At 34.4% G+C, this 62,356-nt stretch overlaps 11 protein-coding genes and 1 pseudogene across 14 annotated transcripts; 5 read left to right on the top strand and 7 right to left on the bottom strand.

Moving 5' to 3' along the window:
• The first annotated feature begins 5,539 nt into the window (after window positions 1-5,539).
• Window positions 5,540-6,196, top strand: LOC123215025. Its single transcript, XM_044635061.1, has 2 exons — window positions 5,540-5,720; window positions 5,799-6,196. Exons 1-2 carry the CDS (start codon window positions 5,606-5,608, stop codon window positions 6,107-6,109), a joined length of 426 nt encoding a protein of 141 aa, XP_044490996.1. The 5' UTR covers window positions 5,540-5,605; the 3' UTR covers window positions 6,110-6,196.
• A 2,758-nt stretch (window positions 6,197-8,954) lies between these two features.
• Window positions 8,955-9,470, bottom strand: LOC123213618. The gene has a single exon (XM_044633093.1). The coding sequence runs from the start codon at window positions 9,468-9,470 to the stop codon at window positions 8,955-8,957; it is 516 nt and encodes a 171-aa protein (XP_044489028.1).
• Window positions 9,471-12,757: 3,287 nt separating this feature from the next.
• On the bottom strand, window positions 12,758-15,479 carry LOC123213617 (GDSL esterase/lipase 6). Its single transcript, XM_044633092.1, is given in 6 exon segments — window positions 12,758-12,946; window positions 12,948-13,064; window positions 13,153-13,617; window positions 14,808-14,897; window positions 14,899-14,954; window positions 15,241-15,479. Coding segments are annotated over 6 exon segments (1,149 nt in total). The 5' UTR covers window positions 15,473-15,479.
• A 258-nt stretch (window positions 15,480-15,737) lies between these two features.
• LOC123213616 lies at window positions 15,738-17,311 on the bottom strand (annotated as a pseudogene).
• Window positions 17,312-17,586: 275 nt separating this feature from the next.
• LOC123213348 (tetratricopeptide repeat protein 5-like) lies at window positions 17,587-24,204 on the top strand. 2 transcript variants are annotated; one of them, XM_044632767.1, is made up of 14 exons: window positions 17,587-17,904; window positions 18,806-18,915; window positions 19,007-19,117; window positions 19,220-19,277; window positions 19,899-19,988; window positions 20,614-20,708; window positions 20,889-20,942; window positions 21,193-21,330; window positions 21,564-21,621; window positions 21,755-21,866; window positions 22,147-22,216; window positions 22,792-22,863; window positions 23,045-23,173; window positions 23,871-24,204. In XM_044632767.1, exons 1-13 carry the CDS (start codon window positions 17,727-17,729, stop codon window positions 23,159-23,161), a joined length of 1,263 nt encoding a protein of 420 aa, XP_044488702.1. In that variant the 5' UTR covers window positions 17,587-17,726; the 3' UTR covers window positions 23,162-23,173; window positions 23,871-24,204. The 2 variants fall into 2 exon arrangements, with proteins under 2 accessions (XP_044488702.1, XP_044488701.1); XM_044632766.1 differs by lacking the exon at window positions 23,871-24,204 and having other exon boundaries at window positions 23,045-23,378.
• Window positions 24,205-24,249: 45 nt separating this feature from the next.
• LOC123213347 (vacuolar-sorting protein BRO1) lies at window positions 24,250-30,980 on the bottom strand. Its single transcript, XM_044632765.1, has 8 exons — window positions 30,134-30,980; window positions 27,727-28,677; window positions 27,288-27,377; window positions 26,967-27,035; window positions 26,270-26,410; window positions 25,813-25,861; window positions 25,189-25,292; window positions 24,250-24,968 (listed from the first exon to the last, which is right to left on the bottom strand). Exons 1-8 carry the CDS (start codon window positions 30,830-30,832, stop codon window positions 24,417-24,419), a joined length of 2,655 nt encoding a protein of 884 aa, XP_044488700.1. The 5' UTR covers window positions 30,833-30,980; the 3' UTR covers window positions 24,250-24,416.
• Window positions 30,981-32,439: 1,459 nt separating this feature from the next.
• Window positions 32,440-35,272, top strand: LOC123213775 (sarcoplasmic reticulum histidine-rich calcium-binding protein). Of its 2 annotated transcripts, none has more exons than XM_044633314.1 (3): window positions 32,440-32,567; window positions 33,372-33,458; window positions 34,218-35,272. In XM_044633314.1, the coding sequence occupies exon 3, from the start codon at window positions 34,243-34,245 to the stop codon at window positions 35,107-35,109; it is 867 nt and encodes a 288-aa protein (XP_044489249.1). In that variant the 5' UTR covers window positions 32,440-32,567; window positions 33,372-33,458; window positions 34,218-34,242; the 3' UTR covers window positions 35,110-35,272. The 2 variants fall into 2 exon arrangements, with proteins under 2 accessions (XP_044489249.1, XP_044489248.1); XM_044633313.1 differs by having other exon boundaries at window positions 34,184-35,272.
• Window positions 35,273-35,772: 500 nt separating this feature from the next.
• Window positions 35,773-38,551, bottom strand: LOC123213774 (fruit protein pKIWI502). Its single transcript, XM_044633312.1, has 5 exons — window positions 37,906-38,551; window positions 37,132-37,231; window positions 36,927-37,022; window positions 36,760-36,840; window positions 35,773-35,957 (listed from the first exon to the last, which is right to left on the bottom strand). The coding sequence occupies exons 1-5, from the start codon at window positions 38,466-38,468 to the stop codon at window positions 35,895-35,897; spliced, it is 903 nt and encodes a 300-aa protein (XP_044489247.1). The 5' UTR covers window positions 38,469-38,551; the 3' UTR covers window positions 35,773-35,894.
• A 1,440-nt stretch (window positions 38,552-39,991) lies between these two features.
• On the bottom strand, window positions 39,992-43,508 carry LOC123214477 (ATP synthase subunit beta, mitochondrial-like). The gene is made up of 9 exons (XM_044634259.1): window positions 42,949-43,508; window positions 42,400-42,475; window positions 42,212-42,300; window positions 41,934-42,051; window positions 41,734-41,837; window positions 41,468-41,626; window positions 41,160-41,384; window positions 40,767-41,078; window positions 39,992-40,439 (listed from the first exon to the last, which is right to left on the bottom strand). Exons 1-9 carry the CDS (start codon window positions 43,429-43,431, stop codon window positions 40,326-40,328), a joined length of 1,680 nt encoding a protein of 559 aa, XP_044490194.1. The 5' UTR covers window positions 43,432-43,508; the 3' UTR covers window positions 39,992-40,325.
• Window positions 43,509-46,789: 3,281 nt separating this feature from the next.
• Window positions 46,790-49,424, top strand: LOC123213761 (histone chaperone ASF1B-like). The gene is made up of 3 exons (XM_044633295.1): window positions 46,790-47,151; window positions 48,529-48,644; window positions 48,737-49,424. Exons 1-3 carry the CDS (start codon window positions 47,043-47,045, stop codon window positions 49,124-49,126), a joined length of 615 nt encoding a protein of 204 aa, XP_044489230.1. The 5' UTR covers window positions 46,790-47,042; the 3' UTR covers window positions 49,127-49,424.
• On the bottom strand, window positions 49,239-53,059 carry LOC123213760 (protein DETOXIFICATION 16-like). Of its 2 annotated transcripts, none has more exons than XM_044633293.1 (8): window positions 52,674-53,059; window positions 51,288-51,832; window positions 51,124-51,210; window positions 50,996-51,052; window positions 50,674-50,912; window positions 50,463-50,597; window positions 50,092-50,178; window positions 49,239-49,580 (listed from the first exon to the last, which is right to left on the bottom strand). In XM_044633293.1, exons 1-7 carry the CDS (start codon window positions 52,968-52,970, stop codon window positions 50,105-50,107), a joined length of 1,434 nt encoding a protein of 477 aa, XP_044489228.1. In that variant the 5' UTR covers window positions 52,971-53,059; the 3' UTR covers window positions 49,239-49,580; window positions 50,092-50,104. The 2 variants fall into 2 exon arrangements, with proteins under 2 accessions (XP_044489228.1, XP_044489227.1); XM_044633292.1 differs by having other exon boundaries at window positions 50,463-50,581; window positions 52,674-53,052.
• Window positions 53,060-55,688: 2,629 nt separating this feature from the next.
• LOC123213759 (protein DETOXIFICATION 12-like) lies at window positions 55,689-60,820 on the top strand. Its single transcript, XM_044633291.1, has 7 exons — window positions 55,689-56,093; window positions 57,440-57,984; window positions 58,235-58,321; window positions 58,538-58,594; window positions 59,035-59,273; window positions 60,098-60,303; window positions 60,543-60,820. The coding sequence occupies exons 1-7, from the start codon at window positions 55,803-55,805 to the stop codon at window positions 60,609-60,611; spliced, it is 1,494 nt and encodes a 497-aa protein (XP_044489226.1). The 5' UTR covers window positions 55,689-55,802; the 3' UTR covers window positions 60,612-60,820.
• The last annotated feature ends 1,536 nt before the right edge of the window (window positions 60,821-62,356 follow it).

The raw sequence follows: 62,356 nt of genomic DNA, 5'->3' as shown, positions 1-62,356 counted from the left end.
TCAATGTTTCGAATTTAAATCAAACTTTAATTAACTGTTATTTGAGACTAATGTGACCCAAATTTACCTCTGTTTGGGAATAAGCTTTAATTGAACACAGTTTCAAAGACATTTTAAACGTTGTATATTTTCAGAGACAATAAATTGCATTATCAAATTAAAATGTGTTTGGTTCTTCACTCAATGGAAGCACCATCAAGGGGTTGTTAGGTAAAAGAACTTGAAAATATTTTGGTGTTTTATTTATTATTATTTTTTACTTTAAAAAAAGTGGTAGTGCTGACGTGGACATAGCCAGATGAAGTTGGACACTTGGCCAACACCCACAAGAGTTTGCAACACGTGTCAAACATCCACAAGGAATATATATATTTATATTAAAGATAGAGCAGACTGTATTTTTCCATAGATTGCAGACCAAATTAGTTTTTAAATACTTTTGAATCTTGCAGGATTTTATTTATTTATTTATTTAATAGATCTTTTTTCACTAGACACTTCCCATGTTTTCATGACCTCTCTCAAATTTACCGAACGAATCATAAACATGACTTAGAGTTAGGGGTTGATATGATCAGAGTCTTGCCCGAACAAGGTTTGTGTTTGATTCGAATATAAAATAATTTAACTTAAGTTTGATTTGAGTTTATTAAATCAAAATTAAGAATATATCGAATCCAGTTTAAATAAAAAATAGTTTAACTTGATTAAGTTCAAGTTTAACTCAAATTTATAATTTAAATTGATAAATAAAATTTGTAATTTAGATTTATAATTTGAGTTTATCTCTCATTAACAAAAATAACATCTTTTATCCAAATAATGGACAAAACGATCTTATTTTGTAAATGTGTTGTTAATTTAAATCTCGAATTCAAACTATTAATTTAAAGTATAAATTCAAATTGAATTTAAGCTACGAATCCAAATTTTAGATTTGATTATAAATTTAAGTTAAATTTGATATGAACCAAGTCAAACTTCACCTAACTCGAGTTTGACTCAGTTTAAAAAATAGTTAAATCTTCCAACTTAAATTCAACATGAATTCAAACTAAATAATTTGAGCTAAGTCGAATCAAGCAAAGTTAATTTTCGAGATTAAACCAACTTGATTTGGATCTAATCTTAGGGTTTCATAGTATATTATACTAATATTTATGAGTGAATTAGATATGCATTGCTAGGATTCATCTCAGAATTCAGATATGAATTGCTAGAATAATTTAAATAAGTCAAACTTAATTTTAAATTGATAATTTTGGATTCGAATCTCTGTTCATATTCAACTTAATTCGAATCCATTCTTAATAATATTACAAATCAATGCATGCACATAACATTGGACATTATCCATTAACATTATAATTAGGAAGATTGTGAACCCTAATCCTTCAAGCGCAAACCACAATATTGGCGTAATTTAAAAGTATATTATTATTATTAAATAAATAATTTGAAGATACAAATGATGGATTTGGTTTAGGGTTTATTCTTATCAATAATATAGACTATTTTGCTAAAAAAATTTAAATGATAAAAAAAAATATAAGTTTACCTAAGATTTATAAAAGATATTAGTACCTTTTGACAAATTTAAATTGAGCCATCAATCATGCATTAAATCATATCCATCTCTTTTGTTGCTAAACCAAACAATTTCTGTCACAAAAGGCAACTTGAATGACAAAATATGAGACTTTATGCGTAAGAGGACATAGATTTATGCTTTTTTTTATAATATATTAAGATCAAACTCTTAATTTATCTAGTCAGTAGTTATAGATCTAATTACTAACTTTGGGTTTGACCTACTCAATGTGATTGATTTTACTTTTTCAGAGCGGTCCAATACTAGTGGGGTTTCTTGTTACAAAAAGAAAAAAATCACTAAGTCAATAAACTTGAAGAGACTAACCCAACAACTTACCATGAAAGCCTTTACTTTGATATGGGTATATCAAAACTCATTAGTGTATACACTCGAATTTATCTACGAGAATCTGGGGTCGAACTTGGATTTTTTTATTCCACACTTAAAATTTCAAACCTTAACTATATGTTCTTCCCATTGTAGGTTAATTATTATTATTCAAAGTAGATAATAGAAAACTTTTTGTTTTGTTTGTTTTTTTCTTGAGTAGGACATGTTCAATTCATAAACTCGAATTGAAGTTTTAGCTTAATAGTTTAATTTGAGTTTGAGGGTTCGTTAATAATTTTTCACTATTAGAACTCTTCTTCTTTGCCAACATTTTTTTCTTTTGGTAATAAAGAACCCTACCTAAGTCAGACTTTTATTTTTTTAACAAGAAACCTTTTCTAAGTCAAACTGTCTCTTCAGGGCAGAACCATCAAGTTGAAGTTTCAGCTTAGTGGTTTGAGGGTTCGTCAATGATTCTTCACTATTAGAGCTCTTCTTCTTTGCCAACATTTTTTCTTTTGGTAATGAAGTTTCCCACCTAAGTTAGACTTTTGTTTTTTTAACGAGGAATCTCATCCAAACCAATTATACCGAGCAAGTTAAACCCCGAGTTTAATAATTGATCCCAAAACTATTAAATCAAGTAAGTTAAAACTTTGATCTTGAAATATAGTCATAAGAGAATTAAATCCGTATCCTCATATATATAAACTCTCTTCTTTTATTACTTAAACTACTTTTGTAGGCTAATTCTTTTTCAACTTCTTCTCTAATAGTTTATCATTTTTTTCTTTAATGATTTACTGCTTTCTCCAACATTATTATTTTCCCTTCAAACTAGTTCAAACTCAAACTCGTAATTCTAAATTCAGTCAAAGTCTTTGACTACACCCATGAACTCCCAAGCTACGTAGAACTAATTTAATTAAGTTACGATTGAAACATTATACATAATTTATTATTAAACTATAAGTTTCGGAATCATAAAGTTTGTGGTAAGTGAGAAAATCGATGAGAAGGACACTTAAAATGAGTCCATTAGCTTACCCTAACTACGTGCCTAAATACATGCATGCTTGGTTCATTCTCAATTAGACATTATTTGTCACTTAAAAAACTTAAATATTAAGATTAATAATGCTCATATTACCCACCACAAATACAATAGAATACTTAAAATCATTATATATCGTAATTTTATGAACATAATATATATTATATGATATAATATGATACGATATAATATAAATGAAAAATGATACATTTAAATTATTATATATTTTGAAAAAATGATGATATGAAAAAAAAGTATATAAAAATTTTCAAGATGATGACGTGATAATTAAGATATGTTTAGCTTAAATAATCTTTTATTTAAAAAATAAAAAATTACCACAAAAATAAATTATTTGAAAAAAATTTTGTGTATAAATAATTATTGTGTATGATTAATAGTATTAAAAGAATTTTTAAAATAATAAAACAGTGCATACACATTGTACATATAATATTATTCTTTTTCAAATATTCTTTGTGTTAATAATATATTATGATTTTTAATTTTATCAAATTATAAAATTAATTAATAAAACTATGTTTAAATGTTATTTTATTTTCAAAATATTTCATATTTTACTTGTTATTTTAATTGAAAAATAGGTATTTAATTTTATTTTTAATAAATTAATAAATAATGATAGGATTGTAATAAAATTAAGATAACGTTAATAATCTTTTAACATTTACAGCGAATGTGATATATTACTTTCTTTATTACTTATGATATCATCCTGTTATTACAAGATTACTAAAATTTTTTAAACTCAATAAATCAAACAACATAATCTGAGTAATATAATACAGATTGTTAGGATAATAAAATATTACTCAAATCAGATGTCCACTTATATGCAATATCCTACATGTCTACGAGTTAAGTCATAATGAGATACGAAATATACTATTAAGTGGAAGTTAAAGCGAGCTAAGTTAAGTTAGATTGTTGAAGATAAGAAAATGAAAGAGCACGTTGCTACAAATATGAGAATTTTCTGCATATAATATAACAGTATAAAATAGACTCCTTTAACTTAAAATTCTGCTTTATTTGCTAAATATTCTCCCAATTCCTTTCTCAATTTTCATTTCAAAGTCTATATATCTCCGGCCCATCAAGTGGCTCAGCCCATATCACATAAATTTTAGGCCAAACGACTATTTCCCACCCAAGGTATGCTGCAATCTCAAGTTTCCATCTTTTAACTATAGAAATACCAAATACCCACCCATAGCCGGTTAAATTTAACGAAACCCTAACCCCTGAAAATTTAATCTCATTTCCTCCCCTAAAAGTTTAAAAACTAATATTTTTTCCCTAAGCTAAGTTTGAAAAGATCGCATTCCTCCCCTAGGTTTAGTTTCCAAACCCTTTTATTTTCTCCAACGCCATCGCCGGCCGTCTCCCTCTCCTGACGGTTTCTCTTCCACTGACGACCCCCCTCAACTCTACCCCAACCCATTCGGTGCAGAGAGACGTCATTTGGAAAGAGAAATCATCTTCTCAGACGAAGACGACTCGTCTTCCCAGAGGACGACGACGACTGAGAACGGCTTCTTCGACACCGTTCCGACGTCCAAATGGGAGAAAAGAGATCATCGAAAGGAGAAGATGCTTCGGGAGGGAGAGACAATCGACAATGGAGCCGGAGATGTCGCCGAAGATTTCAAAATGAAACCCTAGGGTGAAACTGTTATTTTTTAAAACTTAAGCTTGGGGGAAATTTTAGTTTTTAAAATTTAGAGGGAAAAAGTATATTCTATTTTAGTTTATTTTTAATATTATAAAGAAAATGACGATTTTACCCTTATCACCGTTAATTTTAATTACTCATAGGTAAGTGTTTGATATTTTCATAGTTAAAAGATAGAAACTTGAGATTGCAGCATATTTTAGGTGAGAAATAGCCGTTTGGCCTAAATTTTAACTCAAGTTAAACACAAGCACATATGGGAGCAAAACAATAATCTGTGTGGGTACATGTTCAATTGGAGAACGACAACTAGTGATGTCTAATGTCGGCCTTTTTTTTCCCTTTGGCTGGATAAATGTAAAAGCTTGTATTTCTTTTCCATTTATATGGACTTTTGTCTGCATGTGTCTATGCTTAAACGGGAACCCAATAAAAACAGATTAGTTTGTCCATGTAATATTACCTTTTTGAGTAAGACAAAATTATTGTTTGGAAAACCACATGATCACATGATAGTAATACATTATTATTATTAGTGCCTATTGTTAATAAGTTAGGATTTGATCCGAGTTAAGTAAAACCTAAAGTCGATTAGAGCTTGAATTGAAGCTATAATATTTAGCTCAAATTCGTTTGAGTTAGTGTACAATCATTAAGTTAACGTTGTCGTAAGCAGTATTGTCATCAAAAGATGAACAAACAAATTAAGATCGATTCAAACAATTAAGTTGAAGTTTTGACTTGAAATCATCTTATCTTATTTGAACTGAATTATAGATTTAATCTGAAATAGGTCGGATGTATCCCTAAATGTTATAGCATATAATTTTATTGATAGAATAAATAATACATAATTAGGGTTGATACTCTCTGATTCTGTCTATAAAAACCAAGAGTTACAAGCTAAATTTATCAACTCTCTTCTTTCCATATGGCTTCCTCCCTTCCAACTATTTCTTGTAGTTTGAATACAAGTACACATAAACACAGGGCCTCACTCAAGCTCAAGCAACCCCAGGTGAGATGTCAAAGCTTCAAAGACGAAGGTACACAAATAAATACAGAAATACATATTTACATGTCTTTTTTGGTTTCTCATTCAGAGTTGATGATTCCTTTGACAGGGAAGTCTGAGGATATGGTGGAGGCGAATTTAAGTGTGTTGAGACGGAGAATAGAAGAAGTAAAGAAGAAGAAGGAGAGTTCAAGCAGCAGCTTGAACGAGCAATGCTGTTCCTGTAGACATAAAAATGGATGGAATTATCAACGAGTTTATTACGATCATCATCACCGTCATAAACATAAAAAAATTACTGATAGAATCATTTCTGAGTCGATCCAGATTCTGGGTTCTGTTAGTGGTGCAGTTGGGTTTGTTTTTCTCACTGGTTCTCTCTTCATCTTCCTCTTCTCCTTTCTTGTTCATAGTTTTTGAGTCGGGAAAATTTATGCAGAACCCTAGATTTAGTAGTTACTTTATGTACGATTTAAGTTTAATAAATAATCCATAAATTTTTCATCACCATCTTTTATAAATCCAAGTTAAAATATGTAACCCTTGTCACACCCCTTAGTATTACAAATACTAATAGCTTCGAATTGAGGCTAGTCAAATTAAAACAAGAATCAGTTTAAATTTGATTTGAATATAAAACATTAAACTTTAGTTTAAGTTCAAATCGACTCAAATATCGTCAAGAAAAAGAAATAGAGTTGACAAGAAGAAAGGGAAATAATCGTTGAAAAAGAAAAAGATTCGTAAAAATAGAAGAAACTCTGGTAGGACGATGCTAACAAACCCTCGAGCTTAACTCTAATTTAAAATAGTGCGTTTAAGTTCAAATCGGCTCAAATGATTAATAATAACAAAAAAAAAAAAATGATGAATCGTCAAAGAAAAAGAAATATTACTCAAGAAGAAGGGGGATTGTCGGAAAATAATAGTTTCAATGAAAACTTTGCATTGATATGAAGGCAAAGCAAACCATGTACCTAAGAATAAAACTATATTTACAGACAAATTATATAACTTATTTGTATAAACTGAGGTAACAAATTATAACTAGATAATCTTGTTATTTATTTTTTCTTTCATTTTAAAATTATTCATTTAGATATTATCATCTTTGTTAATTTAGATAATTTTATTTAATTTATTTATACATATAATATAACTTTATACCTAATTTTTCCGATAAACTCCAAAAGATAAAATTTACTTGTATGAAGCAAGCAAGCTGAAATATTTGAATGCTATCTTCAATTCTTAGAAATTAGCTAGGGTTTTGAAAATCAAAGAAGTGCTGTCAGAGTGTTGCCACGTGTCAAGAGTTGAGTTTTCCATAGCCATCAGAGCTGACAAACTTGGAAGAAATGTTGGGAAAATCTCAGAAGGGATAGATAAATATTCACCATCTCATGAAAGCCACTTTTACCCTTGAATTTCATAAAAAAATTACCTTCAATTCAATGGTGAGCAGGTGGCATCAATCTACCTGGTTTTTCGGTGCATCAATTTCAATGCACCAGCTCCTGCTTCCATAGGATATGAATTCTGTATTTTATGTGGTATTTATATTTTAAAAAATATATTTATTAAAACGAAGACTTCACGATTGGATTCAAAATTCAAATTAAGTTATTTACGAGGATAAATTTGATTCAAATCAATTTAAATAAGAGTTAGTTTGACATCGGTTAACAATTGATGAGTTAAAACTTGTGTCCGATTCGAAAATAATTTAATTTTGAATTTAATCTAATTCAACTTTAATTCTAATATTTGAATCAATTTGAACTTAATTCATTTTACGAAAATGAGTTGACTCCTTAACTTGAATTCAACTAATTTGATTCAATCTTAAGTAGTTTACATCAAATCCAACTCTAGATGTTTATTTTAATTTTGTAGTTACATCTCTCAACAGTGAATGATAATTAATTAGTAATTGATATTAAAAGAGTATTACCGAAGGGTGAATTCGATTCGTTTTGTGTCTAAATTGGTTTGAACTCGGATCAAAGTAAAAATATTTAGTTCGAGTTTGAGATCATTTGAATTAGGATACAATTTCATAGAAAAGATGTTGATAGGGTGAACAATATTATTTTTAACTCGAAATTGACTTATTCGAAGAGTATCGTGGATTCAACCCTACTGGATCCAACCCTATGTCATTACTCAGGAGCAAAATCAATAGTAGGTGTAATAACTCCGCGTTAGGTGCATAATTGGTAGAATGAACATTTGAAACTTTAAGCGAGGTATCAAAGTGAGAAAGCAATTAAATAAAATCAAAGTGTGAGTGTGTTGTCGTTTAATTAATAAGAAGTGACCGACATTGCGGCTTTGGTAACACAGTAGAACCGGATCTCAAAGGCCCAAAATCAATGGACTAGAATACGTGGAGCCCATATGAAAAATGGCCCAAAAGTCCAGTTCAAATATCCACCAATCACAACATAAATAAGGGAAATACTTCGGTTTGTATGAGCTACTTATGCTCAGATCGAATAAGTCAAGTTTGAATTAAGAATTCGGTTTGTTTTTCATAAAATGATCTGAAATTTTGAGTTTGAGTCAATTTTAATCAAATGTAAAGTATAATTATTTTCGAGCAACTTAGATTAGATCTAAACTTTTGTAATACACAGAAGAATAATGTCGGAATAAGAACTAACTTGATTCTGGGTAGGGATTGATCCTAATAAAACTGATTTCGATTCCTATTTCTAGTAATCAATTGGTTTCAATTCCTTGTTTCTCTACAAAATATTTGAATTTGCTCACCCGCATTAGGGTTAGATTCGAATTAAAAAACAAATTCAATTCAAATAAATTTAAAACAAATTCGATTTAAATGAATTTAAATATGAAAGTTATATATATTTTTAACTTAAATTTTAGAGATATTGAATTTACCAAACTTATAAATATGAAAAGTAATAATTTTTTTTTTTTCTTGGACTTACATATCGAGGGGAAATATTAGTCCCCTACCATGCATGATATTGGATTTGACGCTGTCACCTTAATTCATATGACGGTAGGGATAAATTGTTGTTTCATATGTTTTAGAGGAGAAATTGGTATTCTAGAATTCAATTACACATAATTAATTTCTAAACCTGACTAATCATTTTTATAATCAAATTAGTCAACATTACACACACAACTAATTTCTAAACCTTCCCAGCATTTGCTGTATAAATTTTCCCAAGAAACAAACAAAATGTGTATATATATATATATATATATTCTTGATTAATATATTCATCTCTCACCTTGAACAGATCGGCTCTTCCTTTATAGTCTCCAACAATGGCTTCCTCGACCTACACACAACTAACCTGTACTGAAACTCCGAAAACCCTTCTTCAACGCCCTCCAAACTCACCCTTGGAGACGATGAAGACGGCGTCTCCTTTTCGGATTCCGGCGAAACTCTAACATTATTACCTCCACCGGATATCCTCTTCGCAGCCGAGTTCGCCGCCATGAAAAGAACCGCCATATCGGCTGCAGAAATCACAGAGTTGACTCGTTTCATCGGAAACATAATGTAAACGTTTCCAAACTCGAGCTCTTCATCAGCACCCAACGCAGAAAATCTCCTCCCAATGTGAAGAGACTTTGAATTCACCAGGAAAAAATTCGGACACTCCAACATTAACTCGGCAGCTTTTGTTTCTTCCCGGAACTGCCTCACTTCTCCGCCAGGAAGCACCACTCTCGCTGCCTTTTTGCTCTTCATCAACGGGCTTGAGCCTAACGCGCAAGAAACATAGTTACCCATGTCGAGAATTCAATAATGGTGATGAATTTTCTGGGTTTGTTTTTTCGTTTTAAGAGAATGTGAAGGCTTTGAAGGTTTTTATATTTATATGTGTGTGTGTGTGTGTGAATACGCGTAAGGATTTTTACAGAGAAAAGATTGGGAAGGTGGGTATTTAAGCATATTTGATGAGGACAAAGTTTGCTGTAAATGCGTGTGGGACAGGAGAAAAAGAGATGAAGAAGATGGCTAGCTGGTTTGAATTTTCATGAATATTTTCTAATTCTTGGGATGTGACTTACTTGGCTGGCTGGCAGGCAGTATCGGTGAAGCCAGTTTGCTCGTATCGCTTCATCTTGTCCACACAATTAATTGCATAAATAATATATATTTAATTATATATTTAAAAAAATCTGTATATGTTATTTAATTTTTCATTTTTTAAAATTGTGTTTGCATATTGAGTGATATTATTTATATAATTTTTATGTATTATATGATTAAATAATTAAAAATTAAAAATAAAATAATCTTCAGTCACGTAATTTTATTATTATGTATTTGTTTATTTATATTGTGATACTTGCGTTTGATATGGGCTTAACAACACACATACTATGTAATCGAATATTTTTAAATTAAAGATAAAATAACATATAATCATTAATACTTATATTTTATCTTAAAAGAAAATTATGATAATTGAATCGATACTTTAATGGATGGTTTAGAAGTTCTCTTTGAGCTAATTTTATATATAATAAACTCGAATTGAATTATTTTTTATTCAAATTAGATTTGAGTTAAAAGATATTTACGTTTAATTTGATTTGTACCTATCTTTATTAGAATAAATTATATATATATATTTTATTATATGATTATTTGTTTTATTGATTTTATACACCTTTCGAATCATTCGTAAATGCGATATATTTATATAAGATAGAAATCCCATATGATTTTCTTCGTAGTGGTATAAATAATCAAAGTTTAGAGTGAAAAAAAGTCACAAAGGGGGTAAGTTTAGGTTACTACAAAGGACCATAGATTGCGTGTGAAAGAAAGGTTGAAAATTCTAACAAACATTTAAAAAAAAAATAAATAAATAAAACGTCACACTTGTAATATTAAACAATTAAAATATTGTACAAAAGAATCGATTAGCGAGGTCCTAACCAAGGGCCTTATTAGGAAGACCTTTAATTTTGGTGGCTGTGGAAAAGTATTAAAAGTTTGGTGGGCATGGAAAATTTAAAGGGCACATTAAGCTAGTCCCACCACCAAAATTAAAGCCACAATCATGGGAGGGGTCCTCTTTAAAGCTGATAATTTGTGACCTGATAATTCGAATCGATATTTAAAAAAAATTAAGTTGAAAACCATTTATATAAATAGGAAATAGGTCATGTTCGAGTAATTTTATTTGTGAAATAGGAGATATTAAGATTGACTCTTTATAACTTGAGTACGATTCATATATAAGTGTTATGTCGTGTTTGGATCATATTGTCTTATGTCAAAACAATATGATCCAAACACAACATAACACTTATATATGAATTGTGTTCAAGTTGTGAAATGAGGGCACTTAGATCAATTTTTTATAACTTGAACACGATTCATATATAAATGTTATGTCGTATTTGGATTATGTTGTTTTACCTCAAAACAAATCAGATTGAATCAATTCAGATCACGTACAAATGAAAAATATATAAAATGTATTGTTTTATGACAAAATATGTCAAATGAATTGAGTCATGATACAACACAATCTAACACTATAAATAGGTTTTGTTATATCAACCTATTTGTAAAATGGGTTGTGTTCACATTAAATGTCATAATTGAGTTGGATATCTTTTTACTCGTAATACGAAAAGATACGATACGATACGAAAGTGATCATTAACACAAATTGTCAGACTCTAATCCTCTTTATCTTTGAATAGATAAAATGCCATTTATCAAAACTAATGAAAATTAAACCCCACCAAATTGTCACAATTAGAGATAATTAAGCAAAGTTAATTGATTGAGAAAAGCCTTTTCAATACCAAATTGATTGATTGATCCATTAATCACTACATGAATTTGCTTAATTAATGAAGCAAACAAGAAGGCACCTAATAGCTTATAATGTTTGTTTTATTTGATATAAACTATAAAGCATCGTGGCCATGCTTTGGTAGGCATGATTGATCAATCCTAATAATGACTTAGATTGAGTTTCTATCATAATCTATCAATCGATCAAAAAATTAGATTGATAATATCAATATGATATAATTAAAATTTCGAAACAAATTTCAACTATATGATGTTTATACGACACTTGAATTGGTCTCATTCCATAGTTGAATTACGGTTCTACACTCTTAACCCAATTCAACATTCTCAATATGTTCCAATAGCTAAATCATATTTTAGCCATGGTCAAAATTGGATTTCAAGCCTACATGTCTGCCCTCGATGATTTCTTATTCAAGGGCCTAGTTACGACCTATATTATTTAATTTTTATTATTCGTTAATCTCAGAGATTAATAAAACTAGTAAAACATTATAAATTTCAAGAAAAAAATCCAATTACTTTGTCCCCCCCCCCCCCCCCCCCCCCCCCCCCCCCAACCAATTTGGGTAGGTTCCCCGATTACCAAAAAAAAAGAACCACATTCTTGGTTTGGGTTAAAAACAGTAGATAAAATTATTAGATTGAAATCATGGATAAATCAAGATTTCTTAGGACTATATGTATAATTAACAAACTTAGACTTACAATGGACAACTTTGTTAGGCGAAAATTGACCAGCCAATTAATCAGTCTAACAATATTCAAATTAGGAGCATAACTATGAATTTAATAACCCATTGTTTTTATCTTTCCTGTCAATTTAAAATTAAATTTGACTTGAAAAATAAGAAATATTTATCATTAAAATATCCCTTAGTTTGAATTTAACATAGGAGATTTAGTTTGACTCTCAAACCAATGTTGCAAGCTGAAGCCTCAATTCGAATAAAATATTAGTAAACTTTTAAATTCGAACACAAGTTAATTCTTATTGTTTCGAGCTTAAGTTTGCTTTTGGTTGGTTTAGTGAGTTTGCGAACTCTCGGTTTGATTCAAATAAAATATCAATAAACCCTTAAATATTTTAAATCTTTCACTGACATCCCTAAATTTTTTTCTTTGATTTTGAATATGGGGTAATTGATAATATATTAGTTACAAAGTTAAAATTCGTTTATTGAAAGTTATCGGGTTTAAATACACTTTTCGAACTGAGTTCTAATAGATCATTTTTATCTCAAACTTGGGCCGAGGGCTTTGTAACTTGGTGGGTTCGCTATAGTGGTGCATTGTACCTTCGAATGAACATTAATGTTGGCAATGGCAAGAGTCTTCAAGTTGAGTGGCCTGATACTTGAATTTTTTCCTGCCCACAAGGCCTTGGAAATAATTTTGTAAGAGTGTTCTGTTGGGTGAAAAAAAATCCCAGAACAAGAAGGTTTCAGGATTTTTACAAATCTTGTAGCCTTTCTTCCCACATTGTACCAATCCTCCAAGCGGCCCATCCCCACAACAAGCACTAGATACATCCGAAAAACCTGTAGAAAATGAATAAATAAATCAAATCAGCGAACGCATAAATGATTTAAAGCTGATTTGGCTTGATTCGAATTCGTTTAATTTTATCATAGTGAGAAGGAATGGCTCTAAATCGCTGAACAATGTTGTAAACATCTCCATAAACAGCAACTGCACCAGGGTATTTTCTGGCTACCTGATTCACAATGCTCTCCAATCCCTTATTGTAACTCTCAGCCATCACATTCATCTTTCCATAGCAACTTTCAACAGGTGCGTCAGGCAAGAGCACCCTGCCGGGGATGCGGCCAATGGGACGAAGTGAAAACACCGCAATGCGGCGAGCACCGAGGGTGTAAATCTCCTCAATCAGCCTGGATACTTGTGTTAACATGGCTCGAACGTAAGCATCTGGGCTTGGAGTTTGGGGATCGAAAGATGTGAAGTAGCTGAAGATGTCATTGGAGCCAGACTCCAAGAGAAAAAGAGAGCTTTGAACTAGGGCTGTGTCAAGCTTGTTTTGATTCACCAGGGCCTTGAATTGCTTTAATTGATCCTGGATTGAGGTAACTCCCTGTGATGACATCAAAATGAAAGCCAAAGTAAGGAACTTTATTGTTCAGATATGTACATGCTGCAGTTATGATTCATGGGGATTTGTGGCCTTACCCTTGTGTTACACATGATCTCAATTGTTAATTTCCTGCAGAAAAGTTGTGTACTTTCCTATCATCAAGCTTGAGATTGATTCGAATTTAAACAAGATAGTTTGAGATCGCTATACTGAGGTTGAACTTGGTTTTAAAATGATTTCATTTTAGATTCTATCAGAGCTAGCTCGTACTCAAATATTCAAATCGATTCGAACTCAAATTATTTTATAAAAACAAATCTAATACTTTGTTTGAACTTGATTCATTCAATCTGAACTTAAGCAACTCAGATTAGATTCAATTGTACATGGAATACTCAACAATCACTTTATGGAAACCGAGGATGCGATTTAACCAAAGCTGAAGTTGAAATCACACGGACAGCTACCTTCTCATAGAGATGGACGACCAACCGAGGATGAAATTTACCAAAGTTGGGGTAGGCATGGATTGATACTTCTCTATAGAGACAAAATTGTTCTTAAATATTGGGCTTTGATGTCACTTGCTAAGGCCTAGAAAAGTGCTGCTAGGTCTCTCCAACTCAAAAGCTAACTCATGATGAGGCTTTCTTTTCCACTTATATTGCAGGGGCTCAGATGTCCAAAACCTTTGTTTTATCAAGCTAATAATCACTTTAATAGCTATTCGGGGTGGGATGGAGATCGACTTGAGTCTCAAGAAATAATGGCTAAGTGGGCCTGGCAAGAAGAGGAACACGATTGCCAAAGAAACCGGAGTGCGGGGAACGGTTAGAAAGGCGTCACGAGATGAGGAGTGGGAAGGAGAGAAGGTAGCCGTGGAACAACAAGGGGTGCAACAAATAAAAATTAGAAAGAGGAAACTGCCAACATGACCAACGACTACTAGATATACTAGCAAATCATGGCTTAGAGATAATCTCGTAAATGTATAATGTACCTTATTTAGAGGTTACGAAATTGATAGATTCCTTTTACCTAAGTTTCTTTATAAATCAGATGTAAACTATATAAAAATTATGTAAATATATTGAAGGGATTTTTCCTCGCGAGTTTGGCACTGATTCGAGAAGTGTGTTTGTTTCATGAGTCAATTTGGTTTGTATTACACTCATGGCAAATTTACTTACCCAATCCTGATTTGTTTTCTGGAGAACACCACTGCCACCACTGTCAAAATTGATGCCATTTTCTGGATACCCTTTCCTGCTTCCATTTTGTGACTTCAAATTGCACCTCAAGATAGGGCTTTTGAAACTCTATGCCAATGAATTGTGCTGCCAGTATTTCGCAAAACACTCAAAACGAATCCACAAAAACAAACTAAACACAAAGTTTAGAAAAATTACATAACAACAGAAGTATAACAACTCTCAAGAAGGTATCAAACTGTTACTTTTTTTCTGTTAAAAAATTGAATTTTGTTTTTCTCTATAGAAGGAATCGAATTTTCAGATTTTCATATTAGATATACTAAATTCAATCTCTTCGATATAAAAAACAAAGTTTGGTGGGCTCAACCTCCAAGTGTTGTTATCCAACCTATGAATTAAAAGTACTCACAAATGAAGTCTGCAACCGTTCTGCCGTTAGTGAACCTCCCAGTGGGATGATGAAAAAAACTTGAACCATAAGGAGGAAAATCAGCCTGAGCAGTACAATTCTTGTTGAAGTGATTTTTTCCAGCATCGAAAATGGAGTCTCCGAATGTGAAGATTGCCGGCACTTTCACTGACGAGATCAAAGAACACAAAGAAGCGAAAACGATGAGTGTTACAAGGGCGAGTTTCTCCATGGATGAGTTCTGATAATATGAAGCTGGAGTTTTGTTCTGCAAAATTTATATAGACTTTAAGGTTGGTGATGATGAGAGCCATGACAGAATATTGTAACAGACTTCACAAGCTTGGTAATTAAGGCAGTTGGCTTTTGGAAATCCTTTTTGGCCAAAAGAGTTATTCTCACCCGAGGTTTCTTGAATCCCCAAATTGGTATCTCATAAGTATTGAAAACTTGAACTTTCATCTGTGGATTATTAAAATTAATTGAATCAATTAGTTTCAGAAGTAAAATTGTCGATCAACATTCTCATCTGTCTCACCAAACAAGAACGAATTCATCATCCCATCATAAATCTTCATCGTCTTGTCTTCACTCTTGGCCTCTTCATACAAAGCTCTACTCACACTCGGATCAGTCACAACATCAGCACTTCCATGCAAAACAATGAACGGTGTACTCACATCACACAATCTTCCACTCAAATAATCAGTCACCCTCAATAGCTCTAGGACAGTGCCCAATCTGGGTTTCCCTCTGTACCTCAATGGATTATTATTTGCTGTAACTTTCTTCTCTTCCACCTTCACAGACTTGTCCACAGGATCTTCAGTAGGCACAATCGCTAAAGTGGGTGAAAATTTTGCTAGAAATGTGAGGACTTGAGGAATTGGCCGTCTGGGTTTTACTTTGTCAGAATTTTACATATGGGAGGCACCAAAATTGCTCCATAAAAACCTTTAGGATCAGCAAAATGGATTAACAGACAAATAGCACCACCCTTTGATTGTCCATATAAAAAACAAGGTAACCCAGTAAAGGAAGGACTTTTTTTTTTTAACAGAGTTAAAGAATGATAGAGCATCTTGAACAACAGGATCCGCATTTGGTACATAAGCTCTTATACCTTGAGATCTGCCGTGGCCTTCAATGTCGAGAGCAAAACAAGCGAAACCCTTCTAGGCATGCAAGATTGCGGTGGCATGAAAAGTCCAGCTCATGTCATTGCTGTATCCGTGGACCATACTGAGGATGCTATGTGGAGGATTCGTTTTTGTCTCTTACGAAGATGCTAACAAAAAGGGGAGGTTGTATTTGTCTGGAGAAAGGAGATTTTATCGCTAGAGAAATGAAAAACTAGAAAAGAAAAAATGTAACATGGTAAAGTTTAATATAAAAAAAAAATAGTTAATTTTTTAAAATAAAGAAAAATAAAATAAAATATTATTATTTTTAATATATTATTAATTAAATGATACTTTTATTTTTAAAATTAATTGATTTTATTAATTTTAATAACCTTAGGTGGGAATAAGTCATTTGGCCAACTTTTTATGAATCGGGGATTAAAAGCAGCTCTCATAAACTTTCTTTATGAGCTCAAATGGTGCGTCATTTGGCACCATTTGTTGTCACCTTTAAAATGAGAAAGAACCAGAAGGTGATTAATGAGATTTTCTACATTGTTTTAAAATTTGGATCGAATTAATTGGTGGAATCAGTTCTACTATAATGCAATTGTCAATGTAGGCCAATGCTTAAAAATACGTATGGATCAATTCGGTCAAACTGTCATATTGATGTAAAAGTGGATTCAACCAAATTGGCTCAAGCAACAAACTCGACTTAGATAAACTCGAGCTTAAATCTCCTCAAGCTAAACCAAATTCGAACATATTTAAGAGAGGTTTATCTAAGCTCGAGTTTAATTTTTTCAAACCTAACCAATTCAAATTGACTCATATTTGAGCTTAGTTTGAATAAAGCCCTATGTTGCTCTCAACATGTTCTAAAGAGGATGGTTGAGGATGGTTGTGCGAGGTGTGAAATTTTATGTGTGGATCCAATTACTCATGTTCAACTCCACATTTCCATAAATGTAATCGAGTGTGTAGATTAATGTTTTCTAATATTCTCTAATTAAAGTGAGAGGCCATAGATTTGGTTTGATTCGAACCGAACTTAATAAAATTTAACTTAAGATTGACTCGAATTTAATTTAGCTTATTCAATTCAAAGTTAAGTTCAAGTTGTCTAACCCTACTTTAAACTCTTAATAGTAAAAGATTAATATATTATAATAAAATATTTCTAAAACAGATTATAGCCTATTCAAAACAAAACGATATGAGTTTGGCGGCAATACGACACCGTTTGCAAAAACTGATCTAACATTTCATGGTTCTCTCGGAATATCCCCAGAAAGTCACCTAGTCACTCTTTCTCTGTGCAACTCTTCTCTTGCAATTTTGTTCCCCAAAAACGCTAAAATGAGTGATGTATCAGCAGAAAAACCGGAAGAGGATTTGTGGGAACGAGCCAAGAAAGCTGCAGACGATCTCTACGAAATCAAAGAAACGTTTTTTCCTCAAAACCCGGATGACAAAGTCGCCAGATTGCAAAATGAATCCGATCTCACTCTTAAACTCCTCGATTCCATCCCTCCTGGTACCCTTTAACATTTTATTCTTGACCATTTCAATTCTCATTTCCTTTTGTTTTCTTCGCGCTTGCTTTGTGCTCTGTTCTTCATTATTATTATTGTTGTTGTTGTTGTTGTTGTTGTTATTATTATTAGCTTTTAAAATGATTTAAGACCTGAAATAGAACTGATCAGAGTATGGGCTCTTCTTTGTTGATTATAATTTATTTTTTTTAGTAGTAATATTCAACTAATGGAACATGAATTGTGTTGCATATCGCTCTGATAACATACAAAGTGTAATTTGTAAGTTTTATATATTAATATAGCTTGCATGGTAACAATTTTGGATCAGTAACATAGTACTGTACATAGATTACATAGAGAAAAATGAAAAAAAGGACTCTGTGATTGTAAACAAAGGTCAAAATATGGTAACTTTACTGGAAAGATATGTAGATGTGCGAAATGCACACTTGTAAAAGAATTATTCTGGATAAATAACAATTAAGAATGTTGCTAGTGTGGCATATATTATAAGGGTAGCATTGCATCTTATCAAAGTGATTGTTTCGGTAAAATTATTGGGATGCTATATCTTGTATGGCAGTGATTTCATGTATGGAATGATAGGGGAGTGTGTGATGGTTAGCTTCTTAGGTGTTTTACTAGAAAAAACTGGTATTAGAAAACGTCCAATTCTGGTGTTAAATTGAAAGTTTAAGTGAACTGTTCGGGAATTAATGTTGGTGGTTTTCTTTATCTTTTTTAAATGTGATGGTTCATGGGGTTTAATTATATGTCACATTTATAAGGCAGATCTCTTATGATGAATTTCTTTGTGATGTTTATGCAATGGTTATTGCACATTTTTTTATTGTATCTTACATTATTATAATAAGTAAAATATATCATATTCCTTTGCAGAACAAAGGAAGTCACCTTTAAAGCGTGGGACATATGAATATCTAAGAGGAAAGATATTGGATGTTGTACCTGAATACAGGAAAGAGGCAGAGGATCATCTCTCAAAAGCTGTAAGGAAGAATGGACTGTTTGGTGGTTTACTAATTTGGTTGGCTGTAATGCTTGGGCTCATATTGATGTTTTGAAGCTTTCATGCCCCAGGTGAAGTTGAATCCTGCTCTTACGGATGCTTGGCTATGCTTGGGTGTTAGCATTTGGAAGAAGGGAGATCTGCCAGCTGCTAAAAACTGCTTCAATCTGGCATTAAGCAAGGTTATATCTGATAGTAGATTGCCATCGTGCTTAGAAATAATTTATGTTTCTTGGTGTCAGTTTTGCTAACCTTTTATCTACTTACATTTTTGTCTCATACAGGGTCCAAATAAGAGAATTCTTTGTCAGTTATCAATGCTTGAAAGAAGTTTGGCTCAAGGCAAGAAATTTTTCCTTCCCTGTATCATAATTTACGCTTAATTTTTGGTTGCTTAGGGGGTATCATATTGAGAGCTGCAATTTCAAATTGTATTTTCTTGCCTGTTGGCACATTCTGCTGCCTATGGGCTTGCTAGGAAGTCTTAATCAGTTTGTGCTAAAAGTTGTTCTGGAATGATTCTTTCCAGCTTAAGAGAAACAATAGGGCAGTTTCTGTCTAGGAAAGATGATGACAGAAACATCTGCATTCCTGTCTATTAGAATGAAGACTTGTACTAGTTATCACAATTCTACAATTTAAGGTGAGTCTGATGCAAACAAGGTTGCAAATGACTTTCAAACTAATAACACTGTGGCCATTGATACAAGCTGTGTTTTTATTTTTCTCTCTATATTTTTTTGAAGATGTTCCAATCTTCGTCTTATCCATTGCGAAGTTGAGATTTAAAGTTTTGGTGCAAGTTCTTTTGAGAATGTAAAGCATAGTTATACTATTTATTCCTCCTCTGGTGTCTTTGCCTTCCAGAAATATAACTGAATTAGTGGACAAAGCAGAATTTGTAGTTTCTACACCATTACGGCTTTATCATTGTTTTACTAATATTTCTTTTTTGTTTTTTAGGTTCTGAGAATCGGATGGAAATTGTCGAAGAAAGTATTCAACATGCTAAAGAAGCTATCGCATTGGATGTCAAGGATGGAAATTCTTGGTGTAAGATTCAGTTTGAATCCTAGAACAAAATGACCTTTTGTTCCATCTTTTGATCTTTGAATAATTTCCACATGTAGGCGCATGCTTTACTTATTTAATACCTTGTTTGGCATGCCATATAGTATTGGACACTTGGAATTTAATTATTCTATGATTGTATGGGATTGGAGTAAATTGTGTAGTACTGTTCTCTGTTTGGTTCAATACCAAATAATATATTCTAAAATATAAAAAAATTAACTTATTATCTGCTTTTATAATCCTTTCGAATATGTTTGCATGTAAACAAATGCTGTACTTTGTCTTGTCTTGACTTGAATTGGCATATCCTATGTTTATTGGTTTTCTCGTGGCTTGCTGCATCTGTGGATGCTATTTGATGATTTGACCATTTCTCTTATTTCTGCACGTGGAGAGAAGGGTTTAAACTTTATTTATTTCATATGTGATCTTTTTACTTTTCTTCTGTGCTTGTGTTACTACCTCACCCTTCCACATTATGCCCTTTTCTTTTTTCCCTCTGTCAGAAGCTCTGCTTTCAGATATCATGTCATCTCTTATTTCTTTCACCTGTAATATAATAATCATCTTTGGTATATGTTATAACATATTATCCTAATGTCAGACAACCTTGGAAATGCATGCCTCACGAGTTTCTTTGTGACTGGATCTTGGGATCACCACAAACTTTTGCAATCTTTAAAAGCCTACCAAAATGCTGTAAGTTTGCAAAGCAGAGCTTTCTCTTGGAATGCATTTTCAGTTTTCACCCTCCCTGTGGAAATTTTTTTAATATTTGTGAAGAATCTGTTGATTAAAGGCTGGTAAGGAGCATTTCGAAGTTTTCTTCTTTTTTCTGATGATTTTGGTTATCTTGTCATTCTGATTAATCTATATCAGGAGAAAGATGAAAAAATGAAGTCCAATCCCGACTTGTATTTTAACTGTGCCACTGTAAGTTGAATTTTTCTCCTCATCTTCCTCTATGATTTTTTTTTTTTTAATAACTAAAACTCAAAAAGGATCTAGATCTTGTTTATGTTGCTATCAGGTGTACATGTGTTAGTATCATATATGTCTTAGCATCAGGTTGCTTTCTGTTGTTTAATTCATTGGTGGAGTTCAAGCCCACCTGTTGCAAGCTAGCTACTGTTTTTAAATTCATTGGTGGTTTATCAGTTCCTGACGGAGTTCTTGTATGCAGGTAGACACATATTTAGAGAATTATGAGAGGGCACTTAGGGGGTTTGAAGCTGCTGCCTTAAAGGATCCTAGTCTTAATGCTGCTGAGGAGGTCCAAAAGATGGTTAATCTTCTAGATAAGATAGAGAATCTATTGAAGGTAATGTTTTTATAAACCATTTCATGGTGCTAAATTTTGTTCAACAGTATAGTTTCTAAGGAAGGTCAATGAGAAGTTAATGACCACTTTGAAGTTACTAATCCTTCACTTTGGAGAACAAGATACCACTCTTAATTTGTGATTAACAATTACTTTTGGTGGTTCTAGTATAGTGCAAATAGTTTTATTTCTTCAAGAGTTGCATTTGTTATTACTAAGGTGTGGTTTTATAGGTACATGCTAGAGGCAAACGACTTGCATCTTGGGCATCATCTCTTACTGCTGTGAAGTGTAAGCTACTCGGCTCTTCTGTTTTAGTTACTAGTGCATATTCATTAATCCTGTAATTTACCACTTCTACTTATGAGTATGCTAACTTAACATAAATATTTATTTATTTTTTCCGTGCCTCTTGTTTTGTTAGTGAATTCTTCTCATAAAATAGTCACGGTGGATATGCTTTCGGATGGTCTGAACAGAGTTGCAGTAGTTGGAAAAGTGCTATTCTTTGTGAATTATCAGAATGTCACTCCCCTGTGAGTAATCTGCTTGACTACTGTATTAATTGCTCATCAAAATGGACTAATCATGAACTTGCTGCATAGGTGTATAGCTTGTACTCCATAAAACTATGTTACCTGATATACCAGGGGGTTGTTTTTGATAGGCTTGGGGTAGCTATGAGAAGTAGTACATGCTTTCAGATTCATCTTGCTTGGAACTTTATCACGAATGCCATACTTTGATATTGCACTAAGCTGTTAGTATTTTGAGATCACAATCAAGATCTTTAGTCTTTTTTTTTTAATATTGCAGATGCTATTTGGTTTGTGATTCAAATCAGACATGCTTTGTTCTATCTGTGTACAGTCTGCGTGATAATGTGGTAAGAGCTAGCTGCTAGACTTCTACATTTTTCAGTCCATTAAAAGTTCTGTAAACCCCCTATGTCAAATTATACAGATAATTGGTATAGACTTATGAATGAACTCATGCACTATGAGAAAACTTCAAATCATGTTGCTTATTGATTTGTGGGATAGCAACACTTGGAAGTATCTAATTATTACATTTTTTTCTATTAGAAGATTTAAACTTTGTTTTTTCTATTAAAATGACCAAACATTCAGATTTTTTTTTAAAGGGATTAAACTTGCACTATTTATATTGAAGGTATCAAGCTAATCACCTTATTTCCAGAACAAAACAAAACAAGACAATCTTAATTGTTTTTTTTGGTACCTTCAATAGGAAATAGTAAAAGTCTAATCTCTTTTATAGGAAGACCTAAATGTTTGGTTCTTTTAATTAGAAAATTTGAGAGTTTAATCTCTTCAATTAAAAAAAAAAAGTTCAGTTCCTTTAATAGAAAAAAAGGTGTAAGTTCAATCCCTCAAACAATTGTTATCCCCTGATTTGTACACTTAGTAGATTATAATTAATTGAACCATCTGGTTGCAGATTAAAGAAGGAGATCAAGTAACGCTATTGCAACCTTATTACCATCATCACGTTTTTTCTTGGAAAGGAAAGGTATGTTCTCACGAATTGTGGAATTTCATTATTCTCTTTGTTCATAGTGGGACGAAATTTTATTTTGGTACACGGCTGTCCGACAAATCTTAGTTTTCTCTTTTCTTCTATATATCTACAATAATGGCGAGGAAGAACATTTACCTGATTTTTAGATTTTGTTTCATGTAAATTGAACCAGAGTTACGACTTCAAGTCAATTCGCGTGGATTTCGTGGAGCAAATGGTTTTGAACGGAAAAGCCCTCTCACCTCAACAAGAACTTCGTTCATCAATCTTTGCGCAACTCAAACCATGAAAGTTGCCTCAAGTAAGATATCTGAGCTATGTATTTGTAATGGGGTTTTGTTGATCTTCTCTTTTGTGAAATATTGTTGTAATGTGTGTAAATAGAATATAAGATTGAGATGAAGGAACAAAAAAAAAATACATGAGTGGATATTCTTGTTCTAGTAAAAAACAGTCCAAAAATAAATTGTAGATTCTATGGAGACCACTTTGAAAATTTCTTTTGAGCTTTCCTTGTGCAGTCCTATTATGCTCCTAACTGGCACCGCAGTTCCGGAAAATCATTAATGACAATATTTCATCTTTTCTGGTGATCCTAAATCCTTTGGACTCAATATATGATAAGAGTTTTGGAAAAAACGCATCCTAAAAGTTAACTGTTGATATCAGAAAGTTCAAAACCATAAACCTTACATCAAAGCTCAAATTTTCTAATATGAGATCTTAGTTTGATATCTTGCATTTGCATTTGAGATTGTGTTGGGTGGAGAAAAGAATAAAAAATAAAGGCGTAGGAATTATAGATGGGGGTGAAGAAAAATATGTTTTGACGGTTATATTAATGGAGGTTGTCGGCACCAAGAATGGCCAGAGTTTTGCTGCGGTGGAATTATCTAGGTTGTTATCTTGTTTAGTCGATAAATAGACTCAGATTATCAGAGCTCTATCTTTGGTTGCTTATCAGTTTTTTGCTGCGTTGTGCGAGTAAACTTCTGCAGGTCAGCTCGGCTGTTGCAGTATTCTGTGATTGTGGGTGTTCAGCTTTGTCATTGCAGCGTTTTGGTTGACTGCCAAAAGAGATACATATCATATTGTATTGTACCGCTACTCTTTGCAGTCCTAATGCACATGTGGGGTAATTGGGCTCTAGCGTTGAGTGCAAACACATGCTACAAATAGGATTGAATCTGCATCAAACCAGTTCAGCTCAATTCGAATTTAAACTTCGGTTCAGCAGCCTGGCTTGAATCTTTCTCCATCTATACTATTTATTGGTCAGTGACACTATTGTTTTTCATTAAAGTAAAATAAACTTTTGTATTATGCATAAAACTGAACATATAAAAACCTCAGGCTATACAACTCAATACCAACAGCAACAAAAAAATAAAAACAAAAATAAAAATAAAAACACAATACACAAATGTAGTATCTAGCTCTACCCAGATTATTACACTCATGATGGGAAGTCGGTTCATCGTCTAATAATGAAACATTATATAACAAAAAAGAAAAGGTAAAAAAATGTAATAGATGCTGCACAATTATTGCTTATAATACCCGCCTTGGTTTGGATAGGTGTACGGAGATGGAATTGTATAAGGAGGTCGAGGCTGAGATCCAGGTTGTTGTCCATGGGCATTGTAGTAAGGCCCCCGCCACCCAGGGTAGGCAGGTTGGCCATAGTCGCTTGGTGGTGGCTGTTGCTGCGGATGTTGAGGTGGGTAGGAAGCAGCTGGTGCAGCGGGGGAATAGTAAGGATGTGATGATTGTTGTGGGGGGCCGTAGGGGGGAGGAGGGTGGACATATCCAGGTATAGTGGGTTGCTCTGGAGGTCGGTAGTAAGGACTTTGGGGATGAGGCATGGGTGGTGTGTTTGGGGGTTCTATTTGCGTCGGTGCAGTCATCAACCTCTGAGTTTGATAAGGAGGCTGTCCTATTGAGGGGTAGTTGCCATCGTAAGAACCAGAGGTCTTGCGGTCCTGGAAACTGAGACCTGCCATGTGTCTCTGTACATCTTCGATCATTTCTCGACACTGGATGTTTCTGGTCATAATAAAATCACTGCACTGTTGCTTGACATTTGTGATTGCGTCCTGTTTAGCACAAGTGACGACATGAGAAATATCCACAAAAAGGTCCCAATAACCAATTATTTGAGATCGATCATTAAAATTTAAATAATACTAAACTTACTTATCCATTTAAAATCACCCCGTCATATCAAAACGTGTCAATTTGTATGAATCAATTAGTAAGTGTAGTATTATTACTCAAATTTTACATCCTTGAGCAAGCAATGAGCAGGTTTCTTACCTGAAGAGTAACATAAAACTTCAATCCCTCATTAATGTTCTCTTTAATTTCACGATATTTCGCTATTGCAGCTTGGATTTGCTTGTAACACTTCTCCCGGGATGCTGGGACAAAAGCGTGTTGAACACAATTAAAAAAAGTAAATAACTAAATCAATAAAATCATGTACACTAACATGAGTATTAATTTGTATACTAATGATGATGTGTTACTATGTAAGAGAATGATTTTAAATACTTCTAACAGAAACGGATACAACACTTGAATGAGAATAGTGGAAACTACTAGCACAAGACAGGAAAATACAATTTCTCCTATATAGACCAAACTATATTGACCATCTAAGCATATCATTGACATATCACTATGTAATTGGATGATTTTAAATACTTATGCGATAGATACAACACTTGAATGAGAATAATGGAAACTACTAGCACAAGACAGAAAAATACAATTTCTCATATATAGACCAAACTATATTGACCATCTAAACGTATCATTGATGTAAAGCAAAGGAGGCGAAAAGAACCTCTACCACATTAAAAAAATATATATACAAAGCTGAATGTTGGATATATTGTTTTAACATAGTTCTCGATCAAGATATATAAGGAAACCTACCTTTGTAGTCTTCAAGATTAAAAATGGCAGAAAACTGCTCGTTCTGAGCCTGGAAAAAAATGGGGAAAGTAATTGTTTACACATGCTGATTCTAGAATTAGACGTACTAAAATAACAAATGTGAAACAAAAATTCCACATTTGAAAATAGAATGCAATAGAATGCCATTCACTTGTTGGATGATTGATTCCAGGGATACAAATAAAGAAGCTCTAACATCTATCTATACATGAAGAAAATTATGACATGGAAAAGACGGTCCATGCTGTTAGCCACTTATTATGTCTGCCACTTTTCCAGATTAAACACTCTAGCCACCATTAAAATATTTTACGTCAACAGACATTGATCATCATGAAAACAACAGACATAAATCTAGGCAAATGTAGAGGTTTTTTGAACTTTTGAAATGAGGCATAGCAAGTTTAGACAACCATTGTAGAAGCCAGAAATAAACCTGAATTTGATACAACAATTGTTCTTGTGCCTCAATATTATGGGCAATGTCTTCACAAATAGGATCATATTTCGATATTTCCTTCCTGAAGAGATCCTCATATGATCCAGTGATTGTCATCAACTTTGGTAATATGTCATCCTAAAGCCATATATAGATAACATTAGCCAAGCCAACTATACATTAGAAGCAACAATCACTGGTACAGACAAATGAATAAAATGAGCAATCAATGAATAATATTGTCACTTCATCCATGTAAAGAAGCCTGAAATGTCCCATAGAACAAATGCAACGATTTATTTGCAAAAGGGAAATACTCACCATAACCAAAGCATACTCCTGAAGGAAGGCAAACCACATAAATTTACTAATGAAAAATGTACAATTAGACAATCCTACATATATGACATTTTGGACCAAATGAGCATGAGAATCAAGGAGTCTCACTATAATAAATTAAAAACTAGAGACCAATTCTACCAACAAGTTATACATATTCAAGGAGTACTAAAGTCGCCAAGAAATTTATTAATGTTCAATGTTACAAAACAATTGAAATTAAGCCATTTTGATTCAAAAGAATAGATGTTCATGATTACCAAATATGCCCATGAATAAGGAACTTCAGGAAAAAGAGTAAGGTTACAATCAATCAAGTTAGCAACAACATCCATGCCAAAAAAATTAAGCAGACCTTTCTTTTCATCTCTTTGAGCATGTCTTCAAGACCTGCCCTTTGAGCCCCAAGAGTCTCCAATTGCCTCTGCAAATATTAAGCACAGCCTCAAGTTAATTGCAGTAAACAGAGAAATCTTGACATCACTTATTGCTAGTGGACTAAAATGAATGATTTCTACACTTAAAATTGATGGGCCCCATTATTAATATTTTTCCCCAATTCTTTTTTGGTTGAGGGAAAGATGGGAGGAAAACAACGAACAAGATATGTAACAGTACAGAAGTTGTAGCAAAGTTAGAGCATGAACACAAGATTTGAAAGGAAATTAGAAATTACCAAGCTCTGCTTCAGGGCCCCCACAATAGCATCCTCAGTTGCATCCAAAGACATTATTGGCTTAGCCAGAGTTGGAAGAGTAGATTCTATCTGAAAAGAGAGAAATCCATATATGTCAGGAAACATGCGACAAACCCACAGGCAGGAAATATGTCGTATTTTATTTTGAACCTATAAAGAAACATAATATTTGAAAATGGTTGGTGAGTAACCAAGAGAGATCAAGAATAATAGCTCTCAAGGGTCTTATTAACATGCAAATTTCATCATATACACAAACACTGTTCAAACTTTTAAATTAAACAAAAATGAAGATTGACACAAATATATTGGCAAATGATTAATTTGAACCCTGCAAGACCTATAGTATAAGGATTGAACAGAACTAAAACACCTAAATTGCAATCATTAGAACTATAGCAAATGGTTAGAGACATACTGGACGACGATCAAGGATTGACATGAGTGCAGCATGATCTCTGACCGAACGCTCAATTCGAGCATCACTTTCTGCAGCTTGCTTTAAATTACCTGCAAATCTATTCAACCTATCCTGCAAATTCTTTGTCAGAGTGCTGGACTGTGGCCTAGTCCATCTTGTTCCGAACTGGCTTCTAAATTGAGCATCTTCAGTTGCCTCTTTCTGCAAAAGTTCCTCAGTTTGGACAAGCAATTCCTGGTTCACCCTCCTCAGATCCCTAAGTTGCTGTAACTCGGCTTCCAAACCAGCTGGACCACCACTAATCTGCACAGCTTCCACATCCTCTTTGAGATCCATAGGGAGAGACATATTCCCTTCCAAGGCAAGAATAGAATCTGGCAGGTCCATTTCCTTGAGCCTCACCCGAGTTAGTTCACTCCCTTGCTGCAATCTCTCAGCTTGTGTCCTGATGACATCATCAACCATTTCAGTATATCTGGAAAGTGCCTTTGCGCTACTATCTGGAACAAGACTTGCAAACATCTTCTCCTTGCTTGCATCCAGCACCTCATTCATTGACATTGGCTTCACCATGGAAAATGCTGGAAGAGGTGGTAAAGAACTGGGAGGTGGTACCCTCATGAGGTAAACTCTATCATTTTCCTTCACAGCTCTTTGAAGATTGTGATTAAGATTGGCCTCTAACTTCGTCATTGCATCTAAAAGTTGCGCTGCAGCACCCTTCGAGGACTTCTTTGCTTCATTTAAAGCATTAATCCCAGTCTTCAACCGTGCAATTTCTTCTGCAATCTCTTCTTTCTCATGTAGCTCTAAACTATACCTATAGCAAGCTTCAGCATAAAATAGAGTAGCTTTAACCTGTACATGAGAAATCCATCCCTTGTCGAAATGATCCTTCAGAGGTGCAACATTCAATGCTGCCAAAGCTTCCTCATAGTATAGCCCAACCTATAGTTAAACACATCATAAAACAAGTTAAACAGGTGATCAACCAGTAAACCCAGAGTAGAGACGATCTTACAATATTTATGCGGACACTTTTAGGAGTAGAATTGAATCTTACAATATTCAACAAACATTCAGTAAAAAATTCAAAGTCATCAACAATTTTCACAACAGTTTAGGAGTAGCATAAATATGGGGGTTTCGCCAGGGTTTCGTCAATCATCCAGGCTCATAGTTGCTCTCGCAAGTTCTAGATTCAATTCCTAAAGGTCAACTACAGACTAAAAGCCATTACTTCTCTAGCGGTCCCAGTCTCAAACATGAGTCAATAAAAAGAAAAATTAAAAACAAGAAGTATTGCACCATGCGTAAAGTTGGATAACTAGTTACAGAGAAATTCAAATTAGCTTTACATTCCATATCATCTTTATATACTAAATCTCACAAGTTATCAACTTAAAAATCCACATATATGCATTTTCTATAACTAGATTTAGATCAAAATCACAACATAAAAATCAAACACGAATATTCCTCACTCTTTCTAGAACTATTCCCTCTTCAATTACCAAACAAATCCATCTAAATTTAAGTCAACTTCATACAAAATTAATCTCAGTTCAACAAAAAAGTTCCAAAATTCATAGCTAAACCATCACAAATTCACAATTGACAGTAATTAACTTTGACATCACAGTACTTAAATGCAGAATTTCACATTCTACATATACTACTATTTATCATTACCTTTGATCTTAACGTGCTAAAACTAACAAGGTATACATCACAAAAATCCACATAAAACTTGCAATCCTTCTAGTAGCAATGACACACAAAATCACACTGCAAAAACCCAACACCAATATTTCTCATCCTTCCTAAAAACTCTCATTCTTAAATCAACAAGCACACCATCAAAACTCAAGCCAACTTCATAATCACACCATGTCAATTCAACAAAAACATAGATGATTTTACAGCTAAATCATCATACTTCTAACAGTACTCAAAATTACGCTTAAAACAAACAAATCAATAAACTAATAAAACCTTTAACCTCACAAATCATGGAATACAAAATCCATATAAATAGACAATCTTTATATCTATAAATACAAAATCACCGTATAAAAAATATCCCTCACTCTGCCAAAAAAGTATCCCTTCTTAAATTAGCATATACAGCATCTAAACTTCATGATCAAACTAAACCATGTCAAAAAAATCCATAATTCACAACTAAATCATCACAGCAATTACACTTCCAACATGACTCACAAATTCACTATTTAAACAAACAAACAAATAAACTTTAAATCTCACAAGTCAAGGACTATAAAATCTCTATGTTTTCACCATTTAAACTTATGTCAAACAGTTCCATAATTCATCACAATTCACTACGTTAAAAAAAATTATTAAATTGAAAACATTGCTCAAAGCTAAAAAAAGCACTAACTTGTCTAGAAATTTTAGCGCAGACACCAGGCGTACTTCCTTTAGCAATCGTGTTCTCAAAAACACACTCTTGAGCTTGAGCCAACATCAACCTCTCCAACATTCCGACGCACTCGAGGCCGACATCCACAGTCGTGGAGCTCCCCATACTGGCCTTCGTAGACTCATTATCTCTCAAATAGGCAAACGCTCCGGCGGCCCCGATGAACGCGTGCGAGGCCTGCCGCCGCCCCTCCACAGTGGTGCGATCAAAGGACAGACCAATCTGACTATACACCGCCCCCAAATTAAACAGCACCGCCGCCTTCTCCAAATGAATGTTCTGCTGACTGGCCTTCTGCTTGATCTTAAACGCGTCGTACCACAAAAACGTCAGCGTATTGATGTGGTCCTTATCGGGGGAGATGGGGAATCGCGTCTCGACGAGGCAGAGGGCTTTGAAGTAATTTATGAAAAGATCGCGGCGCGTGGAGGGCGTGGGGTCGGGAACACGCTCGATGTCGGAGCGGAGTTGCTTGAGCGTAAGGAGATCGTCCTCGAGATTGATGGCTTCGCGCTCGGAGTAAGTTTGGGAGATGAAATTGCGAAAGGGACGGTAGATGTCGATTGAAGACGTCTTCTTCTCGAAGACGGCAAGCATGATGTTGGTGGTGGCGGAGGACCCGGCCGACGAGCCCGTTGAAGGTGATGACGTGGACATGATTAGCGAGAGTGAAATGTAAACGTGAAGATTAAAGAAGAAGATGAAGGTGGACTCGTCGTTATATCGTAATTCAGTTGTTGGAAATATCGGTAGTATACAGTACACTTATACTAGGGTGGATATTGTCTTTGTCCCGGAGGTATGAACGAGTAAATGATGCATTGTTACATGACCGTGAAATATTTTATTTTTAATTTAAATTATGGCCAAACAACTATTTCCCACCTAAACTATGCTGAATGCGCAAAGTTTCTCTGATTAACTATAAAAATACCATTTACCCACCCATGAACAGTTAAAATTAATGGTGATAAGGATAAAATCATCATTTTCTCTATAATATTAAAAATAAACTAAAATATAATCTATTTTTGCCCCCCTAAACTTTAACAACTAAAATTTTTCCCTAGCCTAAGTTTTAAAAAATGGCAGTTTCACCCTAGGGTTTCGTTTTGAAATCTCCGGTGACATCTCCGGCTCTATTGCCAACAGTTTCTTCCTCCCGAAGCATTCTCTCCTTCCGGTGATCTCTTTTCTCCCATTTGAAAGCTCGATCGGAGTCGAAGAAGTCTTGGGAGACGAAGAACTTCATCGGGGAAAACGAAGTTCTTCATCTTCCTAGACGAAGACGAAGCTATCGTCTTTGTTTGGGAATACGGTCGTCTTCCCAGAAAAAGACCTCTGGGAAGACGAAGAACTTCCTCTTCCCAGACGAAGTTTTTTGTCTCCCAAGACTTCTCCGACGTCGATCGAGAGTTTAAATAGGAGGAAAGAGATTACGGGAAGAAGAGGATGCTTTGGGAGGGAGAGGTCGTTGGCAATGGAGCCAGAGATGTCTTCGGAGATTTCAAAACGAAACCCTAGGGTGAAACTGTCATTTTTTAAAATTTAAACTGACAAAAACTTTTAGTTTTTAAAGTTTAGGAGGGCAAAAATATATAAAATTTTCAGATATTAGGGTTCTATTAAATTTAACCGGTTATGGGTGGATAAACGGTATTTCCATAATTGATAGGGAGAACTTTGAGAATTCAGTATAGTTTGAATGGAAAATAGTCCTTTGGTCTTAAATCATTTATATATTTAAATTATATAAATTGACGTAATAATTTATATAAAATAAACTCAATTTTATATTGTTATATTATTCAAATAAACTTAAATATAAATTCGAATTAAATTAAACTTAAATCAAATCTTATTCAAACATGATTTAAATTTATCCTTAATTTGTTTACCAATTTTTTAAAGTAAATTAAATTTTCCATTTAGAGAAAATTATAAACTAAAATCAAACTAATTTAAAAATTAATTAATTTTAAATTAAATCAAAAATATTAATTAATCCAATCAAATATTTTATTTATTTATAATTTAATTTGATTAAAATTAGTTCAATTAATTGATTTAAAAAATAAATAAATCTGTATTTAAATCGAAAATAATAATTTTGACCACTCCTAGCGAGGTGGAGACTGCATGGGTTCTCCACGGTAGTTGACCAAACGCATAGTGGGCCTAAACGAAAACAAGGCCTGACCCAGGCCCAAGTACCTGAAAAAAGGCGTAACTTAAACATGTGCGCGTGTAAATTTTATATAAAGAAAATTAATAAATTAATGATTACACCATAGAAGTTTCTGGATGGAAGCGAAGTCAAGCCCTAGTTTTTAAAGCGAAGAAGCCCTAATTTGTCAGATCTCCACCGCTCTGCAATTTATCTCCAGTAAAGGTACTATTTCTTCCTTAATTTTAATTTAAGGATTTTCTTTTGAATTCGATTTGTGATCTCTAGTATTTTTTGGCTCGTGAATTGGTGCTTTTTAGGGTTTTATTTTAAATTAATTTCTTGTATTCTTATGATTTCGTTCGTGATTTAGAGCTTTACTGTTAATGGGTTTGTGGTAGAAAGTTAGGTTCTATTGTTTCTTTGTTATGTTCTTTGCAAAGTGCTTGGCTTTAGCTTGATTAATTATGTAATACCTAGGTTTTTTAGTTGGTTTTCGGTTCGCTTGTTAGAACTTCTAGCTTTATTTACTTCTTTTGATTTTTTGGATTATTCGGTTATTGACTTAGGTGGTAAAAGACCCATTTTTTTTAAAAGGTTTCTTTTGTTTCTTAAAATAGTCATATATGGTTTGATTTGTTGTTTGAAAGTGTTCGATTTCATTTTGGCCGTTAGGGTTTATGTGGTTAATGGGTTTAACAAAGCAAACTGCCTTTTTTAGGCTGTTATTAGAAATCGTCGCTTTATTCTTTCATGGCTCTTCTTTTGTTCTTGTTGCTTGTAAAATTCATTTCTTTAGTTTGTTGATTGTGTTTTACTCTGAGGGTTTTGTTTAGTTTGATTTGCAGTGTTAATAATGGATTTTGATGGAATTTATGTTTTGATTTACATTTTAAGTGTGGTCATGTGAAGCCTCTTAATAAGTTTCCTTTTGTTCTTGGGATTGTGTTGATCTTTAAAGTGTGTAATGTTATTTAGCTTAGAGCAGCTTGGACCCTGACAATAAATTGTTTTATTTCTTATATTTAGAGCTGTTCGGTTGGTGTGGAAAGTTCTGATTTTGGGCCTTTGAGCTAGGCATTCCGTTTCCAGATTGACTGTTCCAGTTCATATAAGGTAAGAAAGTTGAATCAAATCTATTAAGATTTTTTTCTTTCCTCTGATATTTTGCTATTTAATTATATTTATAGCGTAGATATGAATATTATTTTCATGCAGTCAGTTGTTTAGCTTTTTCTTTTGAGTTAAGTGGAATGCATCATATGTCTAATTTTATAGAGGATAGATGGGATTCAATTTTTTAAAACAGAAAACATGGGTGAATTCTTATTTTTGTCCCTTAAATTGGAGCTTGATATCTTCAGTTTCTCTTTAGGTTCAAAATGGTTACTTATGAAGCTACAAGATAGTGCAGAACTTTTTATATTATTTTCTTGGTTATCTGAGGTTTAGACAAAATCACAGTGGAGTTTAATGGAGGACAGAGCTTGTGGAATAGAAAAAATCATAATCCTAAGTTGTGTTTAAGTCACTGAGACTTATTTAATTATACATACTGGTGTGTGTTTGGCATTTATAAGATGAAATAGTCTTAACTTGGTTGTTTCATACTGTGCAGAATTTTAAATGCCTTTTGTTTTCAAAATCTTTCTTATATACGTTGAAAGTTTTCCTCATCAGATGGTAATGTAGCTTCATGTTAATTATAAGTTTGGTTTGATCGCAAGAATGTTCTCTGGCATGTATAAATGTGTTGTCTTTCTAATTACATGCAGCGGTCAAATTTATTGGGACATGGTTTGATGATAGAAAAGCTAACATTGTTTTTTCTCTTCTGTGAGATGTACATTTGGCCATCATCATACCAAAATGCAGGAATTGAGCTGGTTTTTATATACAAATGGACTGCAAGAAGTTTATCCAGTTGGTTGAGGAGAAGAAGAAGAGAGCTTTGGAGAGGAAAGAAGCCCCTCTAAAATGGGAGCAGAAGCTAGAAGCTGCTGCAAAGGCAAAGGCTGATGCTGAAGCCAAGGAAAAGAAAAAGGCTGCAAAGCATAAAAGATCTGTGTCTGATTCTGACACTGACAGTGATAGTGATAGCAGTGATGGGGGTAGAAGGAGTAGAAGAAGAGGCCACAAGAAGCACAGAAGGCATGCCCACACTGATTCAGGTGACAATGAGAAGCGGAGGGAGAAGAAATCGAAAAGAAAGCCAAAGCGACGATCCTCAAGCACAAGTGATGATGGCAGTGATGAATATGATAGTGGATCTGAAGAAGAGAGAAAGAGAAAGCGAAGCCATAGAAGACACAGGCATAACAATTCAAGGTCAGATTCTGAGAGTGAATATGAAGAGAGGAAGAAGCGGAACCATAAAAGACACAGACATAATGATTCTGGTTCAGATTCTGATGCATCTGATTCTTCTTCTGAGGATGATAGAATCCGAAGGAGAAGTCATGCAAAGCATCATAAACGTCACCGATGTTCGCACAGTGTGGACTCAAAATCATCCGATTCCGATGGCAGCAGGCATGACCGGAGAAGCAGATCTTTAGGAAGGTCATCAGATGAGAACTACGGAGAAGCAGATAAACAAACAAGGCACAAAAGCTGCCGGCATCATCACCACCGTCATCACAAACATCGGCACAATCACTCAGATGAGGGTAACCATCACCATCGCATGGATGAAGACAGAGTTCTACACACCGACTCAGATGACAAGAAAATTCAGTTGCTGTCCAATTCGGCCGAGTCCAATTGATAGTACCAAGTAGAAACCAGAGACACAGGCAAAAACACTAATGCTGCTTCTGAATGTTGATCAATAGGATTATTCATTTTCTTGGCACATTATGTTACTGGATTTTTTTCCTTTATCTTAAAACTTTGGTTTGGATTTAGTATTGATATGATTTTTACCGTCACTTCCGGAGCCTCGTTGCATATTCTCTCTAGATCGATGTTGTAACACTCTTACATGCAGGTTTATTTCATTTAGGACAATTTGTTTTTCTGGTGATAATGATTCTTGGGGGTCTGGTTACCAATTTTTTACGAATATTTGTTTTGCTTTGGGGATTTAATGGATTTTTCTTTTCTGAATCCTCTAGATATATAACAAACTCTTGGACGAAGGTTTTGTATTTTAACAAAATTACTTGTCAGTAATGGGTGAATTCAAATTAAACCAGCATGTTTGAATCTATGTTTGCTACGAGTGAATCTGCTTTGAGCCGGAATTGAAACTTTGGTTCAAGATCTTGACCGAGTCTGAAGACTAGCTGATATTGCACCGTAACAAAAAGTTCAAATCTAAATTTTCTCTTGTGCTAAAAATAAGCTTCTCTAATGCATGAAAAGTCCGTTATAATTTTATATTTTAGTTATGATTACTACATAAAAATACAATATGATGCTCAAAATCTGCAAAATTGGATTTATTAGGGCTGGGAGAGAAGCTGGATCTTCAGCACTTGGAAGAAAGAATCACTACTAACTGTAGCTCAACAATTACAACAATTATAATCAAATTCTTATGAATTTCCGTCAGAAGTTCTTCAATATCCTCTCAGTCGACACTCCTTCCCCTACAAGAATAGAAGTTACTTCCTGCAAAGTGGAAAACATTGCAGATGTTACTATTTACAGACGAACGATTCTATTACTTTAATTAACCAAATAAACACCAGACTTTTCAGAATTTTGTGCACTGAATCAAGCCGGGTTTTACTATGCTTGAGCTGGCTCAACTGAGTTTCAAGGAAGCTCAAGCTCAAGTTCAGCAACTGTTGGCTTGAGCTATAGTCAGAAATCGGAAAAACAGTCAAACTTAATATTCAATTTAATGTCTAAATATAAGATTTGAGAGTATAAATATAAGATTTTAAACTTTTAAGGATTCACTAATAATATGCTCAAATCAAGTGGCAAGTTGATGAGCTTACCAAACTGAGAAACAACAAGCTCGGCTTGACAATAATCAAGCTGAGCACGACAAGAGCCAAGCTACAAGCAGCTTAGCTCAATTGCAGCTGCAGTCCATTGCAGAACCAAGGGAGGAAAAACAGACCCATCTACCTTATAAAAAAATTTGTCTAGATCAGTATTTCTTAGCCAAAATTGTTAATTTTTCATAGGATAATCGTTAGTGGCTTAAAAGGCAGTATCTCCAAATAACGGCCAAATCTACGAACGTGTATTGTTGTTTGATCTGTGAGCTTGTGAAATAATCACATAATCCTTCTAAAATCTCCACAAGATGCGAGTATATCCGTCCCGAAATTGAAACCATGTACTCTCAGAAAACAAGCCATGCTTGGCAACAAATTAGCCATAGAAAAGGTCTGACTCCCTCACAAAATTCACAACCCAGGTGCTATCAAGAATCCACATAATATAAATGGAAGCATACCTCAGCCATCTGTTTTTGCCCACACAGAATGGCACCAGTGCCCTCAGGGCTAAAAATCTGCTTGGCCCTAGCAAAAGCAGCCTATAAAAACCAATGTTAGGAGCTAATAATGTCAGTCCCGGTTCATAAACAACATTAAAGTGAACCCAAGCAGAGACAGAATCTACCTGTACATAGCCCGCTTCACCAGACCAATTCCCATCAGGTTGCGACAATACAGGCACAATCTTAACACCAGAAGCTTCCCACTCTTTAAACCTATCCTATCAAACGAAAGAACAGAAAGTCAGAAACCTGACTCACCTCAGGAATAACCATCTTGGTTTTGCAAAAGAAACATAACTCTAGCTCTAACACGCATAGTTAGCAAACCTGATAAGCCATTCTCTTGAGGTTTCTAGCTCCGTAATAAAGTCTGACATCAGGTCTCTCATTCGCACTGAATCCCACTTCTATAAGTGACCTGATTGGACTGCACATACAATATAGCAAGTTGTGAGTAAATTCACATAGCATATATCAATGGTGCATTTGGCAGTATGGGTGGATCTGAACGGAGAGGAATCTGAACAAAGGTCAAGAATAACTAGCTTGAGTTCAAACTCCAGCCGGCTCAAACATTGAACAATGACATTAGAGAAGACAACAACAGAGAAGAAGGAGAAGAAGAATCATCCAAGAAAAAACTGCAGAAGAGAAAATTTGCCAAAGGAGAAAAGCTTCAGTAGATACTAGCTGGCAAACCCTTAAACTCAAACCAAACTGCTGAGTAAGAGCTTCAGCTCCAATTTGGCTTGTTCGAATTGAACATGGATTCAAACCCCACACACCCCTATTTGGAAGTCCTACAGTCCTACTTTACTGACTGTCAAAAGCTCCTTATTGCCGGGAAAATTTACCAAACACTAATGTTAGGAAGCACATCTGCACTTCTAAATTCGACTTCAGCCACCAAAACTTCATACGATTTCATACAAACTATAAATTAACTGAATTTAGTTGAATCAATTGAATTTCATCCACCCTATACAGATTATAGTAGTTTAAAAACCATATTTTTAAGCAGGGTTTTAGCATATAAAGCGATAATGTTACTGAAAAATCCAAATTTCTCATTTTCGAAGGAGCAGAAATTAGGAATCTGACCTAATTCCCGATCCGGTAGCAAAAATCACAACCGTTGGATACGCATCAGGCGGCTGGATTCGATCGATATCGAAACCTTTTCCCATGACTTGACTAATCTCAACAACATCTCCCTTCTTTAAACCACACAGAGCCTCCGCCGTGGAACCAGCTATATTCTTCACCAGGAATTCAAACGCGCCACTCGCGGACGCAAACGAAGGCGGAGAGGCGATAGCGAGGAAGGTCGGTTTCGCTATGTCGGCGAGACGGAGCTGGAGGTATTGTCCCGCGCTAGTGTGGCCTTCTGCTAGATCAGGCGCGCTAGAGACGTCTATCGATATATGGAACAGAGACTCGGCAGCGGGGGAAACTTCCGAGAGCGGAACCGGAGTCCAGACGGTGGTGTCCTGGCGTACAGCTGCGGCAGCGACAGTGGCGAAGTTTCGACGGCGAAGTTTAAGGTGAAGAGATTTTAGGTGGTGAGGGAAGGGAGGGAGGCGGCGCAGGATAGACATGGAGTGGAGGGAAGGTCTAAAGTGCGCATGAGGAAGGGAGGGTGACAGAGAAAGAGTTAAAGACATTATTGGGAAGAGAGAGAGATTATATGAAGAACGCAAGGCAGTGTTTGGTGACGGCGGCAAATGTGGTCGGATTTCGGGAGAGTTTCTAGTGATGAGGTGGCTGTTTTTGGTCAAAATAACGGATCGATTGGACGTTTGGGATGAGATCCACGTGTCGTGTTGTCCAGTAATTGTGGAGGATAAGTTGTTTGATCAACGGTCGATTGAGGATTTTGTTTAGTCGATTTCAGCCGTTGGATTGAGATAATTTTATGAGGTAAATTGGCTGAACATATTACCTCCCAGAGGCCGTTTGGTTATGGGTTTTAAAGATTATCTTGATAATATATCTTTTATTCTCTTATTTGGTTTGTCAGTAATAAAATATTATAGCAATTTTTTATTATAAATACTGACGTGACAGGTAATATACATAGTAATCTAATTACCACATTCACCTTAGTAGGGTTGGACTCGAGCCGAGCCAGCTCGAGCTCGATCTCGGCTCGGTTAGATTTGAGCCCGAAACGAGCCGGGCTCTGTTCGGCTCAATTGAGCTCTAGTTGGCTCGATAGATTTTTTTTAAAAATTTTTTATATAAAACGACGTCGTTTTGATCTATATATATATATACAAAACGATGTCGTTTTGATATGAAAAACGAGCAGAGTCTAGCCGTAAATGAGTCTAGCCGAAAACGAGCCGAGCTGAGCTCGAGCCGGCCATAAATAGACCGAGCTGAGCCCAAGCTGGCTGCGAGCCGAGCTTGGCTCGGCTCGAATCCAGCCGTACACCTTAGGTATTTAAAGATTACTAAGGTAATCTTGATTTTATTATAATTATATTAGTATTTATTAATTTTTTAAGACAAAAATAAATTTATTTTTTAATTAATATGACAAATAATATAAAAATATTTTAAAATAATTTTATTCAAGGGTATTTAAGTAAAATAATTTACTAGTAATCTTTTATTACCTTTAACCAAACACAATAATTATTTATACCTATCAAATTTTATTAAATATAGTAATCATTTATACCCAGTAATCTTTTAAGTAATCTATCTTCAAGGTAATATCTTTTTTATATATATCACATCGAAACTTTTTTTTCTAACAATTTTTCTTTTGTTTTTGATGATTTTTTTTTTGTCCTAATGATTCTTATTCTTTTACAATGTTATCGCTGGCCAACTTAAACAACCCACTAGCCATTCTGCTTGGATCATTTATCTACCCAATTTAAGCTCCTTTTCACAGGGAGATAAGTGATTTTTTTTCAAATTTAAGGGGAATTTAATGATTTCTCATATTCATGGGCCTTATCATTTTTCCTTTGAAGTGAATCAGATTAATTTATTTATTTGGCAATTTATTAAGATAAAATTAATTATACCAACCACCCGAAGAAAAATTCCATGCCATTTTAATAATTTTTAACCCTAGGATTCGACCAAATACACAACTTCCTCCAATTGTGGGAGCTTGGGCTTGGATTATGAAATTTATGCAAGAACACGAAGCAAAATGAAAATGAACAAATTAGAGCAGGCAAAAGGACGTTAAATTTGAGACGCATTGGATTGCTCTCTGAAAACATCCAAAAAGAGATATACATGTCAGATGTCTTTTTTTTTTTTTGGTTTCCTTTATTAAATGACAAGAGAAAGGCACGCAGGGGGCAGGGAGAGGGGACACGGCTCAAAACAGGAAACAGGAAATTTCGGCTCCTGAAGAAGAACAGTTTGGTCTCATCAAAAAAATGAACATCATCCTATTGCTGGAATATCACCCAGCACCACCTACTTAAAATTATTTGATTTTTCGCAATAATCAAGAAACTGGAAAAGGGGGTGAAGGAAGAAGGGTGCTTTGTTTAGGCAGTAGATTCCTTGGCAATCTTATCGGCCTTGGCAATCACCTCGTCGATGCCTCCAACCATGTAAAAAGACTGTTCTGGGAGGTCATCGTATTTTCCATCCAACACTCCCTGTCACAAAAGCAACAAGTAAAAATTAATCAATGAATAAGATCATCACAATCCATCAAGGCAAGTCCCAGATATTTTATGGAATTGAGACTGATTTTTCAACACCGTGGTTCAATGACCAGTATTGACAAAGATTTAAACACTTGACCAGAACGTGAAGGTGTCACCAATAAATATTACATGAAATTGTGATCAAATACTGGGGATGTAGTTTGAGTTTCAAAGAAACCATTTGAACAGGATGTATACATAGCAGACCACTATGCAACATGTGTAATGCATAATCGTGGTCTATTATGAATGTTAGCAAATAAAAGAAAAATGTACCTGGAAACTGGAGATGCTCTCCTTCAAGTCAACATACTTGCCCGGGGCACCTGTGAAAACTTCTGCCACATGGAAAGGCTGACTCAAGAACCGTTGAATCTTACGAGCACGAGCGACAACCAACTTGTCATCTTCACTCAGCTCATCCATACCCAAAATGGCAATAATATCTTGCAGATTCTTGTAGTTCTGAAGAACCTTCTGCACACCTCGAGCAGTGTTGTAGTGTTCCTCACCCAAAACGAGAGGGGAAAGCATGCGAGATGTAGAATCAAGAGGATCCACAGCAGGATAGATACCGAGCTCAGAGATCTGTCAAAGCATATACACAGTAAAATAAATGAAAGATGACAAAATTTTTCCCACAACCACTTGATACCAATGTATTCATACCTGACGTGACAACACAGTTGTGGCATCCAAGTGAGCAAAAGTGGTAGCCGGAGCAGGATCTGTCAAGTCATCAGCAGGCACATAGATAGCTTGGACAGAAGTGATGGAACCTTTCCTGGTGGTTGTAATACGCTCCTGAAGACCTCCAAGATCTGTAGCCAAAGTTGGTTGGTAACCGACAGCAGATGGGATACGTCCAAGCAAAGCGGACACCTCAGAGTTAGCCTGCATGACAGCAGAAAAACAAAAACATTTTAGAAAACCAGAATGCAGTGCACAATAAGGGTCCTCCAAAACTCCATGATTACCTGAGTGAAACGGAAAATATTGTCGATGAAGAGAAGCACATCCTGCCCCTCAGCATCACGGAAGTGCTCAGCAACAGTAAGCCCTGTGAGACCAACACGGGCACGAGCACCAGGGGACTCATTCATTTGACCATAGACAAGAGCACATTTGCTCTCAGCCTAACAAAGCAAAAACACATAACTGTAAGATAAAAGTGTGATGAACAAAACACAAACAAGATAAATAACTATAAGTAAATAGTACATATAAACAATAGAATCTTAACCTGCTTATCCCCTAGCTTTATAACACCACTTTCAATCATTTCTCTGTACAAGTCATTACCCTCACGAGTACGCTCTCCAACACCAGCAAACACAGAGAAACCACCTGATCAAAGAAACCAAATAAAATTGAATATAACAAGGCGAGGAATATTTAAGTGAGCACATTGGCAATTTGGCAAAAGCATTTGTTAGAACAAACCATGAGCTTTAGCAACATTGTTAATAAGTTCCATAATAAGCACAGTTTTCCCAACACCAGCACCACCAAAAAGCCCAATCTTTCCTCCTTTTTGGTATGGAGCTAGGAGATCAACAACCTGTGGAAAGAATGAACTTAATAAAATCTGTTTCTGTATCACATTCCATATATAAAAGTTTATCAGACATGCAAATAGAACACGGCTTCATTCTTTATTATAAAAATTTAGTAATAGTGGAAATTAAAATGCATACATAAATTTCAAATAAATTAAGTACCTTGATACCAGTAACAAGGATCTGCTGTTCAGTTGCCTGCTCAGCAAATGTGGGTGCTTCTCTGTGGATGGGTAAGAAGTGGTCGGTTTCTGTTGGAAATAAAACAAAAGTCAGAAAAGTCCTCATACTAATTCAAGAAAAATGTTGTCCACATAAACTGACCAAGTGAAAAGCTTTTAGAATCTTACTGATTTCGCCTTTCTCGTCAATAGGCTCTCCAAGGACATTCATGATACGGCCAAGGGTAGCTCTACCGACAGGAATCTAAAATGCATATAAATACCATATAAATAAGACATCAAGCAATAACCAAAACCGTATAAGCTCGTTATCTGGAGCAAAAATCAATAACCACTTATCAGCAACAAAAATTATTAAATAAAAAAAAATCGTTAAAACTCCAAATTTGAAAACAATAAATTTGTGGACAGACCCTCCTGTGCAAACGACAGAAACAACTACCACTCAAGGACTTCAATTTCAGTGTTTTCTACCTATGACTCAAAAATACCCAGAAATCTGGACATCTAATTACGCTGGAAGCCATTCGCCGATACCTTCAATTTAACTAACATATAAAACAGTCATTAAAAATCAGATTTTGAAAATAATAATAAAAATTCCGGCGATCAAAAATCATAACTTTCAGTTACAATGACCCTAGAAAACTGGAATACAGCAAAAAAACAAATCACATCACTCAGATCTACAATTTTCAGAGGATCTACAATACTCACAGTGATAGGTGAGCCCGTGTTGAGCACATGCTGTCCTCTGACCAACCCTTCAGTACCATCCATAGCAATAGTCCGAACCGTCCCTCCTCCCAAGTGCTGCGCCACTTCAAGCACCAACCTAACGGAGTGGTCCACGACCTCAAGAGCCGTCATAATTGGCGGGATGCCCTCATCGAACTTCACATCGACAACAGCACCAATGACCTGACACACCTGCCCGATCGCGCCCTTCCCGGTGAACTCATCGGTAATCTTCCCGCCGCCTCCTTTCTTGGCGTCGGATTTGGGGGGAGCCGGAGCGGCCGCGGCTGCAGAGGAGGTCGAATATTCTGCCACGCGCGAGAGGAGGAAGTTGGAGACGGGAACTGCGGCCCGGCGCGTGGCAGAAGGTGAAGTAAAGGAAGAGTGGGAAAAGGGGGATTTGGATGAAGATCGGCGGAAAGAAGAGCGAAAAAGCGAGGATGCCAGCCTGCGAGAAGCCATCTGTTAGGGCTTCGTATGGATAGAAAAAAAGAGAGTCAGAAGGTTGAAGTTTTTAGGGTTTGGTTTCCTGTGCGGAAGTGGCTATATTCTGTGTAAGTTAAGAGAGAGCGAATTAAAACGGTATCGTTTCATGTTCCTGAGTTGTTGCGTTAGATTAGGTAACGGGAAGTCATCCAGTCAACGATGTTTAAGACCAAACTACGGAATTTTTGAAAATTTTAAATTAAATTATGAAGATTTTTTAATATTTGAAATAAAATTATATTTATGAAAAAATGATAGGATTTGTTATATTTTGATTTAAAATTAAATATCCGAGGTTTAATATGAAAAATAAGGGTTAAATTCGAAGTGAATTTATTCAAATTCAATATAAGTTTTACTCGAATGAATCTGAACTTAAACTTGATATATATAAATTCGAGCTTGAATCTGAAGTAGATTTATATGAACTCGATCTAAAATATATTTAAAAACCAATCATGAGCTTGAACCCAAGCTAAAATATATTTAAAATTTTTAAATAATGTCGCACAAACCACAAAGGAATTAAATTTGAGCAAACGAATTCGACGAGTCCAACCCAAGTTTAGTTTGTCTATACAAACCTGAACCTTATGTGAGTCGAACATGAACTTTTAATCTATAAAGTGAGCTAAGCGTGAATAAGTTATTCTACAAGTTTGGCAAGTCTGAATCGGACCCAAGTTGAATCTCCCTCTCTCCAAAAAAAAGTGTCAAAAGCAAGTTTCACTTTGTTCAAATTCGATTCAGCTCAAATCTAATCCTAAATTGTACTGTTCTTCTAAGATTTGAAAACCCAAATTGAAAATGCTAGAACCCAAACAGATTATAGTTTGGGTTACTATTTGGATAATTTTTAGGCCAAAGGACTATTTCCCACCTAAAGTATGCGCATTTCTCAAGTTTTTCCCTGTTAACTTTGAAAATCTCATTTACCCACCCATGGGCTGTTAAAATTAACTGAGTCCGTTAGTTATATCATTTTTCCCTATAAACACTAAAAACTAATAATTCCCCCCCTAGGGTTTTCAGTTTTCAAAGTGTGTTTTTCCAATGCCGTTTCTTCCTCTCCGGTGACCTCCAGGCGACGACTTTTTCTCTCTAGCACGGTCTTCTTCCGACGGCTCTCCTGGGAGCGGTCATCGACGAAGATGACTCATCTTCGTCGACGAGGAGTCTTTGTTGATGATCGCTCCCAAGAGAGCCGTCAGAAGAAGACCGTGCTGGAGAGGAAGAGTCGTTGCCTGGAGGTTGTCGGAGAGGAAGAAACGGCATCGAAAAAACGCACTCTGAAAACTGGAAACCCTAAGGGGGAAAATGCTATTTTTAAAAACTTGGGTTGGGGTGAAATTAGTAGTTTTTAGGGTTTAAGAGGGGGAAATTAAATCAAATTTAAGTTTATTTTTTATAATACCAAAAAAATTGATAATTTTACCTTTGAAACCGTTAGTTTTAATCGTTTACGGATAGATAAATGAGATTTTCAAAGTTAATGAAAGAAAACTTGGGAAGTGCACATACCTTGGGTGGGAAATAGTACTTTAGCCTAATTTTTAATCCAAACCAAACTCTAAATAATTTTTTATCCCCTTTTTGACAAAAACGCATCATTTTGTTTGTATTTTGAAAATTGCTTGTCGATATTGCATACATGATGAACTAGATGGAATATACTTGACATGTAGCGTGGAATATAATTTATGCCTTCAAATTCATTGTCGGCTAACATTCTCAATTGGGGAAGATATATTGTGCATACCATATCTTGATTCAAAATTTTAAGACAATAATGACGCCAATCACGGTTCTGTTCTCTTCAAATTGTTCTAGACTTCATCAGGCTTTCGTGCTATAATGTTCTTAAGGCGATAGTTTGACTTTAAAAAATTTATTCTCATTAGAGTTAGATTTGAATCAAATTTATTCAAGTTTGAACTTAGTTTGAACGAACTCTAAACAACCCAACCTTATATGAGCTCGAGCTCGAGCTTAAACTACTCATCAAATTTTTTAATTAAAAATTTTGATACAAAATAACGTCGTTTTGATCAATATGTATTAAAATGATATCGTTTTAATAACAAAAAACGAATCAAACTGAATTCGAGCCGAGTTTACCCTTAGCTTTCACGAGCTCGAGCTCAACTATATATAAATCGAACTGAGCTCAAGCTTAAACTTAGTTCGATTCGAATCTAACCCTAGTTCCCATCTTGTACAGGGACTAGATTCTCTTTCATAAGTCAAAATGGAGATATTGGCAAATACAAGCCTTAAAAATGAGAACAATTTTTTCACCTTGCCCTATACCCATGTTTAAGGGCAAATTTATGTATATATATATATATTTATATATAATTTAGATATATAAATAATATATTATCATATAATTTAATATTAATTTATTTTTAATTTAAAATTATTTAATTATATGATATTATATTATTTATATATTTAAATTATATATAAAAATATATATACATAATTTTATTATATTTTTAAAGTACACTATATCCAAATATCTATTACATTATTAAGCATTTACCATTAGGTCATTATTATAATCGTATTTAGGTTGAGAGGACAAAGAAAGGAATGGGAAAGAATTATGCTTTGTACTTTCCTCTAAATGGGATCATGTACATCAGCGATTATCCATAAGGGTTTTCCTAGTTCAAACACAACGTCATGAAAAATCAGATGGAGTTAAGGTTGAATTTGAGTTGAACCGAGCTTAAACTCGGTTTGATTCACATATAATTGAGTTTGAATTCAAACTCGTGAAAATTAAGCTCAAATTTCACTCAAATTCGATTCAGTTTATTTTTTATTATTAAAATAACGTCGTTTTAATATATATTGATCAAAACGACGTCATTTTGTATCAAAATTTTTAATTAAAAAATCAGACGAGTAGATCGAGCTTGAACTCAAACTCGGTTAGAGCCGGCTCGTTTTAGGCTCATCAAACTGAGCTTTAACTAATTCGGTTTGAATCCAACCCTAGATGGAGTATGAGTTGAGCAAAAGACCTATTTCCATAAAAGGAGTTCCATAGCCTCAAGTCTGGTTAAAAATACGCATCTTTGGTCATACCTTGGGTTCAAGTCTTTCTATTTCACTATTTTACTCCCATACTTTGGTATTTATGACTAAACATAATTTGGAGATCTAATTTCAAGAAGTTTTGATCACAAAACTTCTTGTTTGATTAAATCCCATTTTGTCGATTGCTCAAATCAAATCTCCACCGTTCTTTTTGTATTGATCATTTTAAGATTTCAATCTTAACCATCACATAGACACCTTTTCATCAAACGTTACAAACTCCCGCCAACTTACAATTCCTTTTCCCTCCTCCACGTTACCCACCGGCTACTGCCGGTAAACTTACCGCTATAAAAACTTTCGACATTTTTTGTACAAGCCTCCTCCTTCCTCCCCTTCCACCGCCAATTTCCGGTCGCCAGTGGCTCCTCTTGGATCCCCGTTTTACGATTTCTCCTATCCTCGATGAAGGATATATTTATCCCGTACAGGAATAGAGCTAAACCTTCCGCGGATTTATCTCAATCCGGTTCTTTACTATGAGCGCCGTCAACATCACTAACGTCACCGTTTTGGACAATCCCGCCGCCTTCCTCAACCCGTTTCAGTTCGAAATCTCGTACGAGTGCTTGACTCCTCTTAAAGACGGTAACTTTGACAAAACCCCCACTCTATATATTTGAATTAATGTAATTGAATTTGAGGTAGGGTTTGATGTAATTGTATAATTAGCTGATTTATTTGGAAAAATTTGTTGTTTTTATTTTTTTATCAACTGGGGTTTGATTAATTTAAAATTTCGAACCGCTTAAGCTTCAGGATATTGAAATCAATATGTTGAAATGTAGAGCTGAGATGAATGTTGAGTTATATGTTATTGCTGAGGGGTTAGTTGAGTGGTGATGTTTGCTGGTTGTGTTCACAAGGTTTTGTGATTTGGCTTCACGGGCAAAAAGGCTAAGAATTTCATGCTTTTGAAGGTTTTAGGGATTGGCATGGTGGCAGTTTTTAGTTTAGGTGGGTTTGGGAGACCTTTGGCCGACAGGCACAGATAGTCTTTGAAATTTCACTGTGATGGGGATAAATTATTGCAATTGTTGGTTTTCAATGGAAATTCTTAGTAAGTGTGAGTCATCAGCTTGTGTTGACTATGTCCCTATCCTCTGTACACACTGCCAATTGCTCCCACCAATTGAATGGTTTGGTGAAGTGTTCAAATTGCTGCGATGTGGGTGTTTTGCTGCCTGCGACATCACACGAGGTTCACTTTCTGTAGGTGAACCTGTGGAGGGATTATTGTTGAAATCTGCCGAACAGAATGACCCATGAACTTGTGTTTAACTCCCACCCGTGCCATGTTGGGTGTCTGCTGCACAATTGTGTGTTCATTTCCTTGAATTAGTTGGTTCTATATCAATGAGAGAGTCATTTTATCTGATGTTTGAGATTTTTAATCTTGATAATGAAGTCTTTTTCTCTTGTGTTTTTAACTACTATTATGGTGTCGAATGATGAACAATGATGACAGGCTTGTGAAGAAGTACTTTTTGTTACTAAATTTTAATCCACAATCGTGAATTGAAGATATTTACTTTTGGGGTGCGACTGTAATCTGTTTTATTCTAACAAAGAGCCTATTTTTAGAGATTGATGTGGAGACTCGTTTTTGAGATGAACCTCAAGTTCTCTCACTTTTTTTATCATTGCAATGCCTTCGGATGGGTGTTTTTAACTTTATGGAACCAATTGTATGTATTCCTGGCTGTAAAGCTGGATGGATTTTTTTTTCCCTTATTTTTGAATTTGTGTGTTTTTTTGCTTGTCTTCTCTTATCTGAGAAAGAAAGAAGAATCTGCTGCACTCATTGCTTTCGAGAACTATGTTTATCTATCCAACTAAATGTTCTTATAATGGATTTTACCTTCAGTTCATTTTTTTTTTATATTCTTCAAACTGTCTTGATATATTTCTTCTCAATTTTAAAAATGTTTATCTTGAGTCAATTCAACCCTTAATTTGTAACAGATTTGGAATGGAAACTCATTTATGTGGGATCTGCTGAGGATGAAACTTATGATCAACTCCTAGAAAGTGTGCTTGTTGGCCCTGTTAATGTTGGGAACTATCGCTTTGTCTTGCAGGTAATTCATGATCACACCTTTGTATGCTCTTAAACTGGTTTCTAAGCATTAACTTTTACTCCTTACAAATGACATTATTGGATGCTTGACAGGCAGACCCTCCAGATCCATCAAAAATCCGGGAAGAGGATATAATCGGTGTCACAGTGCTGCTATTAACATGCTCATACATGGGGCAGGAATTTATCCGAGTGGGATACTATGTGAACAATGATTACGATGATGAACAACTAAGAGAGGAACCTCCTCCAAAGGTTTTGATTGATAAAGTTCAAAGAAATATATTAGCTGACAAACCTAGAGTAACGAAATTTCCAATCAATTTTCATCCTGAGAATAATGAGCCTGCAGAAGGAAACCCTCCTTCACCTGATCATGCTATCGAAACAAATGGGAACGAAGAACTACCCCCCTCACCAGATCATCTGCAATGGAATGGACAAATACCTCCCTCACCTGATCATCCGCCTGATGAGCGGTAGTTTGCAGTGTCAAGGGTTTCTACACAACTTCAATATTTTGTACAAATTTTGCATGATGGCCAAACCTGGTGAATTTGTTCGAAGATGTCAAAAATACAAGATTCCACTGTTATAGTTCTGACAGAAGCTTTTATGAAGTCTTAAAATGCTTTTTGCCGTGAACTTGTTTGGACATTATTTTGGATTTCCCAATGTTATTAGCTAGCATGATAGATACAACAATGAATAGCTTCTTTGGTATGGAGAGTAATTAATGTACATTTGGTGAATTTCTTAACTGCTAACTGATTTTTTTGCACATATTTGCTTCATTATCTATGCAGAATCTTTAGCTTTCCTCACTAAATGTAACAATCTAGGTTCAACTGGCTGTCGTGATTTGCGGCAAAATGCAACTCTATGGTGCTTTGTCGATAAGGCTGCTTTTCTGAACCCTGCGCCAGGCTTCTGCTGTCTGTAGGGTAAACACACATAAAACCATAGAAGGCATTTAAGAGTATTAGAAGAGTTCGTGGCCATTTGCTAAAAGATTATCGCTAACATTCCGAATCATTAACATAATCAGAGTGGTTGGTGACTTAATTTAGCTTTAGCTCGGCAAAGCTAGGGGTGGATTTGAGTTAAGTTGACTCGGATTGGAATTCATGCTTGATTCAAATAAGTTAAACTTAAATTGAAGTTTTAACCCAATAACTCAATTAAAGTTTGAGAACTGTAGATGTTGTTGCATCAGAGCTATTTTTCTCAGATGATTATTTTTCTTTTTTGGCAACTCTTCTTTCTAGAGTCACTGTTTATCATTCGAGCCAATTCGAATTTAAACTTGAATTGACTATTTCATATTTGAGTTAGACTCGAGTTGACATTTGTTTCAACTTAGTTTGAAGCCACCCTTGGACAAAACCACTAACCTTTTGTATTTATGGAGCAAAAGCTTCAAATCTAGCTTAATAAAATTGGCTTACCTCTTGATCCCAGTTAGTACAGGCATTTACTGTAACAAGTGCCAAAACTTGTATAAGAAGTCCACAAATGATTCCCATCCAGAGCCCCTGCGGGTATATTATGACAATGAAATTGCAGCAGTAAGCATGACGCTATCTCTCTGTGTGCAACAGCACTTGCATATTGTACAAAGAATGTACTTGTGCGTGCAATTTTTAGGATCCAATTGAACACCTAAATGATGTATCATCATGTAATTGAATGTTCATTTATCCTTAATTTAAAATCATTCAACCATATAATGATATATTATTTGGGTATTCAAAACTAGGTGTGCATAATTTTATTGTTTCTGGAACTAAGATAGACAAGAAAAGAAAGAGAGACTCACCATGCCTCCAATATGTAAGACAAATGCAAAGAGGATAGCAGAAGGAATTCCCACAACATAATAAGCTCCGAGGTTGATAACTGCACAGAGATTTTGCCATCCACATCCTCTTGCAGCTCCTACAAAACAAATGGACTGATTTGAACATATGAATCATGAGAGAAATGAATTTAGTTTAGTTTTCTAATTGTGATTTGAAATTAACTAGGACCTGAAAGCACACATTGGAATCCATCCAGGAAGTCAGATAATGCTAAAAGTGGCATCATTTTAGCAACATAATTGATCACTTCTGTTTCATTGCTGTAGAGCCTTCCCCAAACATGGCGTACCAAAACTGTCGTGACCCCGACCGTTGCACCTTCTGTGATTGCTATAATGATCATCACTCTGAGAGCTAACCGGGCACCTTGTGAATTCCCAGCGCCAAGCTCGTTTGATACCCGTGTGCTATAACGAGAGTTAAAATGGTTGCTTGAAGAAAGAGCAGATTGAGAAAAGCAAAAGATAATAATTGAGAATTGTTTATTTACCTTATAGCACCACCAAGACCAACAGAGATCATATAGACCATCCAGCATGTGTTAAGGCTGTGAAAAATGAACCATACTTAATGACAGATACTCGATCGATGTTAACTGATGTGACAAAGAATGGATACCTTATAGATAATACAGATGTCTCTAGCTTTGGATTGGGAAGAAGACCAGAAAGTAGAACAACCATCTCAAATGACCAATATTCAAAGCTGCCTTTCAAAATAGTCAAGAGTCAGTGAAATTATAATGTTAAACATATAGCTTGCCTTAAAGAAGATGCGATTACCATATCATAATTGCAGATGGGAGAGCAAGCCTTAAGAAGCTCACAATACCGTGCAATGCTTCACTCGAAAATCCTGTCCATGTCTTAATACATGCCTGAGAAAACTTTATGTATATTGCTAACACAAACACATTAACCCAATTTGAAATGGTTATTGCTAAGGCAGCTCCTTTGCTCCCAAGGCCACACTTGAAAACAAGACCCCAACAAACAAGAATGTGAAGAAAAGTTGTGACTGCAGAGCTAATCAGCATAGGAAAAACATTGTTCTGAGTTTGTAAAAATCTGTTTAGACATTGAAGCAGGCCGTAGGCGAAAAGGCTAGGAATCATCCAACAATTGAAGGTTCCGGCTGCAATAGATATCTCAGGATTTTGGCCCAGAGCTATAAGAATGGTGCTGGTATAGAACCATATTACAGTAAGGGGAACACTTATCGCTAGAAGAGTTAGCATTGCTCTCTGTGTGTGAATTCCAAGCATATGGTACTGCTTGGCTCCATAGGCTTGTCCGCATAGCGTCTCCAGGGCACTCCCCATTCCTAACTACAAGATCAAAGTTTTATAATTGCTTCAGTGTGATTTTAGTGCAGCAAATTAAATTCTACAGCATATTGTAAAAGGATATAATGTCGGAGACTCATCTAACAGAAACTAAAATAATTTTAATTCTACATCATATTGAAAAAAGGATTATGATGTGTGGAGACTCATCTGATACATAAATTAAAGTTTTTCGTGGTACTTAATTAAATTACTTGTTAGGTGCTTCAAAAGAAAGTTTTATGAGACAAAACTGCTTTCCATATAAGCAGTTGTTGTACAATGGTGATTTAAATTCTTCAAAGGGGGTTATATGAATTCAGGAGCTACGGATTCAAGATGTGAATTTTCAAGGAGATTTATAGTGATAACGGAGAGATTAGGCCTCGACAAATAAACCTCATTGGTAAAATAGTAGAGATTGTAAAACGGGTATGACCTGCGGATAGAACATATCCTTCCTATTGTAGACATGCAACTCACAAATACAAGTGTCAAATAACTAGGGTTTGTATGTAATAGTTGTATTAAAGTGTAATGTAATGAGTGTTATAGGTAAGTGAGTGTGGCTTGCGGTGAAATAGAGAACAAAATAATCTCTTCCCGATACGAACTTGAGCTCAATCCATCCATCTTTAAGCGTTACAAAGAAATTGAGTTTCACTTCACAACAAAGTTTTGCAGAAATCAGATTGAAGAGGCAATTCTCCAGTCTAATTCACATTTGCAATGGCCTTAAAACAAACAAACCTAGATTTCATTCAATTCCATTTGCAAAGTGACTCAATCTACCAAAATCAACCAACAGCAACAAATCTTGAAGATAAATCAGAAACCCACTCACCAAAACACTGAAGCCAGTGACTGAGGCAAAGGAAGAGGCCAGGGAGGCACTGGAAAGAGCCAGCTTTCCAAGATGACCAACAAACATAATTGCTATCACTTGTAGGCAATACTGCAACAAGCTGACTGCAATAAGTGGCCCTGCCAGCCATAGTTGCTTCCTTGCTTCTTCAACAAAATTTGCACAAATACTAATACCTTCCTGATGAGAAGTTTCCCCATCAAATCCATAACCTGATGCTTCTTCTTGATTACCAATAAGAGGAGACTTGAGACATGGATTTTCTCCCCTTTCCATCCTAGCTACTTGATTGATTTAGTAATATTGAAGCCTAAGAGTTTGTAGTTTCTACACCACATAACATTTTAGGCCCTTTCATTTGTTTTTTTCTGCATAAATGTATATGATTTTCAGCTTGCAATATGACAAATGAATAGGGGTTCCCACGTACTGTATGTTCCCTGATTATAAGTTTAAAGGAAATTGCACCATGAAATTGCAATAGGCCAAATCTTAATGGTTAAACTTATAGTAACACTTAAAAAGTAAACAAATAATGTTATGTGTATAATTTTTATGTATACAACTTTATACACAAACAACAATATGTTATCACGTGATTAGATAATTAAAAATTAAAGATAAAACAACATTCAATCAAATAATATATCATTGTTTGTATACAAAATTATGTGCAAAAGTTGTTCACATAGTTTTATTGAAAGCAAATATGATGGCTAATGAGTAGAATATGAGCCATCTGTTTATAAGTGGATATGATCATCATGCAAAACATGTGTGATTTATTGCAAACAAACGACTTGTCAATACATTTGTCAAGTATTTGTCTATTAGTATTTTCACGTAAAAGTTTAAAATGTATGTAAAATGAGAAAAAGGGAGCCTAACTTAAATAGAGTAAACTAAAATTAAAAGCTTAGCTAGAAGAAAAAATTTCTTCTCTATCGTGTAATCTTCTTCATTTATAGTAAAAATTTCTCCTTTTTTCTATGTATGGTTTTTCCTTATTAGGTTTTCAATGTAAATCATGTGTTTATTTTTAGAGGTTTTTATGCATTTTGCTACTCCCTCCTCTAGTTGTGACCTTGAGTTGGAAGATATCCGTCATCCTGCTCAATGGAAGCTTTTTGCACTTTGACCACCATTTTTGGTAGCTAACCTTGTCGGCAACAAACATTTTCATTTTGCTCTTAGCCCTGACCCATCTATTGTTAGTATCGTGGTTTTAAAAACCGAATCAAACTGATCAATTTGACCGATTAAACCATTACTTGCTAACAAAAACAATTCTAATTCACTTGAGAACCTTTCTTGGAGTTAAAATGAATCAAACCGGATAAAAAACTTGATTTGATTTATCCATCATAAGAGAATCAATTTTAAAAAAAAAATTATTATTGAAATTTGAATTCAAAACCTGATTGATGAATTCAATAATTTATACCATCAGATTAAGTTTCTTTTTATTTTTAAATAATGTAGATAATATATTTATTTATAAATTATTTTAAATATTATTTTTAAGCAGCTAGTTAATTCTATCATCGATCAAATGGTAAGATTGCTTGTTGCCCAGACTGCCCCTCAACTGGGCAATCAATTAAATAATCATGGCACAGATTCGCAATGACATGTGACAACAGGAATGGGCTCACCTTTTTATTTTTTATAATTCATTTCTGTGTATTATATTCTTTGTTTTTGTTAGGCAATGTCTCATCTCGACATCGACCCTTTTGGACTTTTGTCAATAAAGAAATTTCAAATGCTACTCATCAATATGATTATATTGTAGACGAGATAATTAAAATAAGATATATAATAATTATAAAATTATTATTTTATGAGTAGGTTGGATTCCATTTGTGCTGCTTGAGCTCTATTCAAGTCTGGATTGAATGATTTAAATTCAAATGAATGATTGATCTTGTTTTTATAAATAAATCAAATTTAAATAATAGTTGTTAGTATCTTACGAAGCATGATGTATATTTTATGTTACAATATGATACATGAGAAAAATAATATATATTATGAGTTATATCAAATTAATACGATATATAAGTTGATTTAATATATATCTTTCATCCCACGAGTAGCTTTCAAATCAGGATGAACCATCATGAAGGTTGGGTTTTGTCCGTTGTCTATCTTAGTTTGTCTTCCTTTATATGTTGTTTGTTATCGTTAGGGTTGAGAGATTGGGTTTGGTTTGTCTCATTTCTTGTCCATCAAACCTTCATCGACGAAATTGGCCATGTTTGGTGGAAGAGGGAGAGAAAGTACTGGGAGGAAGAGAGTGACGAAGAAGCTTGCAAAAAAATCTTAAAAATTAAAACTCTAAGGAGAAATTGTCACTTTTTAAACATTGAGTGGTGGAAAATTATTAGATTTTTAAACTAAAGAAATAAAATGTGATAAATTTTTAATTTTTTAAAATATTTTTAACTAAATGACATTTTTACACTTAATTTAATAGTAAATTTTAATAAATAAATGAATATTTAGATTTTTGAAAGTTAATACTAAAAACTTAAAAAAATGAAGAACTTTGGTGGGAATAAGTCCTTTAGCCATAATAAAATTATTATTTTTCCCTTATTTACGCTCAGGGTGAAAAAGTAGGTGGGAAAGTGTGATTTATTCTACGTATACACAACCGTCACTATTAGCAAAATTTTTATGTATAATTTTATACATAAATAACGATATATTTTCATACAATTGAATGTTGTTATATTTAATTTTTAACTATTTAATTATATAATAATATATTATTATTTGTACATAAAATTGTGTAAGTAGTATTACTCTATTCCTTTTCCCCTGCTTTCAAAATACTGATGATGTGGCAATTTTGCCATGTGGCAAATGAAATAGCCTCGCCACGTCACTGGCACGTCAGCATCTGTGCACAGGAGTGGAGCATGATGTAGCATTATTCTTCAAGCAAATCATTTTCTCCCTGTATATATGCATAAATACTACCATTGAAGAGAAAACTGAAATCACACAACTCTTCTTCTTCCCCTTTCTCTTAGAAAAAATATCCGAGAGAAAAGGCGACTGGAAAATCAGCTTGAAGAGGAGGCTGTGGAGGTTTGTGCCATGAGTGACTTAGAGAAGTACAAAAGCATGGAGGAGAGTTTATTATTGCCGCCATTGAAGACTTCAACTGCAACAACAACAACAACAACATCAACATCAACAACTTGTGATGTTTTCTTTACAGAAGTTAAAACTGTAGGTTGCTTAGCGGCTCCTATGGTGGTGGTGGTTCTTTCTCAGTTCATGCTGCAGGTTATTTCGGTCATGATGGTTGGTCATCTCAGCGAACTCGCTCTCTCTAGCACCGCTATCGCCATCTCCCTCTCCGCCGTCACAGGCTTCAGTCTTCTTGTAAGCCTTCCTCTTACATATATAGTGGATGGTTTTTCAGGCTTATCAAACCATCTTAGGCAAAGATTTAGGTCCATCCAGCCGTAGATTTAAAATGCATTCCATCGGATTAAATAGTTTAACTGGAGTTGGAATGTGAACTTAAGCAATTCAAATATCATAAAAAAAGCTTTTTTGAAATGGGTGAATTATTATCCTAGGACATGAGATTTTGGGAATTGGGTTATTTTTGTTTGGTAGTAGTTTAGATAGAAATAATTTTTGGACTTTGTTTTGGAATTATATGTTGGTTTGGAATCAAATGAATCCATCTTTGTAATTGGGCAATTTCTGAAGGTGACACATTAGTGGTCCTAGCATCTGTATACTATTTAGGTTTTTTTTGGTCCTTTTGTTTGGTTCAATCATTCTATGTTTTGCATTATGGCAAATCGGCATGGTATGTCAACAGTGGGTATCAATAAATTGATATATCATTATATAATTATGTGATCAAATATTTATTTTATCTTTACTTCATATAATATGTTTAGGAGTTGATATGATTTGAGTTATTTTGATTTGAATCTATAACTCAAATTAAATTAGTCAACCTAAAACTAGATTGTTGAACATTCAATTTTGAATTGAAGCTCTAATTTGATTCTTTGATTCGAGATCAATTTATTTGTCATTTGATAACACAGTTTATCTCACAAGCAATGAATAATGATAGTTTGTTTGGTATGATATTGATGCATTTTCTTTCCTTTTGTTTAGTTCAATAATCCCAAGTTATTGTAAAGGGCAAATAAGTAATGTTATATATATAAATGATAGGTATTTAATCGATATAAACAAAATTGATGTGTCATCACTTATTAATACCCAATTGATTGTACAGATAGTGGAGGGGAAAATATCTACTTTAAAGATTAAGATTAGATTTGAGTTAAATTGAACTCGAACATGAGTTGACTTGTTTAACTTAAACTCATAATGGTTATCTCAAGCTTGAATTTATTCAAAATGTTGTTGGAGGGTCACTAGCGGGATAAATAGTATCACTAGTAGAATAAATAATATCGCTGATAACATAAACAATTTTGTTGGAGGAGAATTCAAGCAGGACTGCTAAGCTGAAACTCTAATTCGAATCGAATTGAACATTGAGTTGGCTTGGTTTGGATCTGGCTCTACTAGAGATAGACTTCATGCAAAGATTGAAAAAAAAAAAATTGTCTGCCATGAAAAAAATTTGACAGAAATTATTGACAAGGCATGAAAATAGATACAGAACACATATGCTAACAAGGCATGAAAACAGATATAGAACACATATGCTAACTTAATTGTAAAATTTACAGATGGGAATGGCGAGTGGAATGGAAACTCTATGTGGACAAGCTTTTGGAGCAAAGCAATATGGAAGAATTGGAACTCAAACTTACGCTGCAATATTGTCTCTATTTCTAGTCTGTCTCCCTCTTTCTTTGCTATGGATTTTCATGGGAAAGCTTCTGGTTTTAATCGGCCAAGACCCCAGGATTTCTCATGAAGCTGGAAAATTCATACACTGGCTTGTTCCTGCTCTCTTTGCCCAGGCAACGCTTCAGCCGCTCGTCCGATACTTTCAGACGCAGAGCTTGACATTTCCAATGTTCTTAAGCTCTTTCGCCAGTCTTTGTTTCCACATTCCTCTTTGTTGGGGACTGGTGTTCAGGTCTGGACTTGGAAACCTGGGGGGAGCATTGGCCATCGGTATTTCGTATTGGTTGAATGTGATTTTCCTGGTAATTTACATGATGTTTTCTTCGGCTTGTGAGAAAACTCGGGCTCCGATTTCCATGGATGTTTTCAGAGGAATTGGACAGTTCTTCCGGTTTGCAATTCCTTCTGCAGTCATGATCTGGTATTTTTCTTCTGTCTTTGATTCTTCTTGAGAAAATTCCAGGTTTCTTGAAGAAATAAAATTATGCGTACACATTTTATATATATAAATGAAAATACATTTTATGATTCAATGTTATTTTATCTTTATTTCAAAATCACGTAATCACATAATGACATATCATATATATATTATAAAAAATGTGTATTCCTGACATTATTCTCCCAATGAGAGTTAAAAGGCTTTTTCTGATATGGGTTTATATTTGCAGCCTGCAATGGTGGGCATTTGAACTCCTTATTTTGATGTCAGGACTTCTGCCAAATCCAAAGCTTGAAACTTCTGTCCTATCTGTCTGGTAAGTATGTGATTTCAGAAGAGAAAGTCAGGGATTTTCATAGAAACTAATTATATTTGGAGCAATGTTATATATGATTAGGTATTAGTTTATCTTTAATTCAAAATTATCTAATTACATAAAGATACATCATTTGTATATTTATATATAGGTAGTTTTATTGTATATTTATTATCGAAACAAATTTAACGCTTGATTTTCAACTTCTTTAAGCAGCCTCCACACAATTGCAACATTCTACTCGATTCCCTATGGACTTGGTGCTGCAGGAAGGTTTGTTCTAAAGTCCAACACTTATTAGTGTTAGGGTTGGGTATGCTCCGAACTACTTAAACTTGAATTTGAGTTGAAATTGGACTACATGTATTCAAGTTAGGAATTGAAATCATTTTTATAAAATAAACTGAGTTCGAGTCAATTTGAACATTCAAGGTTGAATTTATTCGAATCGATTCAAAGTTAAATTGTTACTAGGTTTGAGTCTTAGGTCGTTTATCTCAAATTGGTTCCTTTGTATTTGAGTTTCCCTCGAGCTACTCTAACTCAGAGCGTATTTAAATAAAAAATGTTTTTCAATTGAGTTTGAGCCTTGGTTTGTTGGTATTGAATTGACTTTTTTGGGTTTGAGTCGCTCTTGAGTTGCTTAAACTTGAATCGAAAACAAGTCAAGTTTGAGTCAATTTGATCATTCCATAATCAAATTGTTTGTGTAGTACTAGAGTTTCAAATGAATTGGGAGCTGGGAACCCACAAAAGGCTCGAGTAGCTGCATATGCAGTGCTTTTTCTAACAGTGACAGAGACAATTTTAGTGAGTGCAAGTCTGTTTGCAAGTCGCCATGTTTTCGGATATGTTTTCAGCAATGAGAAAGAAGTTGTAGATTATGTCACCACCATGGCTCCTCTGGTTTGCATATCTGTCATCATTGACTCCTTACAGGGAGTCCTTTCAGGTCAGTAATTAACTTCTTCTCCTTCTTCCTTCCAAATAGGTTTGAGATTTGGTGTTTTGATTTTGGGTGTTTAAAATTATTTGGCAACCACAAAAACTAATATATGAACCAAAAACTATACTGAAAAATAAGTCGTTTGAAAAATTGGTTCAGATTCCAAATAAAAAATATAACAAAACTGATTATTCGGTTCAGTTGTCAGTTTATCTATTTTTTAAAACTGGTTAATTGAATTTAAACTGGTTTACAAAAATTAACTAAAAAGTAATAATGTACCAAACTTATTTTCAAAAAATTGAAAAAAAATATTAAAAAAGAGTGACTCTTTGAAATTCGGTTTCAAATTGGTTAATTGAAAATTTAGTTTGGTTAACCGGTATTTTTGGTTTGGTTTGAAATTGATTAACCTTTTAATTAGTTTAGTTTTAGTCTATAAATTTCTTCAGACTGAAAATTTGGTTTGATTCAAAATAATATCAAACCATTGAACACCTTTGATTTTGATTCATACTAGCTTCCCATATCTAGGGGTGGATCTAATCCGATTTGACTTGGATTGAATTCATAGTTCAGTTTGAACAAGTTAATTTTGAGTTACAGTTTTAGTTTGGTAGCTATCCTCCAGATTGATGTGTTTATCCATTCTATGGGGATGTTCATCATCCTAGCAACAATCTAAGGACATTGTGCACTACATTGAACCAGCTCAAACTCAAGTTGCACATTATGGCTTTGATCTGAGATTGAAGCAGCTCGAACTAGGCTTGATTCAGATCGAATTCACCCCTACCTGTACTTAATTTCTTGTTTAATGTTTGTTCTAGGTGTTGCAAGAGGATGTGGGTGGCAGCATATAGGGGCATTTGTAAATCTTGGAGCCTTATATTTGTGTGGAATTCCAATAGCTGCAACATTGGGTTTCTGGTTGAACCTGAGAGGAGTGGGACTATGGATTGGAGTACAAGCTGGTTCTTTTACTCAAGCACTTCTACTTTTTATCATAACAAGTTACACAAATTGGGAAAAACAGGTCACTCCAATTTTTACCCTGTCAAATCAAAATTTCATATTTTGAACGAGCAATATTATGTACATCTAATTTTAAATATTTCAATGATGTATTTTGACGGGATATTATATTATTTTTAATTCAAAATCAATCAATCATATTATGTCACATTATTTAGATATCCAATTAAATATTTAAAACTAAATGCATATAATTTTATTGATTCGAAAGTGATTCTAATTTTTTGATATGAATTTCAGGCAAGTAAAGCAAGAGAGAGAACACTTGAGGGAAGATCTTTAGCAGAAAATGGAGATGGGGCAATGTGAGTGAGCACTATCCTATGAATATATGGGTCTAAATAAGTAATAAGACGAAAAACAAATTTTAGTTTCTGAATTTAATTCCCTGCTTTTTTTCTAAAGTTGGATTCGATCCAAACTACTAAAGCTTAGATTGATCAAGCTGAGTTCGAACTGATTTAAACATTCGAGATTAAGTTAACTTGGATCAAATTCAAAGTTAATTTTTTTTCGAATCGAGTTTGAACTTCAACTCGTCTATTTGGGATTCAAGTAATCTTCGAGCATTTTGCTATGAATATATCAAGTCTAAACAAGTAAAATAATGATGAGAACAAATTGAAGATAGAAAAAAATTCAATTTCAAAATTTAATTTTCCACTCATTTTTAGGGTTGAATTCAATCTAAACTACATGAGCTCAAATACAAACTCAGATTGCATGAGTTAAGTTTTCAAACTGATTTAAACATTCGAGTTTGATTTGCCTAAATTAAATCTAAAGTTAATTTATTTTTAAGTTGAGTTTGAATCTCAATTCGTTGATCTTGAACTCACTTTTTTGAATTTGGATAATTTGTGAATATATCTAGTCTAAACAAGTGGCCATGATGATAACCAACTTGTTAACAGGAAAGACCAATTTCTGAATTTAATTTTATGCTCGTTTCTTGGATTTGTTAAAACTCAAATTCAAGTTTAGATTGAATATTTGAAATTGAATTAACTCAAACTAAATTTAAAGTTAAATTATTTTTTATTCAAATTTGAGTCTAAATTAACTCATCGATTTGGGTTGATCTCTATTCTAGCCCAACTAGGTATAAGGGAATTAAATTAGTTTATTTATATTTTCCGTCTTTCTTCCTATCCAAACAAGAAAACAAAATAGAAAATCAAGAAAAGAGAACTTATTTATATTCAGAATCTCAAGAACAAACAAAGCCAAAGTAACTAAATTGATGATGCAAAATAACCACAATTTATAAAAAATTAAGTAGTGAAGAAATCATTGAAAAAAAACCACAATCTTGTGAGGCCTTTTGATGATTAATTCCTCTAAATATTTTCACATATGTTTTTTTTTTTGTGAGGATTCTTTGTCTCACATTGAGATGTCAATTTGTTGTCCGCCCCAAATGAGATGACTCACATCAACTAAAATCAACCAACCAACAGCAACAAATCTTGAAGATAGATACCAAAACACTGAAGCAAAGGAAGAGGCCGTGGAGGCAGTGGAGAGAGCCAGCTTTCCAAGATGACCAACAAACAGAATTGCTATCACTTGTAGGCAGTACTGCAACAAGCTGACAGCTATAAGTGGCCCGGCCAGCCATACTTGCTTCCTTGCTTCTTCAACAAAATTTGCACAAACACTAACACCTTGCTAACGAGAAGTTTCCCTACCAAACCCAGTTTCCTTTTGACTACCAATGAGAGGAGACTTGAGACACGGTTTTTCTCCTCTCTCCATCTTAGCCACTTGGTTGATTTTAGCAATGTTAAAGCCTAAGAGTTTGCAGTTTCTACACCACATTAACATGTTGGGCCCTTTCATTTGTCTTTTTCTTCATAAATGTATATGATTTTTAGCTTGCAATATGACAGATTTCTTCATATTATATTAAATTATTTACTACAGGGGTTCCCACATACTTGTAATGTATGCTCCCTGATTCGAGTATTAACCCTAAATCTGCAGCTAAAATCTATAATAAATGTTGCATAGTGGTGACCCGAATTTTGTATGGGATTATCCGAATTCAAGAA

This window comes from Mangifera indica, chromosome 4, assembly GCF_011075055.1.
Source record: "Mangifera indica cultivar Alphonso chromosome 4, CATAS_Mindica_2.1, whole genome shotgun sequence".
NCBI lineage: Eukaryota > Viridiplantae > Streptophyta > Magnoliopsida > Sapindales > Anacardiaceae > Mangifera > Mangifera indica.
Note: the sequence above shows the minus strand (reverse complement) of the source record. Positions and strands in the feature narration are given on the sequence as shown.

Excerpts from the sequence above, each read along its gene's own strand:
- LOC123215025 (XM_044635061.1), top strand. The coding sequence starts at position 5,606 with ATGGCTTCCTCCCTTCCAACTATTTCTTGTAGTTTGAATACAAGTACA. Across the intron at positions 5,721-5,798 it reads TCAAAGCTTCAAAGACGAAG|GGAAGTCTGAGGATATGGTG; the intron begins GTACACAAATAA and ends TTCCTTTGACAG.
- LOC123213618 (XM_044633093.1), bottom strand. The coding sequence starts at position 9,470 with ATGGGTAACTATGTTTCTTGCGCGTTAGGCTCAAGCCCGTTGATGAAG.
- LOC123213348 (XM_044632767.1), top strand. The coding sequence starts at position 17,727 with ATGAGTGATGTATCAGCAGAAAAACCGGAAGAGGATTTGTGGGAACGA. Across the intron at positions 19,278-19,898 it reads TGAAAGAAGTTTGGCTCAAG|GTTCTGAGAATCGGATGGAA; the intron begins GCAAGAAATTTT and ends TTTGTTTTTTAG. Across the intron at positions 22,864-23,044 it reads TTTTTTCTTGGAAAGGAAAG|AGTTACGACTTCAAGTCAAT; the intron begins GTATGTTCTCAC and ends AAATTGAACCAG.
- LOC123213347 (XM_044632765.1), bottom strand. The coding sequence starts at position 30,832 with ATGTCCACGTCATCACCTTCAACGGGCTCGTCGGCCGGGTCCTCCGCC. Across the intron at positions 28,678-30,133 it reads GCGCTAAAATTTCTAGACAA|GTTGGGCTATACTATGAGGA; the intron begins GTTAGTGCTTTT and ends GTTTAACTATAG. Across the intron at positions 25,862-26,269 it reads AATTGTTGTATCAAATTCAG|GCTCAGAACGAGCAGTTTTC; the intron begins GTTTATTTCTGG and ends ATTTTTTTCCAG.
- LOC123213775 (XM_044633314.1), top strand. The coding sequence starts at position 34,243 with ATGGACTGCAAGAAGTTTATCCAGTTGGTTGAGGAGAAGAAGAAGAGA.
- LOC123213774 (XM_044633312.1), bottom strand. The coding sequence starts at position 38,468 with ATGTCTTTAACTCTTTCTCTGTCACCCTCCCTTCCTCATGCGCACTTT. Across the intron at positions 37,023-37,131 it reads TCAAGAGAATGGCTTATCAG|GATAGGTTTAAAGAGTGGGA; the intron begins GTTTGCTAACTA and ends TTCGTTTGATAG. Across the intron at positions 36,841-36,926 it reads GTGAAGCGGGCTATGTACAG|GCTGCTTTTGCTAGGGCCAA; the intron begins GTAGATTCTGTC and ends TGGTTTTTATAG.
- LOC123214477 (XM_044634259.1), bottom strand. The coding sequence starts at position 43,431 with ATGGCTTCTCGCAGGCTGGCATCCTCGCTTTTTCGCTCTTCTTTCCGC. Across the intron at positions 42,301-42,399 it reads TGACGAGAAAGGCGAAATCA|AAACCGACCACTTCTTACCC; the intron begins GTAAGATTCTAA and ends TATTTCCAACAG. Across the intron at positions 41,627-41,733 it reads TAAAGCTAGGGGATAAGCAG|GCTGAGAGCAAATGTGCTCT; the intron begins GTTAAGATTCTA and ends TTGCTTTGTTAG.
- LOC123213761 (XM_044633295.1), top strand. The coding sequence starts at position 47,043 with ATGAGCGCCGTCAACATCACTAACGTCACCGTTTTGGACAATCCCGCC. Across the intron at positions 47,152-48,528 it reads CTTGACTCCTCTTAAAGACG|ATTTGGAATGGAAACTCATT; the intron begins GTAACTTTGACA and ends AATTTGTAACAG. Across the intron at positions 48,645-48,736 it reads ACTATCGCTTTGTCTTGCAG|GCAGACCCTCCAGATCCATC; the intron begins GTAATTCATGAT and ends GATGCTTGACAG.
- LOC123213760 (XM_044633292.1), bottom strand. The coding sequence starts at position 52,970 with ATGGAAAGGGGAGAAAATCCATGTCTCAAGTCTCCTCTTATTGGTAAT. Across the intron at positions 51,053-51,123 it reads ACATCTGTATTATCTATAAG|CCTTAACACATGCTGGATGG; the intron begins GTATCCATTCTT and ends CATTTTTCACAG. Across the intron at positions 49,581-50,091 it reads GTACTAACTGGGATCAAGAG|ACAGCAGAAGCCTGGCGCAG; the intron begins GTAAGCCAATTT and ends TTTACCCTACAG.
- LOC123213759 (XM_044633291.1), top strand. The coding sequence starts at position 55,803 with ATGAGTGACTTAGAGAAGTACAAAAGCATGGAGGAGAGTTTATTATTG. Across the intron at positions 56,094-57,439 it reads TCACAGGCTTCAGTCTTCTT|ATGGGAATGGCGAGTGGAAT; the intron begins GTAAGCCTTCCT and ends TAAAATTTACAG. Across the intron at positions 58,595-59,034 it reads GGACTTGGTGCTGCAGGAAG|TACTAGAGTTTCAAATGAAT; the intron begins GTTTGTTCTAAA and ends TTGTTTGTGTAG.